The following is a 58,688-nucleotide window of genomic DNA, read 5'->3' on the forward strand; positions in this document are numbered from 1 at the left end:
GGGAGGAGTTTGGTGGTGGAGGGAGCAGACTGCAGGGAGCGGGGAGGAGTTTGGTGGTGGGGGGAGCAGACTGCAGGGGGCGGGGAGGAGTTTGGTGGTGGGGGGAGCAGACTGCATGGGGCGGGGAGGAGTTTGGTGGGAGGGGAGCAGACTGCATGGGGCGGGGAGGAGTTTGGTGGGAGGGGAGCAGACTGCACGGGGCGGGGAGGAGTTTGGTGGTGGAGGGAGCAGACTGCAGGGAGCGGGGAGGAGTTTGGTGGTGGGGGGAGCAGACTGCATGGGGCGGGGAGGAGTTTGGTGGGGGGGAACAGACTGCATGAGGCGGGGAGGAGTTTGGTGGGGGGGGAGTAGACTGCATGAGGCGGGGAGGAGTTTGGTGGTGGGGGGAGCAGACTGCATGGGGCGGGGAGGAGTTTGGTGGTGGGGGGAGCAGACTGCATGGGGCGGGGAGGAGTTTGGTGGTGGGGGGAGCAGACTGCACGGGGCGGGGAGGAGTTTGGTGGTGGGGGGAGCAGACTGCACGGGGCAGGGAGGAGTTTGGTGGTGGGGGGAGCAGACTGCACGGGGCAGGGAGGAGTTTGGTGGGGGGAGGAGCAGACTGCACGGGGCGGGGAGGAGTTTGGTGGGGGGGAGCAGACTGCACGGGGCGGGGAGGAGTTTGGTGGGAGGGGAGCAGACTGCACGGGGCGGGGAGGAGTTTGGTGGTGGGGGGAGCAGACTGCAGGGGGCGGGGAGGAGTTTGGTGGTGGGGGGAGCAGACTGCATGGGGCGGGGAGGAGTTTGGTGGTGGGGGGAGCAGACTGCATGGGGCGGGTAGGAGTTTGGTGGGGGGGGAGCAGACTGCATGGGGCGGGGAGGAGTTTGGTGGGAGGGGAGCAGACTGCACGGGGCGGGGAGGAGTTTGGTGGTGGAGGGAGCAGACTGCAGGGGGCGGGGAGGAGTTTGGTGGTGGGGGGAGCAGACTGCATGGGGCGGGGAGGAGTTTGGTGGGGGGAGCAGACTGCATGAGGCGGGGAGGAGTTTGGTGGTGGGGGGAGCAGACTGCATGGGGCAGGGAGGAGTTTGGTGGTGGGGGGAGCAGACTGCACGGGGCAGGGAGGAGTTTGGTGGGGGGGGAGCAGACTGCACGGGGCGGGGAGGAGTTTGGTGGGGGGAGGAGCAGACTGCACGGGGCGGGGAGGAGTTTGGTGGGAGGGGAGCAGACTGCATGGGGCGGGGAGGAGTTTGGTGGGAGGGGAGCAGACTGCATGGGGCGGGGAGGAGTTTGGTGGTGGGGGGAGCAGACTGCACGGGGCAGGGAGGAGTTTGGTGGTGGGGGGAGCAGACTGCACGGGGCGTGGAGGAGTGTGGGGGGGATCAGACTGCACGGGGCGGGGAGGAGTTTGGTGCAGGGGGAGCAGACTGCACGGGGCGGGGAGGAGTTTGGCGGGAGCAGACTGCATGGGGCGGAGAGGAGTTTGGGGGGGGAGCAGACTGCATGGGGCGGAGAGGAGTTTGGTGGGGGGGAGCAGACTGCATGGGGCGGGGAGGAGTTTGGTGGGAGGGGAGCAGACTGCATGGGGCGGAGAGGAGTTTGGGGGGGGAGCAGACTGCATGGGGCGGAGAGGAGTTTGGTGGGGGGGAGCAGACTGCATGGGGCGGGGAGGAGTTTGGTGGGAGGGGAGCAGACTGCACGGGGCGGGGAGGAGTTTGGTGGTGGGGGGAGCTCCAGGCTTGGCAGTGTCGGGATACTAAGCAAGTCACAGGCTTGTGGATGTGCAAATGCAGGAATTTGGGTTGGGGTATGTGAAGGGCTCAGGGCAGGGGGTTCCAGTGTTTGATAGGCTCAGATCTAGGGTCTGGGGAAGGGGGAGTGCAGGAGTGGTTGTGGCCAGATGGGGGCTTGGCCCCAATTGGGGGTTTGTTGGCCAAACTTCATTTTTAAATAAAATACTATGTTAAACACAAAAAGTTTCTGCATTGTCTTTATTTATGAGAATGGCAGGGAACCTGCCTTGAGTCAGGGGTCACTGACCCATAGAAAACTCCTTTGGGAGCAGGGGACACAATACTGGGGAGGGGTGCTAGTGGGTTCTGGGACAGGGAACAGGGTGCCAGTGGGGGCAGGGAAGAGGGGGCAGAGTGCCAGGACAGGTTTCTGCAGCAGGGGACTGGGTGCTGGGGGGGGGCAGGTTTCTGTAGTGGGGAAGGCGGGGGGACAGGTTTCTGCAGTAGGAGACGGCGCCAGAGGGAACTGGTTTCTGCAGGGGGAGGCAGGGTGCAGGGGGACAAGTTTCTGCAGAGGGGGGAAGGGTTATACAGTGGAGTGGGGGGGCAAGGGAGAGGGAACAGGGGGCAGGGGACAGGTTTGGGGCAGAGGAGAGGGAACAAGGTTGGGGACAGGGAGTTCCCTACACCAGCCACGGAGGGAAGCCTCCGACCTGCGCTCCCTCCGGACTGACGGCAGGGCAGCTGGGCTGGAGTGAAGAGAAGTGGCTGCCTGGAGAGCTGGTCATGGCGCTCAGCCAGGGTGCACCAAGCTCCACGTGGGCAGGCGCAGAGGAGAAGCCGCCGATCAGCTGGAGCGCGGGGCAGCGTCTTTCTGCTGAAAGCCACAGTCAGCTGGCTGGGGTGTTTCAGGCCTCCAGACCTCCCAGCTCCCACCATTCCTTGCAGCTACTCACCTGTGTTGTTGCTCGGTGAGTAGCTGCTCTCAAATGAGGAAATCTAATGTAAATGTACTGCTCACGCACGCAGTTCAGAAAGGGCTCAAGAGCTACTCTTAGAGCCTCAACATCTACCGGTAGATCGTGATCTATTGGTTGGTGACCATGGGGCTAAAGGCAAGAATTCCCACAGCCACAGTCGTTGGTGAGTGAGAGCTCACGCTGGGCTTTTTCTGCCGCCCTTTCAGGGAAATCAGTGTGGGGCTGTGGGCGAAGAAGAAAGAGTCCGAGATGGACTTGAGCTGCCTGGACGTGATTCTCGGAACACGTGAAGGGTCCTCAGCGTTCGGCCTTCCCATGGCTCTGTGTGAGTAAGAGATGCGTGCTTTGAAATCTTCAAGCGTCCTGGCAGTAGGTTACTTCTGAGGCAGAGAGCTTCCTGCTGGTGCACGGAGCCTGGTGGCTTGGGGACTGGTGAAGGGGCAGTAAGCGGTTCAACAGAGCGTGGATAGAGATTCAAGGCCTCCTTTCTCTCCGCGTTCGGGTAGTGGCAACGGCAGGGGATGGCCGATGGCGGGAGGCTGCGGTGCGATGGTGGGAGGAGAAGCGATGCCGCGTCCTTGTGGACTGAAACGCTAAGTTCTTTGGTTGGTTTTCCCCCTCTGCTGTGTTCGGTAGCGAGCGATAAGAAGTCAACCCTCCCGGTGTCCTCCCGTCTGGGGATGGAACGGAAACGAGAACAGCGAGCTCGGGAGCTTGGTCAAAGCGGGCAAGAACCGTCCGGCTGGGAGCGGAGCAGCCATCGCTAACACGGAGATAAGTATCGGGTCTGGAAATCTCTCGGCATACGGCACACTCGGGTCTAGGAAGGGAAGTCACGTTTGCTTCGACAGCGAGTCCGAGTGGAGATTCCCGAGGTGCTTCCTTGGTAGTGGGAGAAACAGGGCTCCCGTTTGTCAGGGCTCCCGTTTGTCAGGGGTGCTGGTTTCTCTGGAACACGGTGTCCTTCTCAGCAGACGCTTGACTCGAGGAGGAAGACGCAAGGTGGTAAGGTTTCTGGCTGCCTCTCATGTGTTTCTCTCTTCTTGCTCTCTCGTATTGGCCAATACGTTCTGTCTGTCTGTTTGTGTCTGTGTCTTTTGTCCTTGCTCTGGTTTTGCCGTGTCCTTGTACAGCACACTTGCAGGCATTCCAGCTGAGCATCGCCAAGGGCTAAGGGCTCAGGAGCCAACGGGAATTCTGCAGGTATGCCAGTCGCCCAAGGGAGAGCGGTGGTGCGTCATGGCTGACTGACTCAGTGTTCTTGTAGAGGGACTGATACATAGGCGAGAGGAGGGAAAGGGCTAAAGGATAGAATTCCCACAGCCACAGTCCTTAGTGAGTGAGAGCTCACGCTGGGCTTTTTCTGCCGCCCTTGCAGAGGAATCAGTGCGGGGCCGTGGGCGGAGAAGAAACCGTCCGAGATGGACTTGAGCTGCCTGGACGTTATTCTCGGAACACGTGAAGGGTCCTCAGCGTTCGGCCTTCCCATGGCTCTGTGTGAGTAAGAGATGCGTGCTTTGAAATCTTCAAGCGTCCTGGCAGTAGGTTTCTTCTGAGGCAGCGAGCTTCCTGCTGTTGAACGGAACCTGGTGGCTTTGGGACTGGTGAAGGGGCAGTAGGCGGTTCAACAGAGCGTGCATAGAGATTCAAGGTCTCCTTTTTCTCTGCGTTCCTGTAGTGGCAACGGGAGGAGGTGGCCGATGGCGGGAGGCTGCGGTGCGATGGTGGGAGAGGAAGCGATGCCTCGTCCTTCCGGACTGAAACGCTAAGTTGTTTTTTTGTTTTTCCCCCTCTGCTGTGTTCGGTAGCGAGCGATAAGAAGTCAACCGTCCCGGTGTCCTCCCGTCTGGGGATGGAACGGAAACGAGAACAGCGAGCTCGGGAGCTTGTTCGAAGCGAGGCGAGAACCGTCGGGCTGGGAGCGGAGCTGCCATCGCTGACACGGAGATAAGTGTCGGGTCTGGAAATCTCTCGGCTTACGGCCCACTCGGGTCTAGGAAGGGAAGTCACGTTTGCTTAGACAGCGAGTCCGAGCGGAGGTTCCCGAGGTGCTTCCTTGGTAGTGGGAGAAACAGGGCTCCCGTTTGTCAGGGGTGCTGGTTTCTCTGGAACACGGTGTCCTTCTCAGCAGACGCTTGGCTCGAGGAGGAAGACGCAAGGTGGTAAGGTTTCTGGCTGCCTCTCATGTGTTTCTCTCTTGTTGCTCTCTCGTATTGGCCAATACGTTCTGTCTGTGTCTTTTGTCCTTGCTCTGGTTTTGCCGTGTCCTTGTACAGCACACTTGCAGGCATTCCAGGTGAGCATCGCCAAGGGTTAAGGGCTTAGGAGCCTACGGGAATTCTGCAGGTATGCCAGTCGCGCAAGGGAGAGCGGTGGTGCGTCATGGCTGACTGACTCAGTGTTCTTGTAGAGGGCCCGATACATAGGCGAGAGGAGGGAAAGGGCTAAAGGATAGAATTCCCACAGCCACAGTCCTTAGTGAGTGAGAGCTCACGCTGGGCTTTTTCTGCCGCCCTTGCAGAGGAATCAGTGCGGGGCCGTGGGCGGAGAAGAAACCGTCCGAGATGGACTTGAGCTGCCTGGACGTTATTCTCGGAACCAGTGAAGGGTCCTCAGCGTTCGGCCTTCCCATGGCTCTGTGTGGGTAAGAGATGCGTGCTTTGAAATCTTCAAGCGTCCTGGCAGTAGGTTTCTTCTGAGGCAGAGAGCTTCCTGCTGGTGCACGGAGCCTGGTGGCTTGGGGACTGGTGAAGGGGCGGTAGGCGATTCAATAGAGCGTGGATAGAGATTCAAGGCCTCCTTTTTCTCCGCGTTCCTGTAGTGGCAACGGGAGGAGGTGGCCGATGGCGGGAGGCTGCGGTGCGATGGTGGGAGAGGAAGCGATGCCACGTCCTTCCGGACTGAAACGCTAAGTTGTTTTTTTGTTTTTCCCCCTCTGCTGTGTTCGGTAGCGAGCGATAAGAAGTCAACCGTCCCGGTGTCCTCCCATCTGGGGATGGAACGGAAACGAGAACAGCGAGCTCGGGAGCTTGTTCGAAGCGAGGCGAGAACCGTCCGGCTGGGAGCGGAGCTGCCATCGCTGACACGGAGATAAGTGTCGGGTCTGGAAATCTCTCGGCTTACGGCCCACTCGGGTTTAGGAAGGGAAGTCACGTTTGCTTAGACAGCGAGTCCGAGCGGAGGTTCCCGAGGTGCTTCCTTGGTAGTGGGAGAAACAGGGCTCCCGTTTGTCAGGGGTGCTGGTTTCTCTGGAACACGGTGTCCTTCTCAGCAGACGCTTGGCTCGAGGAGGAAGACGCAAGGTGGTAAGGTTTCTGGCTGCCTCTCATGTGTTTCTCTCTTGTTGCTCTCTCGTATTGGCCAATACGTTCTGTCTGTGTCTTTTGTCCTTGCTCTGGTTTTGCCGTGTCCTTGTACAGCACACTTGCAGGCATTCCAGGTGAGCATCGCCAAGGGTTAAGGGCTTAGGAGCCTACGGGAATTCTGCAGGTATGCCAGTCGCGCAAGGGAGAGCGGTGGTGCGTCATGGCTGACTGACTCAGTGTTCTTGTAGAGGGCCCGATACATAGGCGAGAGGAGGGAAAGGGCTAAAGGATAGAATTCCCACAGCCACAGTCCTTAGTGAGTGAGAGCTCACGCTGGGCTTTTTCTGCCGCCCTTGCAGAGGAATCAGTGCGGGGCCGTGGGCGGAGAAGAAACCGTCCGAGATGGACTTGAACTGCCTGGACGTGATTCTCGGAACACGTGAAGGGTCCTCAGCGTTCGGCCTTCCCATGGCACTGTGTGAGTAAGAGATGCGTGCTTTGAAATCTTCAAGCGTCCTGGCAGTAGGTTTCTTCTGAGGCAGCGAGCTTCCTGCTGGTGCACGGAGCCTGGTGGCTTGGGGACTGGTGAAAGGGCAGCAGGCGGTTCAACAGAGCTTGGATAGAGATTCAAGGCCTCCTTTCTCTCCGCGTTCCTGTAGTGGCAACGGCAGGGGATGGCCGATGGCGGGAGGCTGCGGTGCGATGGTGGGAGGAGAAGCACTGCCGCGTCCTTGTGGACTGAAACGCTAAGTTGTTTGGTTGGTTTTCCCCCTCTGCTGTGTTCGGTAGCGAGCGATAAGAAGTCAACCATCCCGATGTCCTCCCATCTGGGGATGGAACGGAAACGAGAACAGCGAGCTCGGGAGCTTGTTCGAAGCGAGGCGAGAACCGTCCGGCTGGGAGCGGAGCTGCCATCGCTGACACGGAGATAAGTATCGGGTCTGGAAATCTCTCGGCTTACGGCCCACTCGGGTCTAGGAAGGGAAGTCACGTTTGCTTAGACAGCGAGTCCGAGCGGAGGTTCCCGAGGAGCTTCCTTGGTAGTGGGAGAAACAGGGCTCCCGTTTGTCAGGGGTGCTGGTTTCTCTGGAATACGGTGTCCTTCTCAGCAGACGCTTGACTCGAGGAGGAAGACGCAAGGTGGTAAGGTTTCTGGCTGCCTCTCATGTGTTTCTCTCTTGTTGCTCTCTCGTATTGGCCAATACGTTCTGTCTCTCTGTTTGTGTCTGTGTCTTTTGTCCTTGCTCTGGTTTTGCCGTGTCCTTGTACAGCACACTTGCAGGCATTCCAGGTGAGCATCGCCAAGGGCTAAGGGCTCAGGAGCCTACGGGAATTCTGCAGGTATGCCAGTCGCGCAAGGGAGAGCGGTGGTGCGTCATGGCTGACTGACTCAGTGTTCTTGTAGAGGGCCCGATACATAGGCGAGAGGAGGGAAAGGGCTAAAGGATAGAATTCCCACAGCCACAGTCCTTAGTGAGTGAGAGCTCACGCTGGGCTTTTTCTGCCGCCCTTGCAGAGGAATCAGTGCGGGGCCGTGGGCGGAGAAGAAACCGTCCGAGATGGACTTGAGCTGCCTGGACGTTATTCTCGGAACCAGTGAAGGGTCCTCAGCGTTCGGCCTTCCCATGGCTCTGTGTGAGTAAGAGATGCGTGCTTTGAAATCTTCAAGCGTCCTGGCAGTAGGTTTCTTCTGAGGCAGAGAGCTTCCTGCTGGTGCACGGAGCCTGGTGGCTTGGGGACTGGTGAAGGGGCAGTAGGCGATTCAATAGAGCGTGGATAGAGATTCAAGGCCTCCTTTTTCTCCGCGTTCCTGTAGTGGCAACGGGAGGAGGTGGCCGATGGCGGGAGGCTGCGGTGCGATGGTGGGAGAGGAAGCGATGCCACGTCCTTGTGGACTGAAACGCTAAGTTGTTTTTTTGTTTTTCCCCCTCTGCTGTGTTCGGTAGCGAGCGATAAGAAGTCAACCGTCCCGGTGTCCTCCCGTCTGGGGATGGAACGGAAACGAGAACAGCGAGCTCGGCAGCTTGTTCGAAGCGAGGCGAGAACCGTCCGGCTGGGAGCGGAGCTGCCATCGCTGACACGGAGATAAGTGTCGGGTCTGGAAATCTCTCGGCTTACGGCCCACTCGGGTCTAGGAAGGGAAGTCACGTTTGCTTAGACAGCGAGTCCGAGCGGAGGTTCCCGAGGTGCTTCCTTGGTAGTGGGAGAAACAGGGCTCCCGTTTGTCAGGGGTGCTGGTTTCTCTGGAACACGGTGTCCTTCTCAGCAGACGCTTGGCTCGAGGAGGAAGACGCAAGGTGGTAAGGTTTCTGGCTGCCTCTCATGTGTTTCTCTCTTGTTGCTCTCTCGTATTGGCCAATACGTTCTGTCTGTCTGTTTGTGTCTGTGTTTTTGTCCTTGCTCTGGTTTTGCCGTGTCCTTGTACAGCACACTTGCAGGCATTCCAGGTGAGCATCGCCAAGGGTTAAGGGCTTAGGAGCCTACGGGAATTCTGCAGGTATGCCAGTCGTGCAAGGGAGAGCGGTGGTGCGTCATGGCTGACTGACTCAGTGTTCTTGTAGAGGGCCCGATACATAGGCGAGAGGAGGGAAAGGGCTAAAGGATAGAATTCCCACAGCCACAGTCCTTAGTGAGTGAGAGCTCACGCTGGGCTTTTTCTGCCGCCCTTGCAGAGGAATCAGTGCGGGGCCATGGGCGGAGAAGAAACCGTCCGAGATGGACTTGAACTGCCTGGACGTGATTCTCGGAACACGTGAAGGGTCCTCAGCGTTCGGCCTTCCCATGGCACTGTGTGAGTAAGAGATGCGTGCTTTGAAATCTTCAAGCGTCCTGGCAGTAGGTTTCTTCTGAGGCAGCGAGCTTCCTGCTGGTGCACGGAGCCTGGTGGCTTGGGGACTGGTGAAAGGGCAGCAGGCGGTTCAACAGAGCTTGGATAGAGATTCAAGGCCTCCTTTCTCTCCGCGTTCCTGTAGTGGCAACGGCAGGGGATGGCCGATGGCGGGAGGCTGCGGTGCGATGGTGGGAGGAGAAGCACTGCCGCGTCCTTGTGGACTGAAACGCTAAGTTGTTTGGTTGGTTTTCCCCCTCTGCTGTGTTCGGTAGCGAGCGATAAGAAGTCAACCATCCCGATGTCCTCCCATCTGGGGATGGAACGGAAACGAGAACAGCGAGCTCGGGAGCTTGTTCGAAGCGAGGCGAGAACCGTCCGGCTGGGAGCGGAGCTGCCATCGCTGACACGGAGATAAGTATCGGGTCTGGAAATCTCTCGGCTTACGGCCCACTCGGGTCTAGGAAGGGAAGTCACGTTTGCTTAGACAGCGAGTCCGAGCGGAGGTTCCCGAGGAGCTTCCTTGGTAGTGGGAGAAACAGGGCTCCCGTTTGTCAGGGGTGCTGGTTTCTCTGGAATACGGTGTCCTTCTCAGCAGACGCTTGGCTCGAGGAGGAAGACGCAAGGTGGTAAGGTTTCTGGCTGCCTCTCATGTGTTTCTCTCTTGTTGCTCTCTCGTATTGGCCAATACGTTCTGTCTGTGTCTTTTGTCCTTGCTCTGGTTTTGCCGTGTCCTTGTACAGCACACTTGCAGGCATTCCAGGTGAGCATCGCCAAGGGTTAAGGGCTTAGGAGCCTACGGGAATTCTGCAGGTATGCCAGTCGCGCAAGGGAGAGCGGTGGTGCGTCATGGCTGACTGACTCAGTGTTCTTGTAGAGGGCCCGATACATAGGCGAGAGGAGGGAAAGGGCTAAAGGATAGAATTCCCACAGCCACAGTCCTTAGTGAGTGAGAGCTCACGCTGGGCTTTTTCTGCCGCCCTTGCAGAGGAATCAGTGCGGGGCCGTGGGCGGAGAAGAAACCGTCCGAGATGGACTTGAGCTGCCTGGACGTTATTCTCGGAACCAGTGAAGGGTCCTCAGCGTTCGGCCTTCCCATGGCTCTGTGTGGGTAAGAGATGCGTGCTTTGAAATCTTCAAGCGTCCTGGCAGTAGGTTTCTTCTGAGGCAGAGAGCTTCCTGCTGGTGCACGGAGCCTGGTGGCTTGGGGACTGGTGAAGGGGCAGTAGGCGATTCAATAGAGCGTGGATAGAGATTCAAGGCCTCCTTTTTCTCCGCGTTCCTGTAGTGGCAACGGGAGGAGGTGGCCGATGGCGGGAGGCTGCGGTGCGATGGTGGGAGAGGAAGCGATGCCACGTCCTTCCGGACTGAAACGCTAAGTTGTTTTTTTGTTTTTCCCCCTCTGCTGTGTTCGGTAGCGAGCGATAAGAAGTCAACCGTCCCGGTGTCCTCCCATCTGGGGATGGAACGGAAACGAGAACAGCGAGCTCGGGAGCTTGTTCGAAGCGAGGCGAGAACCGTCCGGCTGGGAGCGGAGCTGCCATCGCTGACACGGAGATAAGTGTCGGGTCTGGAAATCTCTCGGCTTACGGCCCACTCGGGTTTAGGAAGGGAAGTCACGTTTGCTTAGACAGCGAGTCCGAGCGGAGGTTCCCGAGGTGCTTCCTTGGTAGTGGGAGAAACAGGGCTCCCGTTTGTCAGGGGTGCTGGTTTCTCTGGAACACGGTGTCCTTCTCAGCAGACGCTTGGCTCGAGGAGGAAGACGCAAGGTGGTAAGGTTTCTGGCTGCCTCTCATGTGTTTCTCTCTTGTTGCTCTCTCGTATTGGCCAATACGTTCTGTCTGTGTCTTTTGTCCTTGCTCTGGTTTTGCCGTGTCCTTGTACAGCACACTTGCAGGCATTCCAGGTGAGCATCGCCAAGGGTTAAGGGCTTAGGAGCCTACGGGAATTCTGCAGGTATGCCAGTCGCGCAAGGGAGAGCGGTGGTGCGTCATGGCTGACTGACTCAGTGTTCTTGTAGAGGGCCCGATACATAGGCGAGAGGAGGGAAAGGGCTAAAGGATAGAATTCCCACAGCCACAGTCCTTAGTGAGTGAGAGCTCACGCTGGGCTTTTTCTGCCGCCCTTGCAGAGGAATCAGTGCGGGGCCATGGGCGGAGAAGAAACCGTCCGAGATGGACTTGAACTGCCTGGACGTGATTCTCGGAACACGTGAAGGGTCCTCAGCGTTCGGCCTTCCCATGGCACTGTGTGAGTAAGAGATGCGTGCTTTGAAATCTTCAAGCGTCCTGGCAGTAGGTTTCTTCTGAGGCAGCGAGCTTCCTGCTGGTGCACGGAGCCTGGTGGCTTGGGGACTGGTGAAAGGGCAGCAGGCGGTTCAACAGAGCTTGGATAGAGATTCAAGGCCTCCTTTCTCTCCGCGTTCCTGTAGTGGCAACGGCAGGGGATGGCCGATGGCGGGAGGCTGCGGTGCGATGGTGGGAGGAGAAGCACTGCCGCGTCCTTGTGGACTGAAACGCTAAGTTGTTTGGTTGGTTTTCCCCCTCTGCTGTGTTCGGTAGCGAGCGATAAGAAGTCAACCATCCCGATGTCCTCCCATCTGGGGATGGAACGGAAACGAGAACAGCGAGCTCGGGAGCTTGTTCGAAGCGAGGCGAGAACCGTCCGGCTGGGAGCGGAGCTGCCATCGCTGACACGGAGATAAGTATCGGGTCTGGAAATCTCTCGGCTTACGGCCCACTCGGGTCTAGGAAGGGAAGTCACGTTTGCTTAGACAGCGAGTCCGAGCGGAGGTTCCCGAGGAGCTTCCTTGGTAGTGGGAGAAACAGGGCTCCCGTTTGTCAGGGGTGCTGGTTTCTCTGGAATACGGTGTCCTTCTCAGCAGACGCTTGACTCGAGGAGGAAGACGCAAGGTGGTAAGGTTTCTGGCTGCCTCTCATGTGTTTCTCTCTTGTTGCTCTCTCGTATTGGCCAATACGTTCTGTCTCTCTGTTTGTGTCTGTGTCTTTTGTCCTTGCTCTGGTTTTGCCGTGTCCTTGTACAGCACACTTGCAGGCATTCCAGGTGAGCATCGCCAAGGGCTAAGGGCTCAGGAGCCAACGGGAATTCTGCAGGTATGCCAGTCGCGCAAGGGAGAGCGGTGGTGCGTCATGGCTGACTGACTCAGTGTTCTTGTAGAGGGCCCGATACATAGGCGAGAGGAGGGAAAGGGCTAAAGGATAGAATTCCCACAGCCACAGTCCTTAGTGAGTGAGAGCTCACGCTGGGCTTTTTCTGCCGCCCTTGCAGAGGAATCAGTGCGGGGCCGTGGGCGGAGAAGAAACCGTCCGAGATGGACTTGAGCTGCCTGGACGTTATTCTCGGAACCAGTGAAGGGTCCTCAGCGTTCGGCCTTCCCATGGCTCTGTGTGGGTAAGAGATGCGTGCTTTGAAATCTTCAAGCGTCCTGGCAGTAGGTTTCTTCTGAGGCAGAGAGCTTCCTGCTGGTGCACGGAGCCTGGTGGCTTGGGGACTGGTGAAGGGGCAGTAGGCGATTCAATAGAGCGTGGATAGAGATTCAAGGCCTCCTTTTTCTCCGCGTTCCTGTAGTGGCAACGGGAGGAGGTGGCCGATGGCGGGAGGCTGCGGTGCGATGGTGGGAGAGGAAGCGATGCCACGTCCTTCCGGACTGAAACGCTAAGTTGTTTTTTTGTTTTTCCCCCTCTGCTGTGTTCGGTAGCGAGCGATAAGAAGTCAACCGTCCCGGTGTCCTCCCGTCTGGGGATGGAACGGAAACGAGAACAGCGAGCTCGGCAGCTTGTTCGAAGCGAGGCGAGAACCGTCCGGCTGGGAGCGGAGCTGCCATCGCTGACACGGAGATAAGTGTCGGGTCTGGAAATCTCTCGGCTTACGGCCCACTCGGGTCTAGGAAGGGAAGTCACGTTTGCTTAGACAGCGAGTCCGAGCGGAGGTTCCCGAGGTGCTTCCTTGGTAGTGGGAGAAACAGGGCTCCCGTTTGTCAGGGGTGCTGGTTTCTCTGGAACACGGTGTCCTTCTCAGCAGACGCTTGGCTCGAGGAGGAAGACGCAAGGTGGTAAGGTTTCTGGCTGCCTCTCATGTGTTTCTCTCTTGTTGCTCTCTCGTATTGGCCAATACGTTCTGTCTGTGTCTTTTGTCCTTGCTCTGGTTTTGCCGTGTCCTTGTACAGCACACTTGCAGGCATTCCAGGTGAGCATCGCCAAGGGTTAAGGGCTTAGGAGCCTACGGGAATTCTGCAGGTATGCCAGTCGCGCAAGGGAGAGCGGTGGTGCGTCATGGCTGACTGACTCAGTGTTCTTGTAGAGGGCCCGATACATAGGCGAGAGGAGGGAAAGGGCTAAAGGATAGAATTCCCACAGCCACAGTCCTTAGTGAGTGAGAGCTCACGCTGGGCTTTTTCTGCCGCCCTTGCAGAGGAATCAGTGCGGGGCCATGGGCGGAGAAGAAACCGTCCGAGATGGACTTGAACTGCCTGGACGTGATTCTCGGAACACGTGAAGGGTCCTCAGCGTTCGGCCTTCCCATGGCACTGTGTGAGTAAGAGATGCGTGCTTTGAAATCTTCAAGCGTCCTGGCAGTAGGTTTCTTCTGAGGCAGCGAGCTTCCTGCTGGTGCACGGAGCCTGGTGGCTTGGGGACTGGTGAAAGGGCAGCAGGCGGTTCAACAGAGCTTGGATAGAGATTCAAGGCCTCCTTTCTCTCCGCGTTCCTGTAGTGGCAACGGCAGGGGATGGCCGATGGCGGGAGGCTGCGGTGCGATGGTGGGAGGAGAAGCACTGCCGCGTCCTTGTGGACTGAAACGCTAAGTTGTTTGGTTGGTTTTCCCCCTCTGCTGTGTTCGGTAGCGAGCGATAAGAAGTCAACCATCCCGATGTCCTCCCATCTGGGGATGGAACGGAAACGAGAACAGCGAGCTCTGGAGCTTGTTCGAAGCGAGGCGAGAACCGTCGGGCTGGGAGCGGAGCTGCCATCGCTGACACGGAGATAAGTGTCGGGTCTGGAAATCTCTCGGCTTACGGCCCACTCGGGTCTAGGAAGGGAAGTCACGTTTGCTTAGACAGCGAGTCCGAGCGGAGGTTCCCGAGGTGCTTCCTTGGTAGTGGGAGAAACAGGGCTCCCGTTTGTCAGGGGTGCTGGTTTCTCTGGAACACGGTGTCCTTCTCAGCAGACCCTTGGCTCGAGGAGGAAGACGCAAGGTGGTAAGGTTTCTGGCTGCCTCTCATGTGTTTCTCTCTTGTTGCTCTCTCGTATTGGCCAATACGTTCTGTCTGTCTGTTTGAGTCTGTGTCTTTTGTCCTTGCTATGGTTTTGCCGTGTCCTTGTACAGCACACTTGCAGGCATTCCAGGTGAGCATCGCCAAGTGCTAAGGGCTCAGGAGCCAACGGGAATTCTGCAGGTATGCCAGTCGCGCAAGGGAGAGCGGTGGTGCGTCATGGCTGACTGACTCAGTGTTCTTGTAGAGGGCCCGATACATAGGCGAGAGGAGGGAAAGGGCTAAAGGATAGAATTCCCACAGCCACAGTCCTTAGTGAGTGAGTGCTCACGCTGGGCTTTTTCTGCCGCCCTTGCAGAGGAATCAGTGCGGGGCCGTGGGCGGAGAAGAAACCGTCCGAGATGGACTTGAGCTGCCTGGACGTTATTCTCGGAACACGTGAAGGGTCCTCAGCGTTCGGCCTTCCCATGGCTCTGTGTGAGTAAGAGATGCGTGCTTTGAAATCTTCAAGCGTCCTGGCAGTAGGTTTCTTCTGAGGCAGCGAGCTTCCTGCTGTTGAACGGAACCTGGTGGCTTTGGGACTGGTGAAAGGGCAGTAGGCGGTTCAACAGAGCGTGCATAGAGATTCAAGGTCTCCTTTTTCTCTGCGTTCCTATAGTGGCAACGGCAGGGGATGGCGGGAGGCTGCGGTGCGATGGTGGGAGGAGAAGCAATGCCGCGTCCTTGTGGACTGAAACGCTATGTTTGGTTGGTTTTCCCCCTCTGCTGTGTTCGGTAGCGAGCGATAAGAAGTCAACCATCCCGATGTCCTCCCATCTGGGGATGGAACGGAAACGAGAACAGCGAGCTCGGGAGCTTGTTCGAAGCGAGGCGAGAACCGTCTGGCTGGGAGCGGAGCTGCCATCGCAGACACGGAGATAAGTATCGGGTCTGGAAATCTCTCGGCTTACGGCCCACTCGGGTCTAGGAAGGGAAGTCACGTTTGCTTAGACAGCGAGTCCGAGCGGAGGTTCCCGAGGTGCTTCCTTGGTAGTGGGAGAAACAGGGCTCCCGTTTGTCAGGGGTGCTGGTTTCTCTGGAACACGGTGTCCTTCTCAGCAGACGCTTGGCTCGAGGAGGAAGACGCAAGGTGGTAAGGTTTCTGGCTGCCTCTCATGTGTTTCTCTCTTGTTGCTCTCTCGTATTGGCCAATACGTTCTGTCTGTCTGTTTGTGTCTGTGTCTTTTGTCCTTGCTCTGGTTTTGCCGTGTCTTTGTACAGCACACTTGCAGGCATTCCAGGTGAGCATCGCCAAGGGCTAAGGGCTCAGGAGCCAACGGGAATTCTGCAGGTACGCCAGTCATGCAAGGGAGAGCGGTGGTGCGTCATGGCTGACTGACTCAGTGTTCTTGTAGAGGGCCCGATACATAGGCGAGAGGGGGGAAAGGGCTAAAGGATAGAATTCCCACAGCCACAGTCCTTAGTGAGTGAGAGCTCACGCTGGGCTTTTTCTGCCGCCCTTGCAGAGGAATCAGTGCGGGGCCGTGGGCGGAGAAGAAACCGTCCGAGATGGACTTGAGCTGCCTGGACGTTATTCTCGGAACCAGTGAAGGGTCCTCAGCGTTCGGCCTTCCCATGGCTCTGTGTGGGTAAGAGATGCGTGCTTTGAAATCTTCAAGCGTCCTGGCAGTAGGTTTCTTCTGAGGCAGAGAGCTTCCTGCTGGTGCACGGAGCCTGGTGGCTTGGGGACTGGTGAAGGGGCAGTAGGCGATTCAATGGAGCGTGGATAGAGATTCAAGGCCTCCTTTTTCTCCGCGTTCCTGTAGTGGCAACGGGAGGAGGTGGCCGATGGCGGGAGGCTGCGGTGCGATGGTGGGAGAGGAAGCGATGCCACGTCCTTCCGGACTGAAACGCTAAGTTGTTTTTTTGTTTTTCCCCCTCTGCTGTGTTCGGTAGCGAGCGATAAGAAGTCAACCGTCCCGGTGTCCTCCCGTCTGGGGATGGAACGGAAACGAGAACAGCGAGCTCGGGAGCTTGTTCGAAGCGAGGCGAGAACCGTCGGGCTGGGAGCGGAGCTGCCATCGCTGACACGGAGATAAGTGTCGGGTCTGGAAATCTCTCGGCTTACGGCCCACTCGGGTCTAGGAAGGGAAGTCACGTTTGCTTAGACAGCGAGTCCGAGCGGAGGTTCCCGAGGTGCTTCCTTGGTAGTGGGAGAAACAGGGCTCCCGTTTGTCAGGGGTGCTGGTTTCTCTGGAACACGGTGTCCTTCTCAGCAGACGCTTGGCTCGAGGAGGAAGACGCAAGGTGGTAAGGTTTCTGGCTGCCTCTCATGTGTTTCTCTCTTGTTGCTCTCTCGTATTGGCCAATACGTTCTGTCTGTGTCTTTTGTCCTTGCTCTGGTTTTGCCGTGTCCTTGTACAGCACACTTGCAGGCATTCCAGGTGAGCATCGCCAAGGGCTAAGGGCTCAGGAGCCAACGGGAATTCTGCAGGTATGCCAGTCGCGCAAGGGAGAGCGGTGGTGCGTCATGGCTGACTGACTCAGTGTTCTTGTAGAGGGCCCGATACATAGGCGAGAGGAGGGAAAGGGCTAAAGGATAGAATTCCCACAGCCACAGTCCTTAGTGAGTGAGAGCTCACGCTGGGCTTTTTCTGCCGCCCTTGCAGAGGAATCAGTGCGGGGCCGTGGGCGGAGAAGAAACCGTCCGAGATGGACTTGAGCTGCCTGGACGTTATTCTCGGAACACGTGAAGGGTCCTCAGCGTTCGGCCTTCCCATGGCTCTGTGTGAGTAAGAGATGCGTGCTTTGAAATCTTCAAGCGTCCTGGCAGTAGGTTTCTTCTGAGGCAGCGAGCTTCCTGCTGTTCAACGGAACCTGGTGGCTTTGGGACTGGTGAAAGGGCAGTAGGCGGTTCAGCAGAGCGTGCATAGAGATTCAAGGCCTCCTTTTTCTCCGCGTTCCTGTAGTGGCAACGGGAGGAGGTGGCCGATGGCGGGAGGCTGCGGTGCGATGGTGGGAGAGGAAGCGATGCCACGTCCTTCCGGACTGAAACGCTAAGTTGTTTTTTTGTTTTTCCCCCTCTGCTGTGTTCGGTAGCGAGCGATAAGAAGTCAACCGTCCCGGTGTCCTCCCGTCTGGGGATGGAACGGAAACGAGAACAGCGAGCTCGGGAGCTTGTTCGAAGCGAGGCGAGAACCGTCGGGCTGGGAGCGGAGCTGCCATCGCTGACACGGAGATAAGTGTCGGGTCTGGAAATCTCTCGGCTTACGGCCCACTCGGGTCTAGGAAGGGAAGTCACGTTTGCTTAGACAGCGAGTCCGAGCGGAGGTTCCCGAGGTGCTTCCTTGGTAGTGGGAGAAACAGGGCTCCCGTTTGTCAGGGGTGCTGGTTTCTCTGGAACACGGTGTCCTTCTCAGCAGACCCTTGGCTCGAGGAGGAAGACGCAAGGTGGTAAGGTTTCTGGCTGCCTCTCATGTGTTTCTCTCTTGTTGCTCTCTCGTATTGGCCAATACGTTCTGTCTGTGTCTTTTGTCCTTGCTCTGGTTTTGCCGTGTCCTTGTACAGCACACTTGCAGGCATTCCAGGTGAGCATCGCCAAGGGTTAAGGGCTTAGGAGCCTACGGGAATTCTGCAGGTATGCCAGTCGCGCAAGGGAGAGTGGTGGTGCGTCATGGCTGACTGACTCAGTGTTCTTGTAGAGGGCCCGATACATAGGCGAGAGGAGGGAAAGGGCTAAAGGATAGAATTCCCACAGCCACAGTCCTTAGTGAGTGAGAGCTCACGCTGGGCTTTTTCTGCCGCCCTTGCAGAGGAATCAGTGCGGGGCCGTGGGCGGAGAAGAAACCGTCCGAGATGGACTTGAACTGCCTGGACGTGATTCTCGGAACACGTGAAGGGTCCTCAGCGTTCGGCCTTCCCATGGCACTGTGTGAGTAAGAGATGCGTGCTTTGAAATCTTCAAGCGTCCTGGCAGTAGGTTTCTTCTGAGGCAGCGAGCTTCCTGCTGGTGCACGGAGCCTGGTGGCTTGGGGACTGGTGAAAGGGCAGCAGGCGGTTCAACAGAGCTTGGATAGAGATTCAAGGCCTCCTTTCTCTCCGCGTTCCTGTAGTGGCAACGGCAGGGGATGGCCGATGGCGGGAGGCTGCGGTGCGATGGTGGGAGGAGAAGCAATGCCGCGTCCTTGTGGACTGAAACGCTAAGTTGTTTGGTTGGTTTTCCCCCTCTGCTGTGTTCGGTAGCGAGCGATAAGAAGTCAACCATCCCGATGTCCTCCCATCTGGGGATGGAACGGAAACGAGAACAGCGAGCTCTGGAGCTTGTTCGAAGCGAGGCGAGAACCGTCCGGCTGGCAGCGGAGCTGCCATCGCTGACACGGAGATAAGTATCGGGTCTGGAAATCTCTCGGCTTACGGCCCACTCGGGTCTAGGAAGGGAAGTCACGTTTGCTTAGACAGCGAGTCCGAGCGGAGGTTCCCGAGGTGCTTCCTTGGTAGTGGGAGAAACAGGGCTCCCGTTTGTCAGGGGTGCTGGTTTCTCTGGAACACGGTGTCCTTCTCAGCAGACGCTTGGACTCGAGGAGGAAGACGCAAGGTGGTAAGGTTTCTGGCTGCCTCTCATCTGTTTCTCTCTTGTTGCTCTCTCGTATTGGCCAATACGTTCTGTCTGTCTGTTTGAGTCTGTGTCTTTTGTCCTTGCTCTGGTTTTGCCGTGTCCTTGTTCAGCACACTTGCAGGCATTCCAGGTGAGCATCGCCAAGGGCTAAGGGCTCAGGATCCAACGGGAATTTTGCAGGTATGCCAGTCGCGCAAGGGAGAGCGGTGGTGCGTCATGGCTGACTGACTCAGTGTTCTTGTAGAGGGCCCGATACATAGGCGAGAGGAGGGAAAGGGCTAAAGGATAGAATTCCCACAGCCACAGTCCTTAGTGAGTGAGTGCTCACGCTGGGCTTTTTCTGCCGCCCTTGCAGAGGAATCAGTGCGGGGCCGTGGGCGGAGAAGAAACCGTCCGAGATGGACTTGAGCTGCCTGGACGTTATTCTCGGAACACGTGAAGGGTCCTCAGCGTTCGGCCTTCCCATGGCTCTGTGTGAGTAAGAGATGCGTGCTTTGAAATCTTCAAGCGTCCTGGCAGTAGGTTTCTTCTGAGGCAGCGAGCTTCCTGCTGTTGAACGGAACCTGGTGGCTTTGGGACTGGTGAAAGGGCAGTAGGCGGTTCAACAGAGCGTGCATAGAGATTCAAGGTCTCCTTTTTCTCTGCGTTCCTATAGTGGCAACGGCAGGGGATGGCCGATGGCGGGAGGCTGCGGTGCGATGGTGGGAGGAGAAGCAATGCCGCGTCCTTGTGGACTGAAACGCTATGTTTGGTTGGTTTTCCCCCTCTGCTGTGTTCGGTAGCGAGCGATAAGAAGTCAACCATCCCGATGTCCTCCCATCTGGGGATGGAACGGAAACGAGAACAGCGAGCTCGGGAGCTTGTTCGAAGCGAGGCGAGAACCGTCTGGCTGGGAGCGGAGCTGCCATCGCTGACACAGAGATAAGTATCGGGTCTGGAAATCTCTCGGCTTACGGCCCACTCGGGTCTAGGAAGGGAAGTCACGTTTGCTTAGACAGCGAGTCCGAGCGGAGGTTCCCGAGGTGCTTCCTTGGTAGTGGGAGAAACAGGGCTCCCGTTTGTCAGGGGTGCTGGTTTCTCTGGAACACGGTGTCCTTCTCAGCAGACGCTTGGCTCGAGGAGGAAGACGCAAGGTGGTAAGGTTTCTGGCTGCCTCTCATGTGTTTCTCTCTTGTTGCTCTCTCGTATTGGCCAATACGTTCTGTCTCTCTGTTTGTGTCTGTGTCTTTTGTCCTTGCTCTGGTTTTGCCGTGTCTTTGTACAGCACACTTGCAGGCATTCCAGGTGAGCATCGCCAAGGGCTAAGGGCTCAGGAGCCAACGGGAATTCTGCAGGTACGCCAGTCATGCAAGGGAGAGCGGTGGTGCGTCATGGCTGACTGACTCAGTGTTCTTGTAGAGGGCCCGATACATAGGCGAGAGGGGGGAAAGGGCTAAAGGATAGAATTCCCACAGCCACAGTCCTTAGTGAGTGAGAGCTCACGCTGGGCTTTTTCTGCCGCCCTTGCAGAGGAATCAGTGCGGGGCCGTGGGCGGAGAAGAAACCGTCCGAGATGGACTTGAGCTACCTGGACGTTATTCTCGGAACCAGTGAAGGGTCCTCAGCGTTCGGCCTTCCCATGGCTCTGTGTGGGTAAGAGATGCGTGCTTTGAAATCTTCAAGCGTCCTGGCAGTAGGTTTCTTCTGAGGCAGAGAGCTTCCTGCTGGTGCACGGAGCCTGGTGGCTTGGGGACTGGTGAAGGGGCAGTAGGCGATTCAATGGAGCGTGGATAGAGATTCAAGGCCTCCTTTTTCTCCGCGTTCCTGTAGTGGCAACGGGAGGAGGTGGCCGATGGCGGGAGGCTGCGGTGCGATGGTGGGAGAGGAAGCGATGCCACGTCCTTCCGGACTGAAACGCTAAGTTGTTTTTTTGTTTTTCCCCCTCTGCTGTGTTCGGTAGCGAGCGATAAGAAGTCAACCGTCCCGGTGTCCTCCCGTCTGGGGATGGAACGGAAACGAGAACAGCGAGCTCGGGAGCTTGTTCGAAGCGAGGCGAGAACCGTCGGGCTGGGAGCGGAGCTGCCATCGCTGACACGGAGATAAGTGTCGGGTCTGGAAATCTCTCGGCTTACGGCCCACTCGGGTCTAGGAAGGGAAGTCACGTTTGCTTAGACAGCGAGTCCGAGCGGAGGTTCCCGAGGTGCTTCCTTGGTAGTGGGAGAAACAGGGCTCCCGTTTGTCAGGGGTGCTGGTTTCTCTGGAACACGGTGTCCTTCTCAGCAGATGCTTGGCTCGAGGAGGAAGACGCAAGGTGGTAAGGTTTCTGGCTGCCTCTCATGTGTTTCTCTCTTGTTGCTCTCTCGTATTGGCCAATACGTTCTGTCTGTGTCTTTTGTCCTTGCTCTGGTTTTGCCGTGTCTTTGTACAGCACACTTGCAGGCATTCCAGGTGAGCATCGCCAAGGGCTAAGGGCTCAGGAGCCAACGGGATTTCTGCAGGTACGCCAGTCATGCAAGGGAGAGCGGTGGTGCGTCATGGCTGACTGACTCAGTGTTCTTGTAGAGGGCCCGATACATAGGCGAGAGGGGGGAAAGGGCTAAAGGATAGAATTCCCACAGCCACAGTCCTTAGTGAGGGAGAGCTCACGCTGGGCTTTTTCTGCCGCCCTTGCAGAGGAATCAGTGCGGGGCCGTGGGCGGAGAAGAAACCGTCCGAGATGGACTTGAGCTGCCTGGACGTTATTCTCGGAACCAGTGAAGGGTCCTCAGCGTTCGGCCTTCCCATGGCACTGTGTGAGTAAGAGATGCGTGCTTTGAAATCTTCAAGCGTCCTGGCAGTAGGTTTCTTCTGAGGCAGCGAGCTTCCTGCTGGTGCACGGAGCCTGGTGGCTTGGGGACTGGTGAAAGGGCAGCAGGCGGTTCAACAGAGCTTGGATAGAGATTCAAGGCCTCCTTTCTCGCCGCGTTCCTGTAGTGGCAACGGCAGGGGATGGCCGATGGCGGGAGGCTGCGGTGCGATGGTGGGAGGAGAAGCAATGCCGCGTCCTTGTGGACTGAAACGCTAAGTTGTTTGGTTGGTTTTCCCCCTCTGCTGTGTTCGGTAGCGAGCGATAAGAAGTCAACCATCCCGATGTCCTCCCATCTGGGGATGGAACGGAAATGAGAACAGCGAGCTCTGGAGCTTGTTCGAAGCGAGGCGAGAACCGTCCGGCTGGCAGCGGAGCTGCCATCGCTGACACGGAGATAAGTATCGGGTCTGGAAATCTCTCGGCTTACGGCCCACTCGGGTCTAGGAAGGGAAGTCACGTTTGCTTAGACAGCGAGTCCGAGCGGAGGTTCCCGAGGTGCTTCCTTGGTAGTGGGAGAAACAGGGCTCCCGTTTGTCAGGGGTGCTGGTTTCTCTGGAACACGGTGTCCTTCTCAGCAGACGCTTGGACTCGAGGAGGAAGACGCAAGGTGGTAAGGTTTCTGGCTGCCTCTCATGTGTTTCTCTCTTCTTGCTCTCTCGTATTGGCCAATACGTTCTGTCTGTCTGTTTGAGTCTGTGTCTTTTGTCCTTGCTCTGGTTTTGCCGTGTCCTTGCACAGCACACTTGCAGGCATTCCAGGTGAGCATCGCCAAGGGCTAAGGGCTCAGGAGCCAACGGGAATTCTGCAGGTATGCCAGTCGCGCAAGGGAGAGCGGTGGTGCGTCATGGCTGACTGACTCAGTATTCTTGTAGAGGGCCCGATACATAGGCGAGAGGAGGGAAAGGGCTAAAGGATAGAATTCCCACAGCCACAGTCCTTAGTGAGTGAGAGCTCACGCTGGGCTTTTTCTGCCGCCCTTGCAGAGGAATCAGTGCGGGGCCGTGGGCGGAGAAGAAACCGTCCGAGATGGACTTGAGCTGCCTGGACGTTATTCTCGGAACACGTGAAGGGTCCTCAGCGTTCGGCCTTCCCATGGCTCTGTGTGAGTAAGAGATGCGTGCTTTGAAATCTTCAAGCGTCCTGGCAGTAGGTTTCTTCTGAGGCAGCGAGCTTCCTGCTGTTGAACGGAACCTGGTGGCTTTGGGACTGGTGAAAGGGCAGTAGGCGGTTCAACAGAGCGTGCATAGAGATTCAAGGTCTCCTTTTTCTCTGCGTTCCTATAGTGGCAACGGCAGGGGATGGCCGATGGCGGGAGGCTGCGGTGCGATGGTGGGAGGAGAAGCAATGCCGCGTCCTTGTGGACTGAAACGCTATGTTGTTTGGTTGGTTTTCCCCCTCTGCTGTGTTCGGTAGCGAGCGATAAGAAGTCAACCATCCCGATGTCCTCCCATCTGGGGATGGAACGGAAACGAGAACAGCGAGCTCTGGAGCTTGTTCGAAGCGAGGCGAGAACCGTCCGGCTGGGAGCGGAGCTGCCATCGCTGACACGGAGATAAGTATCGGGTCTGGAAATCTCTCGGCTTACGGCCCACTCGGGTCTAGGAAGGGAAGTCACGTTTGCTTAGACAGCGAGTCCGAGCGGAGGTTCCCGAGGTGCTTCCTTGGTAGTGGGAGAAACAGGGCTCCCGTTTGTCAGGGGTGCTGGTTTCTCTGGAACACGGTGTCCTTCTCAGCAGACGCTTGGCTCGAGGAGGAAGACGCAAGGTGGTAAGGTTTCTGGCTGCCTCTCATGTGTTTCTCTCTTGTTGCTCTCTTGTATTGGCCAATACGTTCTGTCTGTGTCTTTTGTCCTTGCTCTGCTTGTGCCGTGTCCTTGTACAGCACACTTGCAGGCATTCCAGGTGAGCATCGCCAAGAGTTAAGGGCTTAGGAGCCAACGGGAATTCTGCAGGTACGCCAGTCGCGCAAGGGAGAGCGGTGGTGCGTCATGGCTGACTGACTCAGTGTTCTTGTAGAGGGCCCGATACATAGGCGAGAGGGGGGGGAAAGGGCTAAAGGATAGAATTCCCACAGCCACAGTCCTTAGTGAGTGAGAGCTCACGCTGGGCTTTTTCTGCCGCCCTTGCAGAGGAATCAGTGCGGGGCCGTGGGCGGAGAAGAAACCGTCCGAGATGGACTTGAGCTGCCTGGACGTGATTCTCGGAACACGTGAAGGGTCCTCAGCGTTCGGCCTTCCCATGGCTCTGTGTGAGTAAGAGATGCGTGCTTTGAAATCTTCAAGCGTCCTGGCAGTAGGTTTCTTCTGAGGCAGCAAGCTTCCTGCTGGTGCACGGAGCCTGGTGGCTTGGGGACTGGTGAAAGGGCAGTAGGCGGTTCAACAGAGCTTGGATAGAGATTCAAGGCTTCCTTTCTCTCCGCGTTCCTGTAGTGGCAATGGCAGGGGATGGCCACTGGTGGGAGGCTGCGGTGCGATGGTGGGAGGAGAAGCAATGCCGCGTCCTTGTGGACTGAAACGCTAAGTTGTTTGGTTGGTTTTCCCCCTCTGCTGTGTTCGGTAGCGAGCGATAAGAAGCCAACGCTCCCGGTGTCCTCCGGTTTGGGGATGGAACGGAAACGAGAACAGCGAGCTCGGGAGCTTGGTCGAAGCGAGGCGAGAACCGTCCGGCTGGGAGCGGAGCAGCCATCGCTGACACGGAGATAAGTATCGGGTCTGGAAATCTCTCGGCTTATGGCCCACGCGGGTCTAGGAAGGGAAGTCACATTTGCTTAGACAGCGAGTCCGAGCGGAGGTTCCACTCCCACAGTACTTTTCAACATCCCCCTCACACAACCTGCACCCCCACCAGTGCTCTTCCCTAGCCCATACTCCCTATTCCTGGTGTCCCTCAGTTTCCCTTCTTCTCTCCACAGACTCAGAGCAACCTGCACCCCTAGAGCATCCCTCCAATCATGGGGCCCATCAGCCCCTCTTTTTCCTCCCTAGAACACTCCCCCATCCTGCAGTCTATCCCTATCCCTACCTTTCCCCCATCTATAGGACCCTTAACCCCCGTTTCTTTCCTTCCCAACCCACAGTCCCTCCCCCCACACTCCCATCCCGCCTGCCATGTGACCCGCATCACTACCTTCACCCCAGTCCTCCTTCCACATGTAAGGACTCCCTCAACCACTCTCCTCTTCCTCCTCAATAACCCCCCATCCCATGCCATCCCACACTGCAGACCCTTCCAGTCCATCCTCCCATCCATTGGGTCCCAGCCCCCTTCTCTTCCTTTCTACACCCACATCCTATGGCAACCTGCACTCCTAACGCTGCCCTTCCTCCATCCATGCCTACACCCATACACAGTATGCGTGCTTTATTTTGTTTTGATAAACAACAGCAATCTCTCAACTGTAAAAGCTAGATTTTAATAAACAAATGTAGTTTGTGTAATTTCTAACAGCAGGAGGTTAGCGGGAGAAGTTGTGCGTATGTTACTCCTCATTGAGGGAATGGGCAAACGTATGAGCTTGCATTGTAGTGATTTCTCTCCCGCGTCAGATAATATTATTTTGGGTGTACTTTCCAGAGGGTAACTGCAATTGAGTGCTGGGCGAGTTCCTAGCTAAGCCTTACCGTAGAGAGCTGTTTGCAGACTCTGTGTTTCTACACTTGGTGCGTCCCTGCCTGCGTGGGCTCCCAGAGGCCAGAGAGCCTAAGTCAGCAAAACAGGGAGAGGCAGCCAAGGCTAGTGGAGCAAGTAGTCTGAGTGAAATCCCAGCACATCCGGTGGCATCCCAGAAGGAGGACCAAACCCATCAGAAGCTGGGCCTTTGAGAAAAGGTCTTTCCATGTACTGGGTAAGCTTGGAGACCTTTCAAGGCGTACCTGCTCCCGGCAGTGCACTTACTGCGTTACAGAAATGTTAACAGTGACACTCGGTGAATGGGATGTTAGCGTATAGTCGTGTATACGATTAACTGATAAGCCTGGGCTTATCAGTTAATCCTGACAGCTACACACGCTTCCCTCCCCCTTGCTGTCTCTAATACAGAGTTAGCAAGGGCTGGGGGGAGGTGAGAGGCTGTGCGCGTGGGGAGCTGGTCTCACGTTGCTGGATCTTGAGGGGAGCAGCCAGATCACTGATGCACCCATAGGTGGGGGTGTTGGCCCCAAAAATGATATAGAAGGGGGCCATGTGGGGTATTGAATGAGAGCTTGTTTGCTGATCTTGTGTACGCTATTTATGTGAGTGTATAATGTCTGTGAGAGTAGATAGGAATCTGTAATCTGTGTGGAAGCTGAATATTTCTCTGAATGTGGTTAAGCATTGCTATGGACAGGCTGAGTAGCGAAGCCCTGTGGGACAATGGCACTTGATGGCTCAAGGACACACCTAAAGCAGGAGGGCGGAGACCCAAGAGCTGCCAGCAGAGAGAGGCTGAGGACCAGGTGACCGGCTGAGACCAGAAGAGGCCAGGAAGGGGGTATAAAGAGGCCATGTGGTCGATGCCATTTTGGTTCTCAGCTCAGCACTTCATCCCAGAGGCAGCAGTGCAGGGATCGAAGAGCCCGGAAGACCTGTGAACCCATCCTGATCTTAGGATGTGCAATAAGAACTTTTAAACCAGCAGCTGCAACATCCCTGCTAGAGCCTGCATCGAGGACTGGGAGATTCGGTGCATGTAATGTACTGTACTTTAATAACCTTACTCTCATGCTTTTCTTTCTTATGTTAATAAACCTTTAGTTGTTAGATGCTAAAGGATTGACCCAGCGTGATTTGTGGGTAAGGTCCAAAGGATAAATTGGCCAGAGATCTGTGGCTGGTTTCTTGGAACCGGACAGAACTTGTTCGGGGTAGGTGGGATTGGGTGCTAGGACCCCCCACCTGTGTATAGGCCCGGGGCCATCTGGGGCACGGATATTACTGGAGTGTCGGAGGGGTTTTGCTCATGAGGCTTCAGGCAGGCTGCTGAAGCGCTCTGTGGGACTGGTTTGTGGCCTGTGTGGAGAGGTCACCAGTCGGGGGGCTGTAAGGAGCCCTGGATTTGAGCAATTCGCCCTGAGCGGACGCCCTCAGCTGTGCCCAGACACGGCCCAGTCCGTCACAGTAGCGTAGTCGGCAGGATCCACAGATCTTGGTCAATTGAGCTTTGGGATCAGGACCCCACGCTGTCTAAATTTGATTTTTAGTACTGAGAGTTTGGTTCGGTAAAGGGCAGCCGAAATGAGTCCGTGCCAGTATGAGAGCCTACATAGAGAGGCTCTGAAGGAGTTGTGCTCGGGGAGAGGCATTGCCTTTAGGAAAAGGGCCTCTAAACTAGATCTGGTAGGCTATGTCTAGACTGCAGGCTTCTTTCGAAAGAGGCTCTTTCGAAAGCATCTTTCAAAAGAGCCTCTTTCGAAAGATCGCGTCTAGATTGCAGGCGGATCTTTTGAAAGAGAAATCCGCTTTTTCGAAAGAGAGCACCCAGCGAGTCTGGATGCTCTCTTTCGAAGACGGCCTCTTTACATTGAAGAACGCCTTCCTTCGAAAGAGGAACTTTCGAAGGAAGGCGTTCTTCCTCGTGAAACGAGGTTTACCGCCATCGAAAGAAAAGCCGCGTTCTTTCGAAATAATTTCGAAAGAACGCGGCTTGAGTCTGGACGCAGGGGAAGTTTTTTCGGGAAAAGGCTACTTTTCCCGAAAAAAACCCTGAGTCTGGACACGGCCGTAGTGTTGTTACTAACCAGAGATGTGGATGAAAAGGAGCAGAAGCGAGCCAAGGAATCTGCTGAAAGAAGGCGGAAGGCAGATGAAGAAATTGCTAAGAGAAAGCAGGAGATGGATCGGGAACTTGAGAGGAGAAAAGCAGAACATGCAGAGAGAATGGCAGAGCATGCAAAGAAGATGGCCCTAGCCAAGGAGGAAAATGCTAGACTTGACCTCCAGCTTAAGAGACTAAAAGAACAAGAGAGACTGTATTCTCCTGAAGGTTCGATGTGTAACTCTGTGGGTATGCGGTGTGCTTATGATATGGCAGATGTATTTTGCCCAGCTGATGTGATGACCCAACCCAAAAGCATATGTGAATGCAAACCTTGTGTGTTACCTGTAGCTAACAGGGAGGTTTGGGAAGGAGGTGCATGTGGGAATGGAAAGTTTCCTGGAGCTGGTCAGTCTCCCTGTAACCAAGGGGAAAGTGTCTCTACATGTGTGCCTGTGGCAGATGGCTGTGTGTCTGTGCAGGGGGGCAGTAAGCCTGGGGGTGAGGGCCCGTCTGATGCCTCAGAGGTGAGGCTGGAATCAGAACCAGGGCAGGAAGAGCCCAGAAATCAGGGAAATGTTTCTCTGGAGCAGCCTGGAGTGGCTGGCCAGAGTGAAGTTTTAGTTGAGGAGTTGGTGGCTGGTGAGGTTGGTGGAATTGAAACTGCACAAGCTGAAATTGAGTTGTGTGAAGAAGCACAGTGTGTGCAAGCTGGCAATTTGGCTGGTGGAAGTAGCAGTGGGGCAGTAAAGGAAGCTGTCTCAGAGTCTAGCTGCAGGCCTGAAATTAGCCAGGGGTGTTGGGACAAGGGAGAAACTGTCTCTGGTTGTCTGTTCGTGTGTGGGGAAGAGTTTCTTCCTTTGTCTGAGGAAGGTGCCCCACAGCCTGTGAAGGCTGAGAGCAGTGTTGTTGTCCCAGAGGTGGGTCTGGATATGGCTAAGGCCCAGGAAGGGGGTGGCCCAAGGTTTGTGTCTGCTGGGGAGAGGGATGAGGTGACTCAGGTAGAGTCAGTCAGTGTTTTGCCAGAACCCCAGAGACCAGACAGTGGTGACCCCGATGTTGTGCCTGATGCTGCTGTGTTGCTGGAAGAGGGGGGAGCGACTCTGTGGGACCAGGGAGACCCCTTAGCCCGGGCACAAGGAGAGAATGAAGGACTGTTAACTCTGGAGCCTAATGATGGTGTGGAAGTTTACAGCCATCTAGAGAGCTGCAAAGGGGGAGAAGGTGCCTCTGACCCTGTATCTCGTGAGTCTGTCTGTGTGCCTGAGAGGGGATTGTTTGTGAATCCACCAGAGGGGCTGGAGATAACTCAGGGAGTAAGGGAATTGCAGGAGGAGTTGGTTGTGGCTCAGCAGGGCAAGGCTGCTGCAGAGCCAGGGAAGGGTGAACTGCTGCTTAAGGAAGCTCATAGGGAGGAGAGTCCTGGCAGTGTTTGTAGCAAGCAGTTTGCTGTGACTGAGGGAGGTGACAGGGCCTTGCTGGGAGAAGGCATTCAGGAGAAAGCTCTGCCTGTAAAAGGCAGCAGCTTCTTGTGTGAGGCACTTGTTTTGGTGCCTGGCGGACAGAATTTGTCTGTTAGCACTGACTCCACTGACTTGGGTTTAGGGAAACCCAGCGTGGATGGTGGTGGAGAGGTCTCAGAGGGACTGAGGGTTGTTCCAGATGAGGCAGGAGCAGCCAGAGAATTGGAGCAGGCTGATAACCCAGTGACCGTGTGTGACCAGCTTGCTGGGAAGTCAGTGTGTGTGGGACAGGATTGTTCCCAGGTGAAGGAGGAGAGTGGGAACTTAGTGTCTCAGATTCAGGAGAAGGGCTGGGTAGCTAAGTATGCAGAGCAGAACAGCTGTGTGGTCACTCTCCCTAGGATGCAGGAGATGGCAGTTATGCTCCCATCTCTGGACACGGTGGACACTCATAGTCTGTCAGGGAGGTTGATATCTGGTTCTATGTGGAAACAGAGGTTAGAGAGGGACAGAGGAGAGACTTGGGAGTCTACAGCTCACTGCTGTTACCCCACTGAGTGGGGGAAGGGGGAGAATTCCAGGGCCATTGTGAGCCAGGGAGTCACACCCAGCCAGCCCTTTGTCTTGGGCAGGCCAGAGGTTTCAGGCCTGGAGCCCAGAGGACAAGGGGGAGGGGCAGGACTTGCTTTGGTCAAGAAGATTTGCAGTTTAACCCTGAAGGGCCAAAACTGCAATGGTGTGGGGCCAGAGAAGGGGCCTGACGGAGAATGTCAATATGCACCTGATGTAGGATTGTTCTTGTTACTGATGTTAATTCTGGTAACCAATGTATTATTGTGGCAGAGAGTTGTAAAGGTATACAATGTGCATGATCTTATGGAAACACTTTGTAACTTGTCAGGAAATGTGCCCGGTGACAGACTGTACATAAAAGGACATTGTGATGTTATTTCATGCTTAACACTTGTAACTGGTCTTGGAACTTTTTACAGGACAAAAAGGGTTCCAGCCAGAAGGTCCTATGTGAGAAGGGAAACTGAGGCATGTCGTACCTCGGTGTTTTCGTACCTCGGTACCTTCGGTGGTCTGGACTGTCAGTGTCAGCGTCGTCTGGTCAGGGTTGTCCTGGCGCGCTCCTGACAGGACCTCTACTCCGTTGTTAAACTTTCGGCTGCGTGCGTAACAATCGGTACTCCCTTTATCTAGAGTGTTAGACCCCGTGCACTTGGGTCAACACAAGAGATCTCTGAGAGGCCCCGGAAATGACAGATGCAGGCAAGGTTTGAAATCAATCGAGCAGGTTTATTGTCAAATGCGAAGCTCTACCAGCTGGTAACAGAGATCAGTACAATGTTACACCACTGGGCACTATGGCCCGCATTGACAAGGTACCAACACCGGGCAGGCCTATTGCCATACAGGCAGTCCCCGGGTTACGTACAAGATAGGGACTGTAGGTTTGTTCTTAAGTTGAATCTGTATGTAAGTCGGAACTGGCGTCCAGATTCAGACACTGCTGAAACTGACCGCCAGTTCTGACTTACATACAGAATCAACTTAAGAACCCCAGGCGTCCCCAAGTCAGCTGCTGCTGAAACTGATCAGCAGCTGATTCCAGGAAGCCCGGGGCAGAGCAACTCTGCCTGGGGCTTCCTGTAGTCAGCGCTGGTCAGTTTCAGCAGAAGCTGACTTGGGGACGCCTGGGGCAGAGCAGCTGGGGTGCTACTGGACCAACCCAGCAGCACCCCATCTGCTCTGCCCCAGACGATCTGATTCAGCCGCTGCTGAAACTGACCAGCAGCGGCTGAATCAGGACCTGGGGCAGAGCAGCTGGGGTGCTGCCGGGTTGGTCCAGTAGTGCCCACGGGCGCTGCAGGACCAATCGGCAGCGCCCCAGCTGCTCTGCCCCAGAGTCCAAAACAAAAGCCTGGTCTGCTGGGGGGGGGGAGCACACTAGCTGCGCCCCCCCCCCAGCAGACCAGGGACACGGGGAGCAGAGCCGCAGCGGCAGCGGGGTGCCGCGCCTCTGAGGCTTTGCTCTGGCAAAGCCTCAGAGGCGCGGGACCCCCCCGCGGCTGCGGCTTCAGACCGGGTGCCTGTGGTCTGCTGGGGACCGTCCGCAGCAGACCACAGGCACCGGTCTCATGCGGCAGCAGCAGCGGTTCCCGCGCTTCCGAGGCTTTGCTCTGGCAAAGCCTCAGAAGCGCGGGAACCCGCCCGGTGCCCCTGGTCTGCTGGAGACGGTCTCCAGCAGACCAGGGGCACCGGAGCAGCTTACGAACGGGGCTTTCTCGCCCCAACTTCCGGGGCGAGAAAGCTCCGTTCGTAAGTGCGGATCCGACATAAGTCGGATCCGCGTAAGTCGGGGACTGCCTGTATAACAGATATTAACAGCAGTTAGTCAAAATTAAGCTACTGTGCACTCTGTAAGTTTAGGCAATGACACCTGCCGTTCAGGCACCTAGTGCACCCCCCCAGGTCGGCCGGAGAGCACCCTCTGCGGTGTCCTTTTATAGACAGGTACAAACAACTTACATCATTTCTTTACGTACCAGGTTACCACCCTCTGTTGCTTAGTTACCACCCCTCACCTTATGGAAGGGGGGCTTACTTACTATCCTTCATGCTGTCAATCTCGACCTGGTCCTGAACCTAGGTCGATATGTGCATTAGTTTTTTGGGAGTTTTTGTACCAAGACATTTCTTCTTAAGATGTTCCAATACTCCCCTTTGGCTCACAGTCTGTACCCAGTACCTTCCTGTGTCCTTCCATGCTCGACCTAACTTACACAATCACACAATTTATCAATAGGGCCTCTTTCTTGGCTCCTGTTACTGAACCAAAGTTTTGCTCACTAGATTGCAGGCCTGTTGCTGTTTTCATGTTATAGGCCTCTATTTAGGCCTGCTGACTCCATGTTACTGACCTCAACTTACTACATTCCCCCACTTTTTGTCCTTTTATGGGGAGGATGTTTACCCATCGTCCCGGAAAAGCATAATGCATGAACTGAAGGTGACCCAGTGGGCTAAACACTGTCATGTGGACACCTTTGTCGTACTGTTCACACGCTCATGCCCCATCTGTCCCTTAGTCTGCACATTCCCTCGTACGACTGATGGACAGATTTTATTTTCCAATTCTTTTCAGTCCCTTATGGTGGGCCTGGGAATGTTAGACCCAGGACCGTACTGAGGAATGCAGGTTTTTTGATTGAGTTTTAACAGGCTTTTCAAATAATTAATATGGAAATGGTGTATCTTTTGTAGAGTACTTAGGCATATTTGCTCAGTGCACCTATGTATATATGGCATAACCTTATAGCCATTTGTAACTTGGTATTGTGATTTGGCTCGTGTGGTACTGCTGATAGCCATACACTTCAATTAGGGCATATATAATTACCATTTGTACTATTATTAATAGTAGACTGAGTGTTTTTTAGTGATTTTAAATACTGGGATAGACATTGTTAGAGTGTGTCCCACAAGATTATATATAAGAAGCAAAACAGAAATTTGGAGTAGTGACATTATAAATGAGGCCTTTTATAATAAATGTTTTGTACTCCAATACTACCCAGTACTGTCCATTCATGTTATACATCAGCTTTACTGCTGGTGGTCACCCTCTGCAATAGACTTTGCTAGGCAAGAACCAGGAATGGCTAGCGTCTCTGTTCCATTGGTCGCAGTGCTCTGTGACACACCAGTCAGTTGTTTTTTATGGATTCTGTCTTCCAGACAACTTACTGAATGGACAGTAACCAGTTTATTAATTATTGCTGTGTTAGGATTCGGGATTGGTCCCAGACACTGAACAAAATTGTTTGGAATAATATGTGCCTCGGTTTAGGTTTAATGTCACTGATCCAAATCATTACGAGTAATAACAGGGATTTGTTTTTTAACTCAAGTTGTAGTTTTATACACTTAATTTTCTTTTGTGATTCTCTCTCTCTCCTTTTTTTTTAAACCCTTTTTTATAATTGCTCCTATTTGGCTAAACAATTTTTCACCTATTATGGCTAAACAATTTAGCAATGCTATGCACATTGTAAATGGTGTACAGCAAACATACAATAATAATACAGTGATATAGCAACAATAGTGGTACAGCAAACAACAATTGGTTTTACATAATAGCTAAGTTTAAATGAACTAACAATGATTTCTAGCTGATTGCCAACTTAATTGTCCATATATGGGACATTGAGGTGAACAGTCTTTTATTTATAAAGTACTTCATTTTTCTTCTCTTTTCTTGATGCTTAGGCATTTCTTCACTGCGTGCTGCTATCTTTTAGTGTTTTTGTGCTGTGATATCGTCTAGTGTTTTTGATCTGTAGGATAAACCTTAAACTTCAGTTAGTTGACATAATACAAGTTTTTCTTTACATCTGTCTTGTTTTTAGTAACTTAAATTTAATAAACAGGTTAGTCAAGTTTGTTTATAATAGGGATCAAGTCTTTTATAATACAACTAAACTTTTGCAATTGTTGTACAGATATTTATTTTCACTGGAGGTTTATTACCAATTTTGTCTTCCAAATATAATGCTTAACTGCTAAAATAGATACTTACAATGTTCCATGAGATGGTGTATTGCTTTTCCATCAAAGTGTTTAACAATGTTACCAAGTTTATAGAGTTAATTTCCTTGTGATACCAATTCCACTTTTGTAAACTGTTTAAAAGCACAAAAGTTAACAACTATTTTCCTTTAATATTCTATAATTACCATATTCTATAATTACACAATTGCTTTTGTCCTTAAGTCCGAGCAGTGGGTAGTAGGGAGTGGCCTCAAAGGAATAGGAAAGCAGAGGCCCTGGTCTTTTGTCTGGGTGTCATGTTACTGGATTTTAAGGGGAGCAGCCAGATCACTGATGCACCAATTGGGGGGAGGTGTTTGCCCCAAAGTCTATACAAAGGGGGCCATGCGAGATGTCAAATGAAAGCTCATGTTTTACTGATTCTGTATATGCTACTCATGTACTTGTATGATATCTGTATGTGGAGTTATGAATATGGAGTCTGTGCTGATATTGGCCTGCACTGCCTGTTGTAAAGGAGGATTGTCCGTTGAATGAGTATGCTAATTAGCACTGGTCCAGGGACAATGGCTCTCAAGGTGCCCAATACACACCTGAGGACTGTGTCGGGGAACATGCAACCCAGCCAGGGCAAAATGGCTGCTGACATATGAAACAGAGCTAAGTCACTCGACCATGTGACCTGCTCCACTTGGAAGGTACCAGGGAGATATACAAGTGCCATGAGGCGGACTCCATCTTGTCTTCAATTCTGCTACTGATCCTAGATGCAGCCTTGCAAGGAACAGAAAGCTGACCCATCCTGACATAGGATGAACACCAGAGACCTTTAAGATAGCAGTTATAACATCTCTGCTGAGAGCCTGCATCGAGAACTCGGTGACTGGTGCATGTAATGTATTCTCCTTAACAACCTTACTCTCATGCTTTTCTTTCTTCTATTAATAAACCTTTAGATTTCAGATTCTAAAGGATTGGCCCGGCGTGATCTTGTGAGTAAGATCCAGAGTGTAAACTGACCGGGGATTTGTGGCTGGTTCTTTGGGACCGGAAAGACCCGTTCGGGGAAGGTGAGATTGGGTTCTACAACCCCCTCACCTGTGTGCAGGCCCGGGGCTAATTGTGGCACAGGCGAGAGCTGGGGTGTCTGAGGGGTTTTGCTCGTGAGGCTTCTGGCTGGCCAGATTGGCAGCTAAAGCACTCAGTGTGACTGGTTTATGGCCTATTTGGGAAAGGCTTCCAGTCTGGGGCTGTAAGGAGCCCCGAGTTTTGAGCAATTCGCCCTGAGCGGATGCCCTCAGCTGTGCCAAGACCCGGCCCGGTCTGTCACAGCCACCTTCCCAGCTCACGTCAGCCTTCACCCTACCTTCTCCCCATTCATCTTTCAACACATAAGGACCCCTCTGACCCACCCTCCTCTTCCTCCCTAACGGCCCCCAGCCCAACACGCTCTTGATCCTTCCAGTCCACCCGTCCATCCAGTGGATCCCTCAACCCCTCCTTTCTCTTCCTTTTAACACCCCCAGCCCATGGCAATGTGCACTCCTAACCCTGCCTATTCTCCACCCATAGGGCCAAGGGCACCATTGTTTGAGGGGGGTAGGTACCTTTGGTCCTATGGGTGTAGAATTGGGTAGAGAAATGGGGTAGGAGGGCAGTAGTCCCCCTCCTGAGTTTGAAACCCTGGATTTCATACATGAGGTGTGCTTAAAGCCCATGTCCTAACTCCAGAGGCAGTTCTTAAATGCAACAGAGTTTGAGCTGATGCGGCTTTGCCTTTGGGGCATGGACTTTATTATGCTTAAATCACCCCGCCCCTCTCGTTCTTTATAACAAATGGACGGACATTCAAGCAGTTGAAGTATTGTTAGATCCTCATAAAAACATTGCTGGGTACTCCCCTTAAAAGATGGGGGGGGAACCCACTCTGGCACAACAAATGCAGGAGCAGGGGCCCGCAAAAGTACCCCAAAACCTGATCTCTCCAGGCTTTGGTACAAAAACTTCCCCCCAAAATCCTAAAACCCAAATTTTAGGGAATATCCACTGCCATCACCCAAGTAGTCCAAGAAAACTAGGGATGAGATCACTTGGGAAACCTCCTCCCTAAAACCTCAGGGGTACCTCAAGCTCTTTTTCCCCTCAGAGCTTGAAAAAGAAAAGAGAAAAACAAGCTGCAGTCTGTGCTAGCTGACTCCCAGGCAGACAGACAGAGAGCTTACAGATAAAACTAGGACACCAAAATAAACCTATAGCAGGTTAATTAGAAAAGAAAACAAACTTTTTATTATCAAAACAATACTACCGTTGCAAGTATAGTTAAGGTAGCTAGATGGTAAGGGCCAGCAATTTGTATACTCAGAGGCTGTGTCTATACTGGCCACTTATTCCGGAAAATCAGCCGCTTTTCCAGAATAACTTGCCAGCTGTCTACACTGGCTGCTTGCTTTTCCAGAAAAGCACTGACGATCTCATGTAAGATTGTCAGTGTTCTTGCGGAAAACTATGCTGCTCCCGTTCGGGCAAAAGTCCTTTTGCGCAAAACTTTTGCGCAAAAGGGCCAGTATAGACAGCTCAGCTTTGTTTTCCGCAAAAAAGCCCCGATCGCAAAAATGGCGATCAGGGCTTTTTTGCGGAAAAGCACGTCTAGATTGGCATGGATGCTTTTCCGCAAAAAGTGCTTTTGTGGAAAAGCATCCGTGCCAATCTAGACGCTCTTTTCCAAAAATGGTTTTAATGGAAAACTTTTCCGTTAAAACCATTTCCGAAAAATCATGCCAGTCTAGATGTAGCCAGAGACAATTCTGTGAGTTAGAAAACTTCATTACAAAAGAGAAAAAAAAAACACTTTTAACATCAATTTGAAATTCCCAAACCATAAAACAATTAAAAACCTGATAGATTAATTAAACTTTGCCCTACTTACATATTGTGAAAAGACTTTTCTTAGAGAGAGCGAGACAGCCTCGCAGCTCCCTGTTACCTGGAAGAACCCACTCTGCCTCAGACAGAGGAGGAAAAAGTTAAAAATTCCTTTGTTCCCAGTTTGAAATCCCTACCTGCATTGTTATTGGCTGACCAAATATCTGGCTAGGATAACCCCTTAACCATGAGGACTGACCAGCAGCCTGGTGGCTATGATGGGGAGAGTAGGAATGAGTGTTATGCTTTTGGGATCTGCATTTGGACCACTGCTATTAAACGTCTCACAAATGTTCTTGAAAAAGGAGAGACTAAAGGGATAAATAGTGACTAAATCAAAGTCGATAGGCACTTCCCCATTCCTCCTTTGAAAAGTACAAGAGCCCAGCAGGGACTCTTGTGCATTTCAAAGTAATGGAGCTTGGGTTCAGCTGGGGACTCTGAGTCCCCCACTGACCCCAGGCTCCATGCCATGCTGCATGCCATGAGGAGCCCCAGGTCATGCCGTGTGGAACCTGGGGCCAGCTGGGGAAATGCCACGCAGAGCTGGGGATCAGCTGGGGAGTTCTCAGCTGACCCCGGGGTCCATGGCTGCCACTTTAAATGCGTGGAGGTGGCTTTTCAAAGGGGCAGCTGCCGCACAGCTGATCCCCAGCTCAGCCATGCAGTGCTGCCACTTTGAAGTACTCCTTCCCCCCGCCTCCGCTTTCTATCTCAGAGAGGCAGCAAGGTGTGGGGAATCGACTAGCTGACTAGTCAACAGACAACTATCCCATAAGCATTTGCTTATGGGGATAGACTTGTCTTTAACATCCCTAATCCAAAGCTGGTAGGAATGAGTTAAAAAGGGGTCTCACAAAACTGGACGTTTGGGCAACACAAGGGCATATGAATCCGTGTTAGCCAACACAACAGAAAAAAGAGAGGAAGCTGCATGTGAGGTGTGTTTGCATTCTTACTGGCTTGGACTCGAGTGAATGGAAGATGAGCGGATCTCTTGGCATAATCCTGATGTCAGCAGGGAGCTACAGCCAAGTGACCCGTCGGTGTTCAGTCTGTGTCTTGTAGCGGAACAGCCATGTTGTAGAAAGGGTTGGAGAGGGAGGCAGGTACTGGACGGTCTCATGCAGCTGTAGCATTTTTGGCAGTGATACTTCTTCCATGGGTTATTTGCTGTTCTTGCAGAGGCCTGCTGTAGGCAATCGGAGCCACTCTGGAGATCCAGCTAGATGAGGGGCATCTGCCTGAAGTGAGTCTGAGTCACCTGTTGTTCCTATTGACAGTGGAGCTGAGGAGGTCTCTCATGACGCTGTAGGAGCTGGTGTATGTTTTGTGAAATTATCTTCAGCCAGTGTCTGTGCAGCGAGGTGCCTCCTTCCGTGCAGAGAGATGCTTGTGATTTCCATGGGACAGATCCTGGGGAAGGCAGAGCTCTGCCCGTGGCTGGTAATTGTCTGGGATTGTCCTTTCCTCTCCGTAAGTAGCTGCACGTGGGTCGCTGCCCTTCAAATACAGCGATGTGGAGGGAGGGACGACAAACTACAGAGCATCTGTCCGTGTAATCACTGGACATCATCACATTGTTCTCCAGTTGCTTGCTCAATCATCACATCCCTCAGAGGACCAGAGTATTCTGGGTAGGGTGTGGGTATAGTGGACTGAGGGTGTGGTGAAGTGGAGATGGTCATAGTTTCTTATAAATTATGAGCATTTTAGGACCTGGATAGTCCGGAGAGGAATAAAGAAGGGGTCTCCAGTGACCAGCAGTTAGGTGATGCACATGTTTGTCTGTGTTTTGCCCACTAGTGGTGGTCGAGTTTACAAGTCTCCTCTCATTCTCTTTTCAGTTCTCAGTGGCATTGGATTCATGAAAGAATGGCTGACTTGTGCCAGAGACTAAAGCCTTGAGCCCATCACTAGGGCTGGAAGCCAGCTAGCGCAATGCAGACTAAGAGCAAATGGAAATTTGCAGTTTTCCCTCAGTACTTAGTTAGGCAGTTATACCTTGAATCTTTTAAAGTTATTTTGAATAATGTCTACGCTGCACACTTATGTCAGAATAAGCTAACTACTTTGAAATAGAACATCCAAACTACAGGGAAGCCTTGAAATTAGTCTGAGTCAGGCTCCCCTAATGTTGACGTACTACATTGATTTAGAGTCTCAGGAAGCACCGGGGATTAATTACTTTGAATGACTCTGGGGAGTAGTTATTTCTAAATAAGAACAGCTGAGCATATATACTGAAGACATTTCAAAATAACAATTTCTACATGAGGGTTATTCCTCATCACAAACAGGAGTCATTAGCCTGTTATTTCATAACTCCTAACTGCCTAGCGTAAAAATGCCGCAACAGAGCAACAGTGACACTCGATGGCCACTTTTGGCAATGCATGCACAATTCTGTAATGCAGCAACTCTGACACTCGGGGTGTGTCTAGACTACAGGGATTGTTCGAAAAATCTGTACCTGCGTCTAGATGGCCGCTGCGTTCTGTCGACAGTAAATCAACAGAATGCAGCGGTTTTGTTGACAGCAGTAAATCTCATTTTACGTTTTATGAGGAATAACATTATTTTTGACGGAGATCTGTCAAAAAAAGGGAAGTGTGGACGCGGGGAAGATTTTTTGTCGAAAATAAAGGCCTCCGGGTAGAAGCCCTGGTGGACACTCCTGCCAGACCTTTCATCTCTATTGTTCCTGCCCAGACAACTTTGGGCACCGGGGAGGGAGCATCAGGTGAGTGCTGTGAGGGTCCAACACACACAGGGCAGGGGAGGCGGGAGCAAAGCGGATGGTGCAGTACTGTGACATGTCATGCTGTTCACATCCTGGGAGGAGGGGGGCACACACACGACTGACCTCAGGGAGGGCCGTCCTACCCCTGCACCCGCATGGCTGCGAGGAACCACCTGCTCCTACAGACACTGATGCCAGGTACAGGCAGGGGTTTGGGACCCTGGGAATTGCCACACAGCTTCAGGCTTCTTAGCAACCTGTGGGAACCCCAACTGTGGCCTGGCACTTGTCTGTGCTGCTTGGCCAAGGGGTGGGGGGAGGGGGGCAGGATGGTGGCCTGCACACTGTCTGGGCTTCAGAGAGGCCGTGGCTGCTGCTCAGGGCATACCACTCCTTGCTGAGACCACATGAGCATCCGCTGATCCTAGAGGACAGGCACTGACTGCTGAGGAGGGCATGCTGTCTCTCAGGGAAAGTGTGAGCATGCATGACTGATGACTTTTCCCTCTTGTCCTCCACATCCAGCCCAGCTGTCCAGGAGGGTGGGGGGGGGGGGCACACCTCTCCCACCTCCCAGACGGCTGCAGGGAACCCATCGGCACTGGCGCACGTATTTGGACCTGGTGCACCAGCACATCTCGGCCCTGCCAGGGATGCAGGAGACATGTAATCAGAGGATGCAGGCAGAGACAGAGCGGCACAGTCGCTTACTGGACGAGTTTGTGCAGCAGCTGTGGGAGAAAAATCAAATAACTCCAATTGTGTCTAAGGAGGGACTGTGCAGGAAATCAAAACTCTCTAACAGAAAACTGCTGTAAGGGTTAAAAGTTTTCCAGGCCTCTCTCCCTGTAACAGAGAGAAATCATCTTAAATCTAGTCAAGACCCTTACAATGCCTATCTCAACTTCACGGAGACTCCTAGTCTGTCACAAATTGTCATGTAAACTCTTATCTTTGTCACAGTTTGCCTTGTAGACTCCTCACTCAGGTTCTCATGTGCCTTTGTTCTGTAAAACTTACTTCCAGCACACCTGGTGTGAACAGAAATGTCTTAGAGTACTTCTGCTGAGACTTTGATATGTTAAAGAAAACAATCAACAACTAAACTGTTTGAACATACTGTATAAAGGATCCCGGAAACTCTCTCTCAGGGCTGCTGCTGCTCTCACTCTGGTAGCTGTCAGCCTGCATGCATAATAAAATTTTCCTTTTGGATTTCTCTCCTGCCTCACTGCTTTGACCTCCAGCCTCGGACCCTTCTGGGGACTCTGTACCCCCGGGGAGCGAGATTTCCCCAACACAGTGCACTGCTGTTTGCACTGCTATCCGGGAGGCCACGGCCTTCCCCGGTCCTGTGTCTGTTCCTGCTCCTCCTGCTCAGCCTGCCCTCCCCCTCCACCAGCTCTCCCACCCCTCCCCTCACCCCCCTGCCCCCCCTTCACCTGCTGCCATCCCAGACTCAGGTACAGCCGCACCTCCTGCCCAGCCCCAGCCTGCACGCGCAGCCATCTCCAAGCAGGCCTCCGCAGCCAAGGTGGCAGGGGCTCGTCATCCAGGTGGCACCCTCAGCCTTGAGCCTCCCTCCTCCCTTCCAGGTTGACATCCCCCTTCCCACCTTTGAGAGTCAGTAAGGGAAGCACTTTACTTTGTTAACAAACAATTTATTTTTGGGACTGGTTTGTGGCCTGTTTGGGAAGGTCACCAGTCTGGGGACTGTAAGGAGCCCCTAGTTTGAGCAATTTGCCCAGAGCGGACGCCGTCAGCTGTGCCCAGACCCGGCCCGGTCTGTCACAACCTGTCTCTGTTCTCAGTGTGAATGTGGGGCTGGGAGGGGCTTTGGACGGGGGGGGGGGGGGGGAAGGCACTGGAGGCATGGGGCAATCCCACATTTGGAAGGCCCTGGGGAAACTCATTGGGCTCCTTGGGAAAATCACTCCCTCAGGGCTTCCCGAATGCGCAATCCCAGCTGGAGGGCTTGCCGGATGGCAGCTGTCCGGGGCTGCTCAAAGTGCCTCCCCTCCACAGCAGCCCGTGTCCCCCACGCTGGGAGGAAGGCCGCCTCTTTTCTCTCCACTAGGTTGTGCAGCACACAGCATTCAGCAACCACATCGGGGATGTTGTGTTCCCCCATGTCCAGCCGAGCGAGAAGGCATATAAACCTGCCCTTCAGACGGCCAAAGGCGCACTCCACCTCCAAGCGAGCCCGATTCAGGCGAGAGTTAAAGAGGTCCCTGCTCGCATCCAGGTGTCCAGTGAATGGCTTCATGAGCCAGGTCATAAGGGGGTTCGCCGTGTCAGCCACAATGCACGTAGGTATCTGAACATCCCCGACTGCATAGTTTCACTCCAGAAAGAATGACCCAGCCTGCAGGCTGCGGTACAGGTATGAGTTCCGGAAGATGCGGGCATCACGTGCCCGGCCTGACCACCCGACGCAAATGTCTGTGAATTCTCCCCAACACAGTGAAAAGCAGAAAAAAACCCTGAACCTGAAAATAAACTGCTGTGGTGTCCGAGGAAGCAGGGCAACCAGAGCAAGCACTGCAGCAGCTTTGCTTTCCCTCCAGGAGGTAGGCAAGCCAGAAGCAGGAGCAGAGCAATGGCTGTCTGGGGGATCCCTTTAAGCACGCATCTCTGCTAAGGGCATGCAGCAACACCTGGAAATAAAGGCTGCCCCCATGCCCTGCCAGAAGCACTTCTGGGTGCCTTTTTTTTTTTTTTTTTGAAAGAGCATCTGGCAGTCTGGATGCTCTTTTTCGAAAAAGCTGATAGCATGATGCGGAGCAAAAAAATCAATCTAGAAGCTTTTTCAACAGAGGCTTTTTCGAAAAATACTTTAGAAAAGGCCTCTGTTGAAAAAGGCATGTAGTTTAGACGCACCGTCGGCGGCCATTTGCTGATAGACAGGCACAAATCTCTAAGGGTGTGTCTCCACTACAAAGTTAATTTGAACAAACAGCCATTAGTTGGAATTAACTTTAATAGCGGGTATACATACAAACCGCTAGTTCGAATTTAAATCGAACTAGCAGAACGCTTAATTTGAACTAGGCGTTACTCCTTGTAGAGTGAGGTTTACCTAGTTCGAATTAAGTAGTTCGAATTAAGGGCTGTGTAGCCACTTAATTCGAACTAGTTGGAGGCTAGCCCTTCCCAGGTTGCCCTGGTGGCCACTCTGGGCCAAACCAGGGAAACTTTTCTGCCCCCCTCCCGGCCCCGGAGCCCTTAAAGGGCCACGGTCTGGCTACAGTGCTTGTGCCAGTTGCAAGCCTGCCAGCACCCAGCCAGCAGACCCTGCACCTGGCACGGCATGAGCCAGCCACCGGCTGCCACCCAGCCCTCTGCCTCTTCCCAGGACTAGGCCAATGGCTCCCAGGAGCCTGCCCGGGGCTGCAAGAGGCGGGCGCCCGCCTGGTCTAGAGTGGAGATCGTGGACCTCATCAAGGTTCGGGGGGAGGCCTCCAACATCCACGATCTCCACACTAGGCACAGGAATATGGCCATCTAGGGCAGGATAGCTGCCCGCCTGGCCACCAAAGGTCACATGTGAGCCCATGAGCAGGTTTTCATGAAAATCAAGTTGGTCCAGTGAGATTCCCGGCCCTGAGCCGTGAGCTTAGAACATAAGAACGGCCGTACTGGGTCAGATCAAAGGTCCATCTAGCCAAGTAGCCTGTCTGCCGACAGGGGACAACACCAAGTACCTGGAGGGGATGGACCTAAGACAATGACCAAGCGATTTGTCTCGTGCCATCCATCTCCAGCCTTCCACAAACAGAGGCCAGGGACACCGTTCCTACTCCATGGACCCAACCTCCCTGAATTTATCTAACTTCTCGTTAAACTCTGTTATAGTATTAGCCTTCACAGCCTCCTGTGGCAAGGAGTTCCACAGGTTGACTATGTGCTGTGAGAAGAAGAACTTTCGCTTATTAGTTTTAAGCCTGCTGTCCATTCATTTCATTTGGTGTCCTCTAGTCCTTCTATTATGAGAACTAATGAAGAACTTTTCTTTATTCACCCTCTCCATACCAGTCATGATTTTATAGACCTCTATCATATCCCCCTCAATCTCCTCTTTTCTAAGCTGAAAAGTCCCAGTCTCTTTAGCCTCTCTTCATATGGGACCTGTTCCAAACCCCTAATCATTGTAGTTGCCCTTTTCTGAACCCTTTTTTGAAGTGAGGAGACCACATCTGTACACAGTACTGAAGATATGGCGTACCATAGTTTTATACTTCCCCTTCTCCTCCTTCCCCTGGCTTCCCCCTTCCAGCTCCCTCCTCCCAGGTTTCCACCTCCCCTCTCCCACCACCTTTTCCCAGTCTCCCCAGAGGTTAATCCCCACCCCTCAGTTTTCAAAAATAGAAACTCTCTTTATTTAACAACACACGTGTCACTTATTTTTTACATCAGGAAGGGGGCTAGGGAAGGGTAAGTGGAAGGAGGTTAGGGAGGAATGGGGCATGAGCCCCCGATGGGGAGGACTGGGGTGGCTCTGCGGGCTCCTCGGGGTGGAAGCTCTCCTGCAGGGCCTCCTGGATCCTGACAGCCTCCCAATTGATCCCCTTGGATGGCAGCCTGCGGCAAGTGCAGCCGGGCTGATTGCCAAGTGCTGTGATGTGCTGAGTGTGGGCACTCCAAGACAGGACTGCTTTGCTGTCCCTCATCGAGGTAGACAAGCAAGTGGGGAACCCTGAGAACTGTCTGGCCGGGGTGGGGGTCGGGTTCCTTTAAGCACAACCCTCGGCTAGCCGGAGGCAGCAGCTCCACACTCTAAGTCCTAACCTGATGCCCTGCAGGCACTGGTTCTGGCCAGCCTTAACTTCGGTTCAGGGTCCACTCAATGTGGATACGCTATTTCGAATTAGCAAAATGCTAATTCGAATTAGTTTTTAGGTCTAGATGCACTAATTCGAATTATCTTAGTTTGAATTAACTAATTCGAATTAAGTTAGTTCCAATTAGTGCTGCAGTGTAGACATACCCTAAGCACTTAGCCTCAAGCAGCAGCTCCCAGAAGTAATTGCTGACCCGAAGCCCTGCCTGAAGTGGTTCTGAGTGGCCTTAAATGCAATTCTGTATCCAATCAGTGTGGAGATTTAGTTTGAAATAGCTATCTGAGACCCTTTCACCTGGCAGGGCAGGCTCGTGGGCCCATCCCACCCACCCTGGGAGCGGCCAAACAGCCAACATAGACCCCCCAGGGATGGAGCTGGCTCCCACATTAGGAAGGCAGGAGAAGGGACCCACTGAAGGCAGGGAGACAGAGTGGGATCTCCAGTGAACTCAGGGATAGGGCAGGGATTTGTCTGGGGAGCACAGAATGGTGGGCTTGATCCCACCCCCCTCTGCCCACACCGTCAGTGGCCGGGCAGACAACACCATGTGCCCCAGGGATGGGCCTAGGTCCTGTGTTAGAGAAGCGGGATAAGGGACCCTCTGAAGGTAGCAAAGTGACACCCCCCCCTCCCCTGGTACAGCCATTTCTCGGGTGCTTCTCCTTTCCCTGGAGGGACAGCAAAGCCTTTGCTCTGACTCCTCCGGTTGCCCTTGCGGACACCTCAGCTTGCCAGTCGTGGAGCTAGAGCTGCTTCTGGGCACTCGACGGCCCTTAGCTATCGTGCTGCGGTTTCTACAGGCTGCCCTCCTGGCCATGCAGGAATGCAACCACCAGCTGATTGTCTGGGAGCACAGCTCTTCCAGCTGCACCACACTGTGCACCGCCACTTCTTGCGCTGGAGACTAGTTCTGACTGGCTCGACATGGAGCTCTGGGATGACCAACAGCGGCTCCAGAATTTCTGTACGAGGAAGAAGACCTTCCTGGAGCTGTGTTCCTGGCTCTCCCCTGCCCTCACACGACGGGACACGCATGCGACCCATATTCCCCTCTGCAGACGCGGGTCACCATTGCCGTGTGGAAGGTCACCACGCTGGACAGCTACCGATGTGTTGAACCAGTTTCGTGTGGAAAAGTCGACTGTCAGGGCCCACGTCATGCAGGCGTGGCGCTCTCCAGCTAAGGTCCCGGAAGGACTGTGTGAAGTGCTGGAATGGGGAACCCTAGGGAAAGGGTGGTTGGGGGTGGTGGAGAAGCCCCTTTCCAAGGCAATTTTTCAGTCCCACCCTCACAGAGCCCTGCCAGGGATAGGCTACGTAGGGGGTGGCTCCTGATATGTGTGAGCAGGGAAGGGGTAGGCTGGGGGACCTGCACAGGGCTCAGGCACCCCAGTGATTCTCTGTTTGTTGGTCTCCTGCTACAGGAGGTGCGGTGTGATGGTGTGTCGGGGAGCCCCCGACCCTGCACCCCCATCCCCAGCCAGATGTGTGTCTCGGCCAGTCAGTAGAGTAAAAGGGTTTATTTCTTCTGAGCGACACAGCATAGCATAGGAGCGATGTTAACACAGGAGCGAGGGCAGACAGCCTTAGTCCTCTCGAGGGGAAGGGGCTTTACCCCCTTTCTTGGTCTAAAACATCCTCACTCCACCTAGCCCAGCGGAGACTAACTCAACTCCCAGGCCCTACCCCCCAGCCTGATGGCTGACCCCGCCTCTCTTCTTTTGTCTCACCCTCTGGGAACAGCCTTGTTATCTGCTCAGGCTGAGACTTAGGTGTCTGGGGCCAATACACATGAGGAGTGACTCATTGGGAATCGCACATAACAACACAGCCAGGAGGGAACACCGGGTTACAAAGTAGACAGCACCTGCACTATGTCACATGCGGGTCATCGACACCATCCAGCTGCTCAGGGTCATCCACCTCAGCAACACGGAACCGTGTGGCGGTGATATTATTGACGGCACCCACATCCCTGCCCAAGCGACGACTACGCCAACTACCAGGCATCTATGTATATAAACCACGAGGTTACTTCTCCATGATCCCACAGGCCCTCTCAACCACCATGGGCAGTTTACTGACATTTTCTTAGGCTGGTCGAGGAAGGCACGTGACGCTCACATCTTATGCGACTCCAGAGTCTTCCAGAAGCTGGAGGCAGGCAGTTTATTCCCTGACCTCATCATCAGGGTGGGGGATGTGTACATGCAACTGTGCATTGTGGGGGATGTGACCTACACGCTGTTGCCCTGGCTCACGAAGCTTTACACCGGACACCTTGACCCTAGCAAGGAATGCTTCAATTCCCGACTTGGCTGGGCCTACCCTGTAGTGGAGGGTGCCTTTGGGTGTCTCAAGGTGAGGTAAATATATGGAGCTATACCTATTTATAGCTCCATATATTTATTTATATTAATCTCATAGACCTGGAAGGGACCTTGATAGGTCATTGAATCCAGTCCCCTGCCCTCGTGGCAGGACCAAGTACCATCCCTGACAGATTTGCCCCAAATCCCTAAATGGCGTCCTCAAGGATTGAATTCACAATCCTGGGTTTAGCAGATCAATGCTCAAACCACTGAGCTATTCCTCCCCGCATAGGTTGAGATGTCTTGTCACACGGCTGGACGTTGGGCCAGTGTTCTGTGCTCTACAATATTTGTGATCCGAAGGGGAAGGTGTTCCTCCTGGGCAGATGGCGGGGGGGGGGGAGGGGGAAGGGGGAGCAAAGGCAGGCCAGGTCAGCAGGCCCTTTGAACAGCTGTGCACAGCTGCCATCCAGCAGGCTCATCAGGTGGGGGTGCACATCCAGGAGGCCCTGAGGGTAAGTTTCTTACAAGGACCCCAGTGACACACTCCCCAGGACCTCCCCACTAGGGGCCTGTGCCTTGCCCCTCTTTGCCTTTCCTCTCTTAATCCTCCCCCCCTCCCCTGCAGAGACAATAAAACTGACATTGTTTTTTGGAAACAATAAACTGGGTGTGTTTTTTATTTGGGGTCAAAGTGACTGGAGAGGGGCTGGGGAAAGAATCTGGGAGAGGAAAGTGGGTGGAGGGAGAATCTTTGAGGGTGAAGGAGGGGTAAAGAGAGTCTCAGAGTTCTACAGAGTACTTGAAATAAGATACTCAATTTGTATAGCTCAAATTGAGTATCTTATCTCAATGCTATTTCAAAATGGCTTTTGGCATCACGTAGACAGCACCAAATGATGAAATATTTCAAAATAAAGTGCTCTAAGAAAACGTCCCTTTCGCCTCATAGAATGATATTTACAGGGACTTTGGAATAATGAATCCAAAAAAAACAAGTTTGCTGTGAAGATGAGGGATTGATATTTTGGGATTCTTGGGTATATGGAAATAGCATTGCAGTGTAGCTGTAATGTTTGGCTATGTTCACACTGGGGAATTAACCCCCAAAATATCTTATTTCAAATATATTTTCAAATACTTTTTTTCAAAATAGTGTGTTCCCACAACAGGGAAGCATCAAAATTTGTGAGAGGTAGGCTCCCTTAGTAAGGCCATGCTACTTTGAGTCAAAGTATGTCTACACTACACACTTATTTTGGCAGGTTTTATTCTGAAATAGCATATTCTAAAACATCTATTTTGAAATAGCATTTCCCCATTACAGAGAAGCCTTGTAATTACTCTGAGGCAGGCTTCCCTAAAGTGGATGTGCTACCTTGATTTAAAGCCCTAGGAAACACTAGAGCATAATTACTTTAATAGCCCTAGGAAGGAGCTATTTGTAAATAGCGACAGTGGAGCACACACAATATTGCTATTTAGAAATAGCAATTTCAACAATGGCATTATTCTGGAACAATAAACTCTCATTTCACAAAAAATAAGAAGCCTGTTATTCTGAAATACGTTCAAAATAACGGGCTTCCCCTCTGGATGCTCACGTTACCACTTTTCTAAAGTGATGTCTTATAGACGTGCTGTTAGTTACTCCCCAGTGCTTCCTGGGACTCCATTTTGAGTGACTGTGGGGAGTACTTACTTTGTTATACAGCACAAGCCTTACATGTAACTTGACATGGATTCAGTGTATATGCTCAGGTGATCTTATTTCCCAATAAAAAAGATCATTTCAAACAGGAAATAATATTGGGGTAGAAATGCCCCATTCCGAAATAACTGCCCTTAGCAGAACAACAGTGCCACTCGGTGGTCATTGCAGGTAATGCACGTGTAATTCTGCAGCGCCTCCACAGTGCCACTCGGAGGTCATTGCAGGTAATGCACGTATAATTCTGCAGCGCCTCCACAGTGACACTCGGTGGTCATTGCCGGTAATGCACGTATAATTCTGTAGCGCATCCACAGTGACACTCGGTGGTCATCGGCGGTAATGCACGTATAATTCTGTAGCGCCTCCACAGTGACACTCGGTGGTCATTGCAGGTAATGCACGTATAATTCTGCAGCGCCTCCACAGTGACACTCGGTGGTCATTGCCGGTAATGCACGTATAATTCTGCAGCGCCTCCACAGTGACACTCGGAGGTCATTGCAGGTAATGCACGTATAATTCCGTAGCGCCTCCACAGTGACACTCGGTGGTCATTGCCGGTAATGCACGTATAATTCTGCAGCGCCTCCACAGTGACACTCGGTGGTCATTGCCGGTAATGCACGTATAATTCTGTAGCGCATCCACAGTGACACTCGGTGGTCATCGGCGGTAATGCACGTATAATTCTGTAGCGCCTCCACAGTGACACTCGGTGGTCATTGCAGGTAATGCACGTATAATTCTGCAGCGCCTCCACAGTGACACTCGGTGGTCATTGCAGGTAATGCACGTATATGGCTCCTAGGTAATTGCTACCTTTGTCCTTTACCAGTGGTGCTGGGTGTGTGTGTGTGTGTGTGTGTGTGTGTGTGTGTTCGCGCGCACATGCATGCGTGCGTGCGTGGAGGGCTGGGTTGCCTTTAGAACTGAGCACTCTCCTAGCAGCTGCTGCTCCATACTTGGCCACCCATGTTCTAATTTGTGTCAGGATTGAGGTCTAAGACCTTTGTGTATGAAAATTAAGTATTGGGGGAGGCAGTGGGGTCTAGAGGAGATGGGGGGAGGGAGCCTGAAAGGAAGCGTTGGCCAGTGCTGAACCTCACATCATCAGAGTACAAGTTCTCACAGGTTGCCATTTGCCCATCATATTGGCTCTGGGGGGCATGGTGGGTTTCTTGTTTGTATCAGGTGGCCTGGCACTATAACAGGGAACGACCCCCCCCCCTTTCATCTTGAGAATGAGGCAGTGTGTATCCTCTCTGGCACCAGCCAAGTGATGTTTCCTACACTCTGCATATACTCCAGTTCAAACACCCTCTTCACTACATCTAAAGTAGCTATTTCAGCACCCAGTAGCTATGTATGCCCTGAGAACCCCCCCCTTTCTGGGGGCAAGGTTTTCCTTTTAGGAACCTGAAATAGGGTGACTGTAGCCTCACCTGGTCACAGAGTTTGAGTCTGTGGAGATTAGTATTTGTTAGGAGAACAGATGATAAATGCTTCAGCATGAGGTGCTCTTGCTGCTGCTAATGTAGAAATGAAGTAAAGGGAGTCTGTGGCCTATGAGTCTGCATTTATACCTTCCTTTGGCCTTCAAGGCATGCTGGGATATTGAGGGGCGGAGCTTATGGTAGCATTTAAGCTGGGCATCTAGGCCTAGGGAGTCATTCAGCTTTGGGTTGCTTTGAGGAGGTGTAGCTAGGTACTCCTACGATCATGGTGAGTGTTGATTTTGGGTAATGCTGGGCTGTATTTTTGGTTAAAGTACCATTCTTCTGTTCTCATTTTTGTATTGTGATTTAATTGCATTTTATGTTATTTGTAGTGTATTTAATGCATGCGGGAAGATGATACGGGGAATTGTTTCCGATAGCCATTCTGCAAAACACACATCATTAGCATCGATAGGATTTCTATAGTGTCTGCTGCAGAAGCATAGCAGTTTTCTGGCTGGATTAGGCAGGGGCTGCTCTGAGACTACTGTAATGTGTAATGCAAGTTCTCTCTGCTAACTTCAGCTATATTTTTTCCTTTTCTTTCACGTTCAGTCATCTAAAGCCCCATGAGTACAATGAATCAATCAGGTTTGCAGTTGGGTTTTATTTGCATTTGCAAGTATCGTCCAATTTTGTACGGATCGGTGTTGTCATTTTCAAGACGCGTGAATATTTTTATGCATTTTTCTCGTAGCACCGTAGGTCCATGAGTCCTCGACTACCAAGGGGAACGAGACATCGAGAGGGGAAACGCCCGTCAAATCGTCCTAGTTAAGTATCTGCCAAAGGGTTTGATGACGAGAAGCGTTCCTGTGGTCGCATCTTCTCGTTTTTGTACAGAAGCTCTCTAAACGGTGACCGTTGCTAACGGGAGTAGGATAGGCATGCGGGTGGAAGGTCACTGTACGAAGGGACTGTGCATTTCCTCTGGAGGAAAGGGTGTTTCTGGGCCAGTGACCCATCTGTAGCTAGAGATGCTCCACTCTCAGTTTCCTGTCTGTTACACTGCACTGGGCTTGCATAATCGGTCACTGCTACTTTTTTCTTTCATCCTGTTCTGGGTGTCGGTTTTCTGCAGAGCACGAGAGCATCTTAGTTAATGATGGGCTACTGTGGCAGCAAGAGAGGGAGGACGAGCAGGAGTATGTAGAAGCGTAGCGATTTTCCGTGTCCTCAAAAGCGATTGAGGGGGAGGGGGTGTGGCAGCGGGGCACGGGGAGTCTACTTTGTAAAAGAAATGTCTTTTGTTAATGAAGCAGTAGGCGGTTGAAGTTTGCTCATGGGCAAGAATGGTACTGGATGTGGATGCCGGTCGTCACGTTCCACGGAGGATCGTGACCATTTGTTCATTCGTCCGGGAAGACGTCACCGACCGAGGGATGACGACGTACGAGAGTGATGGTCTGTAGACAAAGGAAAAGAAGACCTCGAGAGCAGGAGGGGACATCAAAGTTAAGTGTCTTTCCGAGAGTCGAACGGTCAGAAGGATTTGTGAGGCTGAGGTTCATTGTTTAGGAACGGAAGTCCTGTCACACGTGGCTATTGTCAAGAGGGATGGGAGCGGGGGGGGGGGTCATTATACAGAGGAAGTGAGTATTTCTCCTGAGAGAGCGATGCGCATGTTGTAGTAAAAATTAAGTGTGCTTCTTCCCCTCCATTGCTTAAGCTCGAAACAGCACGTATCATTTAGCTGATTGTGCATGTCTTAGAAGCTGCTAAACTTTCTGCCAGGGAACTGAGTAAACTTGCAGTGACCAATCACGCTGACCAGAAGGAATGTGAAATCTATAAAAGTTTCAGCTCAGGCAATGCTCAAAGTCGACCTTGCTTTGAGCACCGAGCTACTCGGCCCAACTTGTTTGCAAACAATAAAATAGAGTTGGACCCAGCCTGAAAGCGTGACTGTCTTGAGCCAAATTGAACTAGCCTGCAGGGGACGAAACTAGCAATTTATGCAAGAATGTCACTAGAGATGCACTGGGTTTGCACAAGCGATCACCACTATCTCTGTCTTTGGTTCTATATGCAGTTGTGGTTTTCTGAGGCAGATGCGAGCATCCTAGCTAGCGAGAGGCCCCAGCGGGGTGGGAAATGTGGAGGGCTACGTTCAGGAAGCGAGTTGCATCTTTGTCATAGATACACATGCGTCAGGGGTCTTTTGGGCTTTTGGTTATTTTAGCAAACGGAGAGCAATAACATAGTATCGTCGCTTTTAGCGATAATGTGGAATTTGTTGTTGACATGCCACAGGAGGATTCGAGTACAGAGCCGAGGGAGCGAGGCATGGCAAGTCCATCCTGTTCAGTCGTCGCGGTTTGAAGCAACGGAGACGCAAGCGGAAGTGGCATAACCGGTGGCGTCCGTGAGGTAAGTGTTAAGTTAGAGCTTTGAGTGCAGCCTTGACCAAGGCAACGTGGCCTTTGCTGTGTTAGGTGCGGCGGGCTAATTGCGAAAGGGTCCTCGGCTAATTACATAAGTTAACTCGGATGCTGTTTTTCCATGCCCGTTGTCGCTTGTAAGGTGGCATGCTGTCGTCTGGTCATCAGTGTGGTCGTCGTCCTGTACAATCGAACGTGTTGAGTTTTGTCACTTTCTTCGAATGGATCGTAGATGTGCGATATAGGTGTGGAGATTCGTCGGTATTATTGGAAGCATGGGAATAACGGTGAGGAGGGCTGTGTGGAACGTGCGTGGGGGGGATCATTGTGATACTAGCGTGGTGAGGGGTCTCGTGACATGCGATTCTCAATTTAGTTATTTAAGGGTTTGTGGGGGAATGGGACAGAGTCATGTCGAAATAGATGTCATTTCCATAAATGTAACTGGCTTACAATAGTCTTTAGCGCACAGGCCGTTTGTCACGTTCAATTTTTGTCATTGTTGTAGGTTCTGCCTCCAGAAGATATCTAATTTGGAAAACCAGCGATGCAGTTGGCGAGCGGGGGAATTTTTCCCTCACGGCAGTGGATTTGATTTCACATTTGCAAGTTAAGTACGGCCATTGATCGGGATGTTTGTTTGTTTGTTGTGCGTGCTCTGTGTTTCACTTGGGGAAACATGGTTCACTGGGCGCACGTCACTGGGAAAAATCACGTGTGTTTTTTGGAAGCGAAGGTCTGCATTTGTTGTACGTGCCTTAACTGTGAGAATTGTTTTCCATTTCCATAGGAAGCGTTCACCGTCGGTGCGATGTGAAGACTTCGCCATGACCGGAGAAGAGTTTGGTGTGTCTTTGCCGGTTTGGAAGATGAAGAGTTTGCATAGGATTCGCTTTCAGATTTGCAAGTTAAGTACGGTTCTGATCAGGGGTTTTGTTTTTCGTGTGTGCTCTGTGTTTTGCTTGGGAAATGTGGTTCACCGGGTGCATGTCACTGGGGAAATTCACCTGTGATATGTTGCACATATGCGTGTTTTGGAAGCTGAGGTAGTTTGCGTTTTGTGTGTGCCTTAATGCTGAGAATTGTGTTTAATTTCCATAGGAAGCGTTCCGTGTTCGTGCCCTCTGAAGATTTCTCTGTGAGCGAAGAAGAGTTTGACTTGTCTTTGCCGGTTTGGAAGATTTGGTTTTAGATTCTTAAGTTAAGTACGGTCCCGATCAGGGGTTTTGGTTTTTGTGCGCGCTCTGCATTTCACTTGGGAAATGTGGTTCAGTGGGTGCATGTCACTGGGGAAATTCACATACATAACGTAGCACGTGTGTGTTTTGGAAGCGAAGGTTTGCGTTTGTATGTGCCTTAACTGTGAGAATTGTTTTTCATTTCAATAGGAAGTGTTCTCCATTGTCACGATCTGAAGATTTGTCTGTGAGCGGAGAAGAGTTCTGCGTGATTTTGCCATTTTTGAAGATGTAGAGTTTACATAGGATTTGATTTCACATTTTCAAGTTAAGTACGGTTCTCGATCAGCGGTTGGATTTTGTTGTGCGTGCTCTGAGTTTCAGTTGAGCAATGTGGTTCAGCGGGTGCATGTCACTTGGGGAAATTCAGCTGCGGTATATTGCACATATGCGTGTTTTCCAAGCCGAGGTAGTTTGTGTTTGTCGTGTGTGCCTTAACCGTGAGAATTGTTTTTCATTTCCATAGGAAGCGTTCCCTGTTGGTGTGCTCTAAAGATTTCTCTGTAAGCGGAGAAGAGTTTGGCTTGTCTTTGCCAGCTTGGAAGATTTGGTTTCAGATTCTCAAGTTAAGTACGGTCCCGATCAGGGGTTTTGGTTTTTGTGCGCGCTCTGCATTTCACTTGGGAAATGTGGTTCACCGGGTGCATGTCACTGGGAAAATTCACATATATGACGTAGCACGTGTGTGTTTGTTGTATGTGCCTTAAGTGTGAGAATTGTTTTTGCTTTCAATAGGAAGCGTTGTCCATTGTTACGATGTGAAGATTTCTCCGTGAGCGGAGAAGAGTTCCGTGTGATTTTTGCCATTTTTGAAGCTGTAGAGTTTACATAGGATTTGATTTCACATTCTCAAGTTAAGTACGGTTCTTGATCAGCGGTTGGATTTTGTCGTGCGTGGTCTGAGTTTCAGTTGAGCAATGTGGTTCAGCGGGTGCATGTCACTTGGGGAAATTCAGCTGCGGTATGTTGCACATATGTGTGTTTTCGAAGCTGAGATAGTTTGCGTTTGTTGTGTGTGCCTTAACCGTGAGAATTGTTTTTCGTTTCCATAGGAAGTGTTCCCTGGCTGTGTGATTTGAAGATTTTTGCCATGACCGGAGAACAGTTTGGCGTGTCTTTGCTGGTTTGGAAGATGAAGAGATTGCATAGGATTCAAGTTAAGTACGGTTCTCGATCAGCGGTTGGATTTTGTCGTGCGTGCTCTGAGTTTCACTTGAGCAATGTGGTTCAGTGGGTGCATGTCACTGGGGAAATTCACATACATAACGTAGCACGTGTGTGTTTTGGAAGCGAAGGTTTGCGTTTGTATGTGCCTTAACTGTGAGAATTGTTTTTCATTTCAATAGGAAGTGTTCTCCATTGTCACGATCTGAAGATTTGTCTGTGAGCGGAGAAGAGTTCCGTGTGATTTTGCCATTTTTGAAGATGTAGAGTTTACATAGGATTTGATTTCACATTCTCAAGTTAAGTACGGTTCTCGATCAGTGGTTGGATTTTGTTGTGCGTGCTCTGAGTTTCAGTTGAGCAATGTGGTTCAGTGGGTGCATGTCACTTGGGGAAATTCAGCTGCGGTATGTTGCACATATGCGTGTTTTTGAAGGTGAGGTAGTTTGCGTTTGTTGTGTGTGCCTTAACCGTGAATTGTTTTTCATTTCCATAGGAAGCGTTCCCTGTTGGTGTGCTCTAAAGATTTCTCTGTAAGCGGAGAAGAGTTTGGCTTGTCTTTGCCAGTTTGGAAGATTTGCTTTCAGATTCTCAAGTTAAGTATGGTCCTCGATCAGGGCTTTTGTTGTGTTGTTGTATTTCACTGGGTGCATGTCGCTGGGGAAGTTTACCTGTGCTAGATTGTATAGAGCCCTTTTGCAAGCTGAGGTGGTTTGTGTTTTGTTGTACAGGCCTTAACTGTAAGAATTGTTTTTCATTTCTATAGGAAGCGTTCTCCATCGGTACCATCTGGAGATTTGTCTGTTATCAGAGAGGAGTTTGGTGTGTCTTTGCTGGTTTTGAAGATGTAGAGTTTGCATCGGATTTGCTTTCAGAGTTAAGTATGGTTCTGATCAGGGGTTGTGTGAGCTGTGCATTTTGCTCGGGAAAATGTATTTCACCGGGTGCATGTCACTGGGGGAAATTCACTCGCACTACACCGTATATGTGTGTTTTTTGGAAGCGGAAGCGGCTCGAGTTTGTCGTATGGGCATTAACCGTGACAATTGTTTTGTCTTTCTGTAGGAAGTCTTCCTCTTTGGTGTGATCTGAACATTTCTACGTGGCTGGAGAAGAATTTGGCGTGCCTTTGTTTGGAAGATGTGGAGTTTGTGTATTTCTCGCTTTGTGATTTGCAGTGTTCTCTTGTCTTGATGGCTAGTACCAAAGTTCTGAGTTGGCATTGTTAATATTTTCACAGTCCCAATTGGTAGATATGTCAAGTTCATGTACCAAAAATTCAAAATTAATGAAGTTGGTGGTTATTGTGTGTATTCTAGCCATCAAAGTAACGAGAGGGCACTGTAATGTGCTGTATGTGTTTTTGTTTTGGAGTGTTTTATTATTTGATGTATTGTCATGCATTTGATGTATTGGAGTGCTGTATCATTTGATGTATTGTCATGCATTTGATGTATTGGAGTGCTGTATCATTTGATGTATTGTCATGCATTTGATGTATTGTAAGTGCTGTATTTCTAAGAGTGTAATGTGTAGTTTGAGTCTTGGTGAGATGACTCATTTTGTCATCCAAGTCATAAAGTGCATCATCACTGCAGTGATGATAAACCCTGATGCAGTGCAGTCAAACAGCCGCAAGGCTGACTTTTTTTTTAAACTGTCAGCCTTCCGGCTGTTTCGCTGCACTGCATCAGGGTTGGGACTGTCCCGGACAGTCTTTGACTTAACTTTTTTGACAAGACGGTGCTAAGGAGGAACCATGCTGGCCGTTTGCCAGGCGACACGTGGTCAACTCTGGATCACAAAGGCTAGAGATGTGGGCCAAGATATTGTAGAGGAGAGGTTTTGATATGAGAAGGTATTGCTTGCAGTGTATGTTCACCATGTCATGTAAGACTCTGAAAATGGAACATTATTATTGTTCATGTCATAGGACTTGTCCAGTACTGGTCACAGTCCAAATGTGTAAGCTGTTGCTGTAAAAGGAAGCCATTTTGTTGCCAAATAAACTTGATGTGAAATCCTCTTGTGGTGTCATTCTCTGTAGCCTGGAAAGACCTGAGCCTGGGTTTGGGCTTTAGGGTTTGGGCTTTAGGGTTTGGGCTTTAGGGTTTGGGCTTTAGGGTTTGGGCTTTAGGGTTTGGGCTTTAGGGTTTGGGCTTTAGGGTTTGGGCTTTAGGGTTTGGGCTTTAGGGTTTGGGCTTTAGGGTTTGGGCTTTAGGGTTTGGGCTTTAGGGTTTGGGCTTTAGGGTTTGGGCTTTAGGGTTTGGGCTTTAGGGTTTGGGCTTTAGGGTTTGGGCTTTAGGGTTTGGGCTTTAGGGTTTGGGCTTTAGGGTTTGGGCTTTAGGGTTTGGGCTTTAGGGTTTGGGCTTTAGGGTTTGGGCTTTAGGGTTTGGGCTTTAGGGTTTGGGCTTTAGGGTTTGGGCTTTAGGGTTTGGGCTTTAGGGTTTGGGCTTTAGGGTTTGGGCTTTAGGGTTTGGGCTTTAGGGTTTGGGCTTTAGGGTTTGGGCTTTAGGGTTTGGGCTTTAGGGTTTGGGCTTTAGGGTTTGGGCTTTAGGGTTTGGGCTTTAGGGTTTGGGCTTTAGGGTTTGGGCTTTAGGGTTTGGGCTTTAGGGTTTGGGCTTTAGGGTTTGGGCTTTAGGGTTTGGGCTTTAGGGTTTGGGCTTTAGGGTTTGGGCTTTAGGGTTTGGGCTTTAGGGTTTGGGCTTTAGGGTTTGGGCTTTAGGGTTTGGGCTTTAGGGTTTGGGCTTTAGGGTTTGGGCTTTAGGGTTTGGGCTTTAGGGTTTGGGCTTTAGGGTTTGGGCTTTAGGGTTTGGGCTTTAGGGTTTGGGCTTTAGGGTTTGGGCTTTAGGGTTTGGGCTTTAGGGTTTGGGCTTTAGGGTTTGGGCTTTAGGGTTTGGGCTTTAGGGTTTGGGCTTTAGGGTTTGGGCTTTAGGGTTTGGGCTTTAGGGTTTGGGCTTTAGGGTTTGGGCTTTAGGGTTTGGGCTTTAGGGTTTGGGCTTTAGGGTTTGGGCTTTAGGGTTTGGGCTTTAGGGTTTGGGCTTTAGGGTTTGGGCTTTAGGGTTTGGGCTTTAGGGTTTGGGCTTTAGGGTTTGGGCTTTAGGGTTTGGGCTTTAGGGTTTGGGCTTTAGGGTTTGGGCTTTAGGGTTTGGGCTTTAGGGTTTGGGCTTTAGGGTTTGGGCTTTAGGGTTTGGGCTTTAGGGTTTGGGCTTTAGGGTTTGGGCTTTAGGGTTTGGGCTTTAGGGTTTGGGCTTTAGGGTTTGGGCTTTAGGGTTTGGGCTTTAGGGTTTGGGCTTTAGGGTTTGGGCTTTAGGGTTTGGGCTTTAGGGTTTGGGCTTTAGGGTTTGGGCTTTAGGGTTTGGGCTTTAGGGTTTGGGCTTTAGGGTTTGGGCTTTAGGGTTTGGGCTTTAGGGTTTGGGCTTTAGGGTTTGGGCTTTAGGGTTTGGGCTTTAGGGTTTGGGCTTTAGGGTTTGGGCTTTAGGGTTTGGGCTTTAGGGTTTGGGCTTTAGGGTTTGGGCTTTAGGGTTTGGGCTTTAGGGTTTGGGCTTTAGGGTTTGGGCTTTAGGGTTTGGGCTTTAGGGTTTGGGCTTTAGGGTTTGGGCTTTAGGGTTTGGGCTTTAGGGTTTGGGCTTTAGGGTTTGGGCTTTAGGGTTTGGGCTTTAGGGTTTGGGCTTTAGGGTTTGGGCTTTAGGGTTTGGGCTTTAGGGTTTGGGCTTTAGGGTTTGGGCTTTAGGGTTTGGGCTTTAGGGTTTGGGCTTTAGGGTTTGGGCTTTAGGGTTTGGGCTTTAGGGTTTGGGCTTTAGGGTTTGGGCTTTAGGGTTTGGGCTTTAGGGTTTGGGCTTTAGGGTTTGGGCTTTAGGGTTTGGGCTTTAGGGTTTGGGCTTTAGGGTTTGGGCTTTAGGGTTTGGGCTTTAGGGTTTGGGCTTTAGGGTTTGGGCTTTAGGGTTTGGGCTTTAGGGTTTGGGCTTTAGGGTTTGGGCTTTAGGGTTTGGGCTTTAGGGTTTGGGCTTTAGGGTTTGGGCTTTAGGGTTTGGGCTTTAGGGTTTGGGCTTTAGGGTTTGGGCTTTAGGGTTTGGGCTTTAGGGTTTGGGCTTTAGGGTTTGGGCTTTAGGGTTTGGGCTTTAGGGTTTGGGCTTTAGGGTTTGGGGCTTTAGGGTTTGGGCTTTAGGGTTTGGGCTTTAGGGTTTGGGCTTAGGGTTAGGGTTAGGGTTAGGGTTAGGGTTAGGGTTAGGGTTAGGGTTAGGGTTAGGGTTAGGGTTAGGGTTAGGGTTAGGTTAGGGTTAGGGTTAGGGTTAGGGTTAGGGTTAGGGTTAGGGTTAGGGTTAGGGTTAGGGTTAGGGTTAGGGTTAGGGTTAGGGTTAGGGTTAGGGTTAGGTTAGGGTTAGGGTTAGGGTTAGGGTTAGGGTTAGGGTTAGGGTTAGGGTTAGGGTTAGGGTTAGGGTTAGGGTTAGGGTTAGGGTTAGGGTTAGGGTTAGGGTTAGGGTTAGGGTTAGGGTTAGGGTTAGGGTTAGGGTTAGGGTTAGGGTTAGGGTTAGGGTTAGGGTTAGGGTTAGGGTTAGGGTTAGGGTTAGGGTTAGGGTTCTTAACTTTAACTTTAACTTTAACTTTAACTTTAAACTAACTTTAACTTTAACATAACTAACTTTAACTTTAC

The 58,688-nt window shown here is 52.4% G+C and overlaps 1 protein-coding gene and 3 long non-coding RNA genes across 19 annotated transcripts; all 4 read left to right on the top strand.

Annotated features, from left to right (window-relative positions):
- Positions 1-2,172: 2,172 nt before the first annotated feature.
- LOC142823497 (uncharacterized) lies at positions 2,173-9,375 on the top strand. 2 transcript variants are annotated; one of them, XR_016349728.1, is made up of 6 exons: positions 2,173-3,012; positions 3,324-4,184; positions 4,496-5,331; positions 5,639-6,470; positions 7,939-8,783; positions 9,095-9,375. It is a non-coding gene; the product is annotated as an uncharacterized LOC142823497 (long non-coding RNA). The 2 variants fall into 2 exon arrangements; XR_016349727.1 differs by lacking the exons at positions 7,939-8,783; positions 9,095-9,375 and adding an exon at positions 6,782-7,624 and having other exon boundaries at positions 2,872-3,012.
- A 6-nt stretch (positions 9,376-9,381) lies between these two features.
- Positions 9,382-30,168, top strand: LOC142823492 (uncharacterized). Of its 6 annotated transcripts, XR_016349726.1 has the most exons (15): positions 9,382-9,930; positions 10,238-11,069; positions 11,381-12,230; positions 12,538-13,369; positions 13,681-14,526; positions 14,828-15,677; positions 15,985-16,816; positions 17,128-17,959; positions 18,271-19,117; positions 19,426-20,275; positions 20,583-21,414; positions 21,726-22,572; positions 22,884-23,717; positions 24,029-25,313; positions 29,659-29,794. XR_016349726.1 is itself a non-coding variant. In XM_089778820.1 (14 exons), the coding sequence occupies exon 14, from the start codon at positions 27,281-27,283 to the stop codon at positions 29,804-29,806; it is 2,526 nt and encodes an 841-aa protein (XP_089634946.1). In that variant the 5' UTR covers positions 10,413-11,069; positions 11,381-12,230; positions 12,538-13,369; positions 13,681-14,526; positions 14,828-15,677; positions 15,985-16,816; positions 17,128-17,959; positions 18,271-19,117; positions 19,426-20,275; positions 20,583-21,414; positions 21,726-22,572; positions 22,884-23,717; positions 24,029-25,313; positions 25,782-27,280; the 3' UTR covers positions 29,807-30,168. The 6 variants fall into 6 exon arrangements, 5 of the variants coding, with proteins under 5 accessions (XP_089634946.1, XP_089634945.1, XP_089634947.1 ...); XM_089778820.1 differs by lacking the exon at positions 9,382-9,930 and having other exon boundaries at positions 10,413-11,069; positions 25,782-30,168; XM_089778819.1 differs by lacking the exon at positions 9,382-9,930 and having other exon boundaries at positions 10,413-11,069; positions 24,029-30,168.
- A 683-nt stretch (positions 30,169-30,851) lies between these two features.
- LOC142823493 (uncharacterized) lies at positions 30,852-40,299 on the top strand. The gene is made up of 4 exons (XR_012898690.2): positions 30,852-34,293; positions 37,331-37,591; positions 37,993-38,888; positions 39,414-40,299. It is a non-coding gene; the product is annotated as an uncharacterized LOC142823493 (long non-coding RNA).
- A 10,562-nt stretch (positions 40,300-50,861) lies between these two features.
- Positions 50,862-56,059, top strand: LOC142823494 (uncharacterized). Of its 10 annotated transcripts, none has more exons than XR_016349735.1 (7): positions 51,645-51,919; positions 52,141-53,831; positions 53,923-54,026; positions 54,217-54,441; positions 54,531-54,629; positions 54,801-54,910; positions 55,100-56,059. It is a non-coding gene; the product is annotated as an uncharacterized LOC142823494 (long non-coding RNA). The 10 variants fall into 10 exon arrangements; XR_016349736.1 differs by having other exon boundaries at positions 54,217-54,333; XR_016349730.1 differs by adding an exon at positions 50,862-51,621 and having other exon boundaries at positions 51,775-51,919; positions 54,217-54,910.
- The last annotated feature ends 2,629 nt before the right edge of the window (positions 56,060-58,688 follow it).

This window comes from Pelodiscus sinensis, chromosome 5, assembly GCF_052426305.1.
Source record: "Pelodiscus sinensis isolate ZL-2025 chromosome 5, ASM5242630v1, whole genome shotgun sequence".
In the NCBI taxonomy this organism is placed as follows: Eukaryota; Metazoa; Chordata; order Testudines; family Trionychidae; genus Pelodiscus; species Pelodiscus sinensis.

Excerpts from the sequence above, each read along its gene's own strand:
- LOC142823492 (XM_089778819.1), top strand. The coding sequence starts at position 27,281 with ATGGATCGGGAACTTGAGAGGAGAAAAGCAGAACATGCAGAGAGAATG.